We start from the raw sequence: 59,138 nt of genomic DNA, 5'->3' as shown, positions 1-59,138 counted from the left end.
TGCTGTAAACTGCCCCAGTCTGTGCCGGCTGAGCAGTCTAATAGCTGAGACAACCCAAAAACTGGTGTGATAATACCAGCTTGCCTGAAGTAGGCGCTCTAACGCTTTGGAAGGCCTCCGAAGGTTACTACCAAAGTGGGTTGGGATTCCCTCCAATCTGAAAAACTCATCCAGTCCCCCATACGGAGTTCTGTGGATAATGAATCTGAGTTGTGAGCCATTTTAGTTCTTCACCTCAAATATTGAAATTTTGGATGGATCAGGGTTAGAGTGCTGCTACTGGCTGAACGTTTTGCTGAGCAATATAAGTGCATATACAGGAGTAAGCATGTCCCTCTTCCCACTGGCCTCTCCTTGTGCCACTTGGAAATGTCACCAAATAGAAAAATTTGGAACTGTATAAACATTACAGAGCAATGAAGAAACTGTCTAGAAACAAAAACAGCAATGACGCGACATGATCATCTAAACACAGAAAAATATTTGAAGAGATGACTTTGGCATCTAAGCTTTTTAGAGAACATCTAAAGAGAACATTGATTTAAAAAAAAATTAGGAGAGCAAATAGAACGAGAGTAATGGGACACAGGAGCCTGAACGGGAGAGGAAGTATTCCCCTCAAAGTTAAGGTACTCCTAAGTACATTTGTCCATTGCCTTAAAAGTCTAACCCTTAAACGTCGAGAGAGTTCCCCCCTAGTGTTGACTCTAGGAAGCAATAGGAAATTATTTAAAAGATGTAGTTTGCAAGTCGCACTTGCTGAGTGTCAGCCAACTGTTGTTTAAATACCAAATCTCTTAAAATCAGATGTGATAAATGTAAAACAGACAAACAAACAAACAAAAAACACTGAAACGACTTGTGTGGAGAGTAAGTTCTAAACTGTGCTTACGGAACGGTTAAATAAAGGTCACCTTTAAATTACATGCGAAAACATATATAGTGACTTTAGGAATATCAGGACTGTTAGACTAAATCACACACACACAATGTTTTTAAACGGATTTTAGGAACGAAGGAAACGTAAACGCAAACTCCCAAGTCTGGTTGCTCGTCCAGGCTCTAGGGCAATTCCATAAGGGATTTCAAGTACACGTTAATTCCTCAGAAGCTCCGTGGCACACTGCAGTGTATTTACTTTCTGTGCGGCAGCAGCAGCTACAGGCTCCGGGTAAAATTACCTCAAATCCGCAACTTGGGTTAAAAACTGAGGCTAAGCAGTTCCCATGCCCTCAGGTGCACCAAGATGCAGCAGACAAGCCAGGGCTCTGAGGGACCAAAGAGGCATCGGGCCTGGAGCCCCGCCCACTAGCCCCGCCCCACAGGCCCCGCCCTCCGCTCCGCCGCAAGCCCCGCCCCAGTGTCGTCGCCTCCTCGGGGCTGAGGATGACGTGAGGAGTGAGCCGCGAAGCTCTGTCTCCTGCTGGTGCAGCTGGACCAGCGGTTCCCTCAGCCCCGGAGCCAGACGTGCTGCGAAGCGCCCCGCCGAGCTCCTGGGCCGGCAGCCCCGTCACTCCTTCCCAAGCCGGGCCGCCCTTTGAGCGGCCCCTGCGGCTCCTGGCACGGCCCCGCGCTCGGCTGCCGCCCTGGCGCGCTCCACTCTGTCGTCCCCGGACGGGCGCGGACCAGCTCGACCGGGGCGCCGGCGGCTGGGCAGAGGGCGCTGGCCCCGGGGACGCGCGGGCGCGGCCACCAACCTGGGGCTGTCGGTGGAGGGCGAGTGCTGGTTCCGGGGCGAGGCGACGCCCTTCGGGGCCAACGGGCCGCACGCAGATGTGGCCGTGGGAACGACACACCCGTTCTCCGGCTCTGGGGCGGGGCTGGGGTCGGGGTCGGCGCCCATGGGGGCTCCACCTCCGTCTCCTGGCCTGCCCCCGTCGTGGGCCGCGATGATGGCGGCCCTGTACCCGACCACGGACCTCTCGGGCGTCTCCTCCTCCTCCCTGCCTTCCTCCCCATCCTCCTCGTCGCCCAACGAAGTGATGGCGCTGAAGGATGTGCGGGAGGTGAAGGAGGAGAACACCCTGAATGAGAAGCTTTTCTTGCTGGCGTGCGACAAGGGTGAGAGGCCCCCTTTCTCCATCTCCTGACACCCTGGCACCCACGCCGTGGGTCCTGCCCCTGCCTCAACTTACTCCTGGCACTCCTGCTTTTTCTTGCGTGCAGCGACTATTCCCACACTGTGCAGCCCGCAGGACTTCTGCCTAATTGAGCATGAGCAGCTGGCAGGTAGGGCGGGGGCTGGAGGACTCGCGTAGGTGGGATGACTAGGTGGGAGCCCTGATCCCAAAGTTGCTCCACAGTCTGCCATGGATAAACTCCAGTTTGGAGTCCTTCCTTTGGGAGCCAGACCTTTTGGGCCTTCTAATCCGGAAATCCTACGAGTTTCTCTTATGATTTCTCCTATTTGTGGAGTGTCATCTGGTATGTTTGGGCTTTTTGTTTGTTTGTTTCTTTTTAAGTTTTTGCTTCTGTTTAACGTCAGCCGCCAATGCCTTAGCCTGTTACAATTGAGTGGAGTTAGTCATTCCATTTATCCTAAGCAGAAATAACACGAAATAAGAACAAGACAGAAAAATCCTGCCCTAGTTGCGAAAACTTTTCTCAAACTTATTGAACCCCTTTGAGTGTTTTGTTTTGTTTTGTTTTTAATTTGGGAGAAAAGTGTATTGCTTCATAGAGTTTTGGTGAGAGGCAAAGATAGTGAAAAGTAAGTATAGGCAAAATATGTGGATTATACGATTTTTTTTTAAATCTAGAAATTGATCACTTTGTGTCCACATGAAACGATAAGCATTGTTGTAATAAAGGAATGGGAACTTGATTGCTCCTCTATCAAATATAATATTAAAAAATTCTCATTCCTCAGTTAAGCCGTTTGTTATTCAAAGACTGTGTTCATTTGGGAAAACTTTGTTAGAAGCATGCAGACTTCTGAAACCCAGTTCCAGAGGCCAGCTCACACTACGGGAAAACTAAGTTTTTGGTTTTGCTTATATGTATATGCTTATATCAACAACAGACTCCCTAACCTTTTAAAGCCTTCGAAATAGGCTTTCTTTTTTTTTTACACAACTACACTTCATCTTAGCCAGGCCAAAAAGCAATCTCTCCATGACATTTACCATGGAGAAGGGCTGGGGAGGGCCGCATTTCAGCTGTTCCCTGGGTTCATTTGAGTTTGTGTTCTGTCACCTTTGTGGTAGGTTTGCTACATTTATAAGGCAGGATGCTTTAAGCGTCTGTAGCAGCTTTGTGTACCTTAGCGCTCTGGATGCTTTCCAAATGTGCAACATTGCCTGGAGACTGTATGCCACTGTTGTATTAACACCTTACTTAATATATTTAGTGGTACTTTCTGTTTTCGTTACTTTGGAACGATTTGAAGGGCGTGAGGTTAGAGGAGAGTGGCTTGAGTAAAATACGAAGTCCTGAGTATTGCTGATAGGCAGCACCTAATAATTTGCATAAAGGAGTAGTGATGAGAGTATAATTAGTAGGAAGGATACTGGGGTTACTCTAGGCCTCATTCTGCACAGCTCAGGAAGTGTCCTAGTAACAGTGCTTATGCGCTCTGGGGCTGGAGAGATGGCTCAGAGGTTAAGGGTACTGACTGCTCTTCCAAAGGTCACGAGTTCAATTCCCAGCAACCGCATATTGGCTCACAACCATCTATAACGAGATCTGTATACATAATAAATAAATAAATATTTTTTAAAAAAAGAAGGAAACTTTGTAAATCAAAGTTTTAGAGTGTACTAGCTGAGACTTGTAGTCATGGAGGATGACTCAGGCTTGCTTTAATGAAGGATGACTGAGCCGCTAGCTGCCTTCCTGGCATATGTAGTGTTCTCACGGTGTCTTTCTCTTTATTATTTTTAGTTTACCATGCTATCAAAATATACACATGAAGTTCTTGATTGTGTTAAGGCATTCGACCAAAAGCTGTACTAATGAGTCACCGACTACATCCATCTTCTTCAGGAATTTTTCTGTAGTAAAGATGTTTTCTTATGCAGTTGCGAGGGTATAAAAATGTGTAGTTGTGTATATAATAGATCCCTTTGAGCAAATGTTCAATTTAATATAAGTGGCCTATGAGAGATTTGGAAGATAGGATTCCCAATATGGAGTCCTCTTCTCCTGGGCACTTAAAAATGAATTATCCAAGGGAAGCCTCAGGACATTGTGTATTACAAGGCTGAAGGATGTTTAAAGACTATTTCTGAGTGTACAAGCACTGTTGTAGCCTGAGTTTCTCTTGTCCCTAGTGCTGTAAACTTCCAACTGATTCCATCAAATTTAACGATGCTGGGAAACCTAAGACTAGATGTAATAGTTTAATACAGGTAATGAGAAATTAAAATCTTACTTAGAAGCAATAATAGGTGGTAACATTGAAAAGCCAACACAAATGATTAGGACTCGAAGATTCTAGCACTGTATCAATTATTTATGAGTTCTAGTAGGATTTCTTTGGGTTCCAAAACTTTCTTTTCTCTCTCTTAATCTATTTTAATATTAATTGAGAATGTTTTAAGTGAATATTATAATTCCATGTCCAAAGATTTTTGTAGAAAATTTGGCTTGGAAAGATTTGTAATTTTTTTTTTTTTTGACACAGAAGCACCCCACACTTCACCAATAGCTTCAAGTTCAGTTTGGTTAATATACAGTTTGAAAAATTGTCAGGTTTTTTTTGTGGGAGTTGCGGGGTGACTTTTTGAGACAGAATCTTAATCTGTAGTCCATCTTGGCCTGGAATTGACTATGTAAGTAGCCTAGGCTGACCTCAAACTTCCAACAATCCTTCTGCCTCCTGGGTGCTGGCCTTATAGGCATAAACCACCACATTAATGCTCTTGTGTCAGTGATGGTGACATTTATCACCCCACGTTAGAAAGTCAAATGAGAAGCCAGTGCGGAGATAATCATCTTTCCTAATGATGCGGTAACACCTCTCCACTGAGCATCTCTCACGGATTTGCCAGCGTTGGACAGAGGACATTTACTGCTGAGCATCCATGGGTTGTCTTGGTATTTTACTATTACATTTGCTGGCCCAGTTTCCTGTGGACTTTAGACCCCAGTAAAAAGTGGGGATGCTTTGAGTTTTACAGAGTGGATGAAGAAGCAGGGCTAGACCATGAGTGATTAACTGACCCATGAGCCAAATACAACTGCTTTTGCCAAGCCTCTGAGATAAGACTGGCTTTTACATTTTATATTCTAAATACTTAAACATATCTCTAACTGAAAGAATAATATTTTATAACATGAAAATTCTATGAAATTCGAAGTTTTATTGGAACACAGCTTCACTCACTTCCATGTGGTCTGTGTCTGCTTTGATGCAAAAGGGTCTGAGTAATTGTGACTGAGATATCATGTCCCACAAAGCCTGGTATATTTTAGTATCTGGCCCTTTTCAGTATAATTTTGTTAACTCCCTGTATAAAGCATTGTTTGAATAATAACACAGACAAGAGCCCAGTGTGAACTGAATCCGAGTTCATTCTGTACAGAGGCAGCTAGTTGTGTAAAGGGCTGGAGAGGAGTGTAAGTGGGGTCAGGGAAGTGAAAAGTTATAAAACAGCAGGAACATTTTTACAAAAAGTGGGTGGTTGACTTATGAGATAGCAGTGTGGATTTGTTATCTGGCACTAAGGGAGGTTAGGTGGCTGTCCTTTCACAAGGACCAGGAAATGGGCCCCTTCTTCAGTGCTGAAATGAACCAAGAGTGACGCTCTGGTGCCCATGACTTTCCTTGACCACACATTTTGCAGAGGATCATGCTAGTAATGCGACCTAGAGCTGTTAGAAAGTATGTTAATACTTTGTTCAAGTCTTCATGGGCTAAGGTTGAAGGTTCGCGGGAAGTGGGAAAGGAGCACCTGCTTGCTTACGATTTGGTCACAGAGAAAATTTTTTCAGTTGGCATATCAGTTAAGAGGCTGTTTCAGTGTCTGGAAAGATGGTAATTGTTTTGGTGAGGGTTCGCTGTGTGACAGGGGCAGGGAAGTGAGTATGGGAGATACGTTAGAGACTGGACTGAGATGACGTACTCAGTCCAGATGCGCATTGGTGCACCTTGTGAACAAAGACACCCAAGGGCTAGGGAGGTGGCTTGGCAGATGAAGTGCTTGTTGTACAAGCCTGAAGACCTGAGTTCACATCTCCAGCCTTCATGTGAAAAGCAGAGCGTGTTGCTATAAGTCTATAGCCCTCAGCAAGCCATCCCTGGTGCTTGGTAGCAGCCAGTCTAGCCTGTCTGTGAGCTCTGAGTGCAGGGAGAGATCCTGCCTGGCAGAGGCGGTGAGGGGGCCAGTGGGGCAAGTAAAGGAAGGCACCCAACCTGGACCTCTAGCCTCCACATTAGCACACCCACACCGACAGGAACACATACACACACACACACACACACACACACACACACACACACACACACACACTTCTCACAGACACACAAATAAAAATAAATTTTAAAACAACTATAGCATCAAAAAAGCAAGCTAATTATATTGCCTTTCCAAAGACAAGAGATGTGACTTGCAAGCAACTTCACGATGAAAGGCAAACATCATCTGGCACCACAGGCGTTTTGAATTGCAATTGACAGCTGTTCTCATCCTTATGATATGTCACTTTAAATGACTTACAAATATAAACTATAGCAATGAAGCAACATTTAAGAAACGATGAGTGAAAATATTGTAGAAGTAATGAAACTCAATGATCTTTTATCTAGAAAGCCTATTGAGTTCCAAGAAGGTGAATTAAGATGAATAGCCCTCACCTGGATGCCGCAGGACAGCTTTATGGGTGTCATTTGCCTATCCCAGGGCTTGAGTCGTAGTCGTCTGAAATAGTTTTAAATGTTATTACTATTGTTTTTTAGCAATAGTGATGTCATTTTACTGGATTATTTGGCCACTCTTGGTACAGCTCAAGACTAAGATATCACTTCATCAGTGGACTCTAAGTGTTAATTAGTTTTATGGTGAAATTATCTCATGACTATTTTTGTATTCTTGAGAGACCTAAGGAGCTGTGTTGTCAGGAACACTGTAATTCAGCTTCTTTTAAAATGTGCAGGGACTGTAAGCAGACATTAAAAATAATAGCAAATTTGAGATTTTCACAAATAAAATCCATTATCTTATTTGCAAAGTTGTTTTTCTTACTCATTTGTTCTAATTTAATGTTTTCTCTCTCGGTACCATGAAATTATTTCTTTTCTTATTCCAGTTCCCACTCTGATTATCCTTTCTCTGTTTCTTGCTCATAGATATCTAAAGAATAACTATATGTAAAACAGCTTATTCCTTTGTGTTTAAAAAGTGAAATGAAGCAATATCCCTTTCTCTAATGAACATCTCTTTGGATTTTTTTGTTTGTTTGTTTATTTCAAGACAGGGTTTCTCTGTGTACCCTTGGCTGTCCTGGACTCACTTTGTAGACCAGGCTGGCCTCAAATTCACAGCGTTCCACCTGCCTCTGCCTCCCAAGAGCTGGGATTACAGGCGTGCGCCACCACACCCTGTTGCCTCTTTGGATTCTTATTTGTCCATTTCCTGCACAGTCCCATTATCAGGCAAATATAATTGGCCTTTGGTGACAGTAATTCCCATTTTTTCTCACGTAGAATGATAGTTTTGTGGTGGCTTTCAGTTAGACAGAAGACAGCCCGCCTGCTCCTGATAGATCAGTCATTCTAGCCCCAACTTGGCATGTTGGGAGCTGCATGTTCTCTGTTTATTAATACTCTCACCTCATCTTCCTTAACAAGGTGGTGTGTGAATATGTGCATGTGGCAGGGAGAGGGGGCCGGGGGAGGGGGGAGGGGCAGAGACACAGACAGACAGACAGACAGACAGACAGACAGACAGACAGACAGAGGGAAGAGTAAGAACTTGTAGGTACCCTTATACATATTGTTAAGTTCATATTACTTTTTAAATGGACACTTTCCCCGTCTAACGTCCTCTACCCTGATCTCCAGTTTAACCAATATGATGCAGGAGTAAATGTGTGTGTGTCCAGGATCTAAAACTAATTTAAGTTTTGTTTGATTTTTCTATAATAGCTGCTAATCTGTATTTTGGGATATTTCTTAAATAGTTTTGCATATCTTCAATAAGTTTTTCTCCTTGTAACATCATATTAAGAATTTTAAACTAGAAGTTTTTATCACCTGCTACACATTTATCTTTTTCTACTTCTGTTTTATATTTACTGTTTATATGTATATTATTTTATCAAGATAAACTTTTTCCAGGAAATGTTCACATTTTTCTGTGCACATGTCCACATGCAAAGCAAAAATGAGTTTAGGTATTTTTAAATCTTTTAATTTAGCATGATAAAAAAATTTCTTTATAGTCATTCTTGTTTAATGTCCTAAATATTAAATTATGTTTGTATGTTGTTATTTAGGTGACTATTATATGGTTAAAAAGATTTTGGAGGAAAACAGTTCAGGTGACTTGAACATAAATTGCGTAGATGTGCTTGGGAGAAATGCTGTTACCATAACTATTGAAAACGAAAGCTTGGATATACTGCAGCTGCTTTTGGACTACGGTTGTCAGGTACAAGGCTAGATGATTTCATCCAGTCGCTTCTAAGAAATGTTAGCTATGCTGTGCCTTCATCTTTCCTCCTAGGTTACTTTCTTTTTCTTTGCTTTGTTTTCTCTCTCTTCCTTTGTCTTTCACCTTCTATCTGGTTTTAAGCCACTAAAGATTTTTACAAAACAAAGCCAAATAAGCTATTTAAAAATGTAACATTTGAAGTGTATTTGTAATTTTCCTCTTGTTTCCCTTCCCTCTCCTCCATCAGATGGAAGTGAACCATCATGAATTACTAGAGATGACACTATTTTTATCACTGATGGGATTACTATTTGTATTGTATGCCTAAAAATAGTGCAAGTGCTCTAGAAGTGCCAGAGGACAGGTTTTTCTGTGACCTGTAATATTTATAGGCACATGAATAAAATGTTCCTTACAAAACAACTTACAGTTCAATTTGGTTTTCTCCTAAGTTTTATTATGTTTTCCCTTTTGTCTGAAATTTAGTGTTTGCTTTCATCTAAAGAGGAATGATTTGTGTTAAGACTGGAAAGGCTAGAGCTTTCCATTTGTCTTCATATCAGTTAAGGCAGAAAAGCAGGCATGCGCGTACATCCTGAAGGTATAATGCAGTAACAGCGTCATTTCCTTTCCCTTTGTGGTGCACTCATGATAAACATAGCTTAGGAACTCTGGCTCTTCTGATGTACTGCAATGAAGATTAGTTTTTGGAGTTACACCAGAAACTTTACAGCATACTTTTTTGTATGATAGGTGGTTTGAGATACATCCCTATTATCCATACTATACTGTACTGTCATGACTGATATATATGTGTACACACACACACACACACACACACACACACACACACACACACACAGAGAGAGTATAGAAAAGGAGATTGGGTACCAAGACACTTAGCTGTCTAGAATACAACAAGAAACTAAATGTAAGGGCTTCTGCGCTGCCGCAGTAATTTTGATGACATTTCCAGGTTGAATTTAGTTGTAGAGCACTTCTTCTTTAAAGTCTATTTTTTTTTTCATTTTAGATTTTACTTTAACTTATTAGTTTTCTGATCTGAAGAGAATCAAAAAGGACAATGAAAGGGACATTAGAACTGTAGCTGAGCAAAGTGAAGGGTGGGGCCACACACTATTTCATTAGAAGCTGTTACTATTGCATGTCTGCCTGGTGGCTATGCGTTATAACAATGGTTTAGCATTATATTCACTAGATAACACCTTAGATGAAAGCACATATCTATGTGTGTGTGTGTGTGTACATACGTTTGTATGTATGTATATATGCATGTATGTATTTATGTATGTATGCCTTATAAAAGCAGAAAGCTTCCATCAAAATTATTTAAATTTTAAAGTTAAACACTTAAAGGCATAAGCTTCAGTTACCTAGAAAATAAGGTTATAAAGAAATTAAGTCCTTGATGATTTTGGATAAGAAATTCTACAGTATAATACTTGTGTGTTTACATACATGGTGTTGTATACTTAATAATTCTCCAGTGCACCTGGTTCTCTCACATTCTTGATCACACTTGAATATCATAGTCAGACAATCCAGATGCTGTATTTTATAGATTAGAAAACTGAGGCTCACAGACTTTAATGGTTTGCCCAGATATAAAACCAGTAAAGGCAAAGCTAAAGTTTGAATTTAACTTTTTTATTACAAATCCCATCCTCTTTTCAGTTCTCCGTATTCTGTCTAAGTTACCTGTGTCTCCTTCTGTCAGTCAACAAATGTGCAAGACTTTTGGTGGGTGTGATTGTGAAAATAAGTAAGGAAAATGTGGCTTCTTCACCAGTGGATCTTAAAATGAATTAGACAGCTAACGCACATATGGATTACAAAGGAATTTAAACATAAGGCTGTTTTACAAGTGCTGAGTGGTAACAATGCCTGATGCTTGTATATTGTTTGCAGTTACAAAATGGTCCTTTTTAAAAAAAATCTTGGGTTATATCCATGGTTCTCAAACAAATGGCTTTACCTGCACCAGGGGATATTTGGCAGGCAGTATTTTTAGTTTCGCAGTTGTAGGCAGATTATCTAGTGGATAGACACTGTAGATATTACCGTACATTCTATAATACATAGGAAAGAACTACAACACCCAAAGGACACCTAACCCAAAATGTCAATAGAGCTGCTTTTGAGAAGCCCTAATTATACTTAAATGTTTTGTAATTCAACATAAATGTCATATATATGTATATGTGTATATGTATAAATACACATACATGCACGCGTGCTCGCGTGCACACACACACACACACACGACCACTGTGGGTTGGAGCTATCAAGAAAACTAGGTTTTTGCTGCCTAGCATAGGTGAGGCCCTGCATCTCATTCCTAGCACTGAAGGACTTGGAAGAGGCATTGTTTTTAATGTATTGAAGTTGAAGACGTGGTTTGGTGGCTAAAAGCACTTGCTGCGCCTGCAGAAGACCTCTGTTCTGTTCTCGGTCCCTACATCAAGTAGTTCCTAACTGCAGCTCTAGGGGGCTGTGGTGCCTTTGCGCCTGCACAGGCACCTGCATTCACTGCACGTGTTGCTCACTATCCAGGGAATTAAAAACATATTTGTTTTGTGTGATTGGGGGTTTTGTGTTTTTAAGGCAGAGTTTGTAGTTTTGAATTTTTGTTGGTTGGTTTGTTTGTTTTTGAGATAGTGTTTCTCTATGTAGCCCTGGTTGTCCTGGAACTCGCTCTATAGACCAAAGGGGCCTGGAACTCACAGAGATCTGCCTCCTGAGTGCTGGAGGCCTGCACCACCACTACCTGGCCTTAAAAAAAATTTTTTTTTTAAGTTTTAAGAAAGATTTCACTGGAAGATTGTTTGTTGAGCTTGGCCTTGAAATATTAACATGGGTCTGGAGAGATGGTTCAGTGGTAAGGAGCACACAGGACCTTGGCTCAATTCCTCACACCCACATGGTGACTCATTCTAGTTCCAGGAGATCCGACACCCCTTCCTGGCTTTTGAGGGCAAGGCAGACATGTGGTACACAGACATACATGTGGAAAAACATCCACACATGTAAAATAAAATTGAAAAAAATCAAAAGAGAAATATTGACATTGCTAACTTTGTGCTATGTCAGTGGGCTTGCCTTTCTGATCTTCAGAAAGAAAGTAACTTGTCCAGACGTCCTCTATAAATGGTGGACTTGGAGTTTGGGTTCTGGTTCTAGAGCCCACGTTCTGCTGTTCCCCAAGTCTCCTCACGAACTTAGAGGTAGCTAAGGAACAGGGGATTCAGGGAGGGATGTATGCAGACTCGAGACAGGGAAGTTACAGCTTTTAGGATAAAATACTGGGTTTGTAATACAGTGGGAATTCTCAGGAAAAACAACTCAAACAGAACTGGTGGGAAAGGCCTTGAACGGGAGGGCGAGAGTTTGTGTTTCGTTGTGAGGTGTCATTCAGAGCATTTGTGGCGTCCTAGATAGATGAACATGATAGTCAAGGTTAGGGAGACCAGGAAGACGGGAGGAAGCGCTGTTTGGAGTAGTTCTAGTGTGAATACTGAGGTCTAAGCTGGAAGGTTGGCTGTATCGGCTGTAAGAGTGATACAGTCACGAAGGGGAATTGAGGGTCCAAGGGTTTCATCAGTCTTAAATATGGGTATCTCGGGGACAGGAGAGAAAACTAGCAAGCCTAGCACAGAAGCTAGGCTTGGTGTAGAGGAGTCCATGCCAGGCGGTGGCTTTCTTATCTGGGGCTGTCTGATAAGTCCCAGGCTCCCTAGGCACCATAAGCAGGAAGATGGCCCTGCATATCTTGAAAATGACTGGAATCACAGAGCAAAGAGCATCACAGATTCACTCTTAAGGAGCATTTGTTTTTAAAAAAGGGCACTGGGAGGAAAATGTTGCATTTTAAAAAATCAAATCAAGTATTGACAATTTCAGGTCAGTTAGAATGGTGGTGTGAAAGCCAAAAGGGAATTTTTAATTTTTTCTTAGAAATAAAGACACAGTGAGGAGAGAGAAAAAGTCACTGGATTTTCAAAGTACGGTACTGGTAGATTTAGAAACATGGTGTATATTAATTTGAGAATATTAACAGTGAAATAAAGCAGAAAATATTTAGTGACAAAGGAAGGATAAGATCAAGCTAAGTTAACAAAGAGAAAAATTTAAAGTTGTGAGATATGGGACTAATATTCATGTAGATGAAGGACAAAGTTCTTATAGAATATTCCAGAGCATTATTGTATACTGTAAGGGAGAGATTAGAATGGAAATAAGTAGCTTCTCATGCTGAGTGAAGAAGAATGCAGAGGAGTTGCTGGACAAGTTCTGAGGCAAGAAGGAAGGTAGCAGCTTCAAATACATAGTAAGTGTGTGTATTGAATATGTTTTAGTGGAAATGCTTAGATTACTGAGAAATTGGGAAAAATGATATTTTTGTATGTTTTCAAATATTTAAGAATATTTTAAGCTGGGTGTGGTGTCTCACATGTGTAATCTTAACACTTTGGAGGGCAAGGCAAAAGGATTACAAGTTTGAGGCCAGCCTGGTTTTAAGACTTTTTTAAAAATTAAAATATTTTCCTTCAGAACTGCCATCTATTTATTTATTAGTAACATACTCTTTGTATAAAATGAGCCAATGGCCACTCTTTAATTACATGATTTTTAATAGAAATACTTTTTATAGCTGAAGCTTATCCTTTTAAGCATTGAATGTTAGCCTGTATCTTTATCTTTTACTGAGTAGTATGTCTGCATATAATTTAACTTAACCATCATTAATTGGAGTTCTTGAGAATGTCATCATCTTACTTTGCTTCATGAGGTCCAAAATTATTAACAATTTGTCCCGGCATTAAAGTCCACAGGCTGCTGTGTTGCCATAGTGACTTTGCTATGCTGGTATTTTATTCTTTCCATGGTCAACTTTTAGTTTAGTTTTGGTTTTTTCTTTTTCCTGTTTTTGCTGGTTTTATTCTAGCTGTCTTTTATTCAGTAAAGATCTGAGGAATGCTTGGGAAAGCCACTTCACTTAAAGTCTTGCTTAGGCCTGTCTCTTCCGGCAACTAATGCCTGCGTGTTCCTCTGTGACTTGGGTTGTGTTGTTTTGTTTCCTTTTTTTTTTTTTTTTTTTAAGGTGTTGTTGTTGTTGTTTTAAGTTGTAAATAAATCCATGGCCATATTTCTGATTATTAAAGCTGCCTGGTATTTGAGAGCGCTGGCATTACTATATAGTTAGCTTTATCAGTTACAATTAAAACTAAATCAAATATCTAGTAATGGACACTAGGTTCTTGTTTTGAGAAGTTTGTTTGCTTCGACTGAAGAGAAGCATTATGAAGCTGAAAAAACAGAAGTGCTTGTGCTCTTTAGGCCATGTCTAATGAACTCTAAGATTTCCAAGGGATTAAGTTTCCCATCTGGCGAGGAAGCGTTTCCTACAGGAAAACATAGGTGATTCCTCAGAGTTTAATGAGAACGCCAGCCCTGTCTTTAGGTTGTCAAATAATATTTTTTAACATCCCACTAAAGCCTGCTATTTTCAGTCTTATTTTTGGCATTCAAATAAGGAGACTAAAGCTTTATTCTATGGTACTGACCTTCTATAGTTTCATTCCTGGGATGACTGACTTAAAAATGGTAAAGGTCCTATCAGTTAGAAGTGCACGGATTAAAAATAGTCATGGCATTTTCTTATATTAAATCATTATTCATTACTTCATTTTTCTTCTTCTATTATGTTTTTTTTTTTCTTTAAAACAAAACTCAAAGAAACCAAAAGAAACCAAAACTTGGTGCCATGGTCACCAGTAGCATGTGAGGTTCATTACAGAGCAGCACAGGCCACGTCCTGAGTCTGTCTGCGTATGCCTCTGGTGACAAGCACGTCTACACAGCAGGCTGGGAGCCCAGCTGTACACTGCTTCCTGCCTCTGCCAGGCAGGGTATCTGACAAGAGTGCTGGCACCAGCGTCAGGCTGTACCATCCCTATCAGCCAGCCGTGTACAGTTTGAAGATGAAAATAGAGGGTTTCCCTTTTTGTATATTTTCCCATTCTGCCCTCTTCTCAGAATTGCACTGATGACGCTACATCCAACACATTCCTTTAACTTGGTCCTGGTAGCTTCTCTCATAAATTTGAAACCTTAAGCTTTTTCTGGTCCACACGATTCAAGAGAAAATATCTTGAAGGTTTTTTGTTTTTGTTTTTGTTTTCTTTTAGCTTTAAACATTGCATGGATCAGCACTGTTCCATATGGAATCCCTTCTATGAAATAGTCATTATTTTACCAGGTTGTGTATTGAGAGCAGAAGAGACATGCTTATGTTGTGGTACACAGAAGTACTACTGACTTTGGCAAGCAAATGTACTATTTGTACAATATAAATTTTTAAAAATCCATTATTACTGTATATAATACAGTTTGAAGAATTTTAAAATAACCATGAATTAGTAAAAACAGTTTACATTTTTGTCTTCCATTTTCATTTTTAACTTTTATTTTTTTGAAGTCCGCAGATGCACTTTTGGTGGCAATCGACTCTGAAGTAGTGGGAGCTGTTGATATACTTCTTAATCACCGACCAAAACGAGCATCAAGACCAACCATAGTAGTCAGTACTCTTACATATCTACTAATTTGGATTTTTAAGCCAAAGTGGATCTCCTGCCCCATTGCCATCTTTTCCCCCCCTTCCCAGTTTATTTTGTTTTTAAAAATACTGATATTTTCACTTTGTAAAATATTACTTTGAAGTAAATAAAGACAATAATAATTAATCTTTTGTCAGTGTGACCAGTATTTTTAATTTGGGATATTCTTCAGGTGATATTGAAAATATAGATTAGTTTCTAGATAGATTTAAGAAATGCAAGTGATGAAACGATAAAAGTGGAGGAAAATGTGGATATGTATTTAGCTGACTGGTATAAAAGACTTGTTTTAGCTTAAGTGCAGTGGGTATGGATTATAGCGCAGTCTGATTGGTACAGAAGCTCTGTCTCCGTTTCAGATGCTGGACAGATGTAGAAAGCTGTGGATGCCTGAGAAACATGCTTCCACTAAGCATCTTAGATTAAAACAGGAGAGCTGGGGTGGTGGCGCACACCTTCACTGCCAGCAGTTGGGAGGCAGAGGCAGGAGGCTCACTGTGAGAGTTGAGGCCAGCCTGGTCTACACAGCAAGTTTCCAGGCCAGCTAGGCCTACACAGTGAGCCTCTGTCTCATGATGATAATGATGATGATGGAAGAAAAATGGATGGAAAGCTCCAGAATCTATTAGAAAAGAACATTTAGAAATTCTCAGAAAATAAAATAAAATTTGAAACCTTAATTGCTAACTAAGTATAAGACACTGGGCTGGCCATTGGTAGAGCACCCTTTAATCCCAGCACACAGGAAGCAGAGGCAGGTGGAGCTTGTGAGTTCAAGGCCAGCCTGGCCTACAGAGTGAGTTCCAGGGCGACCAGGGCTACACACAGAGAAACCCTTCCTGAAAAGCCACATACATACACACACACACACACACACACACACACACACACACACACACACACACACACCGACCAATCTTTTTTTAGTGTCTAGGGTTGCATACTACTGTAGGACAGGGTATTTTAAAAATTATTTTGGCAAAGTATATCATACACAAGGACATTTGTATTTTTTAATCCAGGGCTTTCTCCTCTAGAAATCTGAGAAGGAAATGGGCGACTCATTGGTTTACATTTTATGAGTAGCAGTGGGAAATACTGACATACCCTAAATGTCCTAAATGTAGCTCAGGTGTAGAGCACTTACTTAGCACGCCCTTGAAAAAGAAACATCTGAAAGACAAAATAGGAACGGTAAGTGAATGTGTTTATAAACTTTGGAATACAAGGCAGTAATTTAAATGACTTAAAATTTTCTGAGGCAAGTTTTAATGTATCCCAGACTTCCTGAACTCCCCATATAACCAAAGATGACCTTGAATTCCTAAGCCTCCTGCCCTACCATTCAAGGGCTGGGGTTTTAGGTGTGATCCACCACACCCAGCTAAAGATAATATTTTAAAATTACATTTTAGGAATGAAAAATATTAAATTAAATAAAATGAGAATAGTGATCCATACATACAATTAACTGGAGGTTGTATACATAAAAAAGAAGCTGGAGAGGTGGCTCAGTGGTTCAGAGACCTTGCTGTTATTGCAGAGGACCTGGGTTCAGTTCCCAGCATCCATATGGTGTCTCACAACCACGTTCAAGTCCAGTTCTAGGGGTCCCTCACCCTCATCTGGCCTCTATGGGTACTGCATGGACATGGTACCCAGACATCCATGCAGGTAAAACACGAATAAAATAAATCCTATCGCTTCTCGGCCTTTTGGCTAAGATCAACTGTCATATCTGTTTTTATCAGTTTAATATCTGATACGTCCTCTATCCAAGGACAATATGTTAAATGGATTTTTGGAAGTAGGAGTTGGAATAGGAGCTTGTTCCGTCCACTCCACGCATCGACCTGGTATTACAGTACCTCCAAGAACAGAGCACCTCCTCGGGGGACTCATAAAATAAATAAATCCTTTATAATTCCTTAAAATACACACAGAAAAGAGATATGGAAATGTAGCCAAATGTTACTTTATAGTAGTCATTTCTTACTGATTGACCTAATTAAGAATTTTTCTTTTATATTTTTGTTTTCTCAGTAGGTAGGCAGTCAATGATAAAAGAGATAATTTTGTACATTGAATTTAAGATTTTAAAAAACATTTATCATTGCCAATTGTATAGTAAAACAATCAGTTTAAATAACTGCTGGATTAGCCAGGTTTGGTGCACACGCCTATAATCCCAGCACTCAGGGAGGCAGAAGCAGAGTTTGAGGCCAGGTCTACAAAAAATGAGTCCAGGACAGCCAAGGCTACACAGAGAAATCCTGTCTTGGAAAAAAAAATCATAAATAAATAACTGCTGGATTACCAGCTGTGACTATATTCAGAATAAAAATATTTTAAAAGAAATAAACACCTTTTTATATTCACCTAGACTACCTAAGAAAAGCCTGTGTTTAGGGGCGGGTGTTGTAAATAGTGTAAAGGGTTTGTCTACCTAGTTCCAGGTTTCAGCCTTTACACACGTGCGTGCACACACGCACACACACACACACACACACACACACTTTAAAAACTAGCAACAACAAAGTATCACTTACCTAGAATACCCTTTAGATGGTGGCGAGAGACCAGTAAGGATGGAATAAAAATGGCTAAGAAGCAATACTTCCATTAAAGGACCAAAGATAATAGAATCCCATTCAATTTCTACCATTTATCCTGCAGTTACTATACTACTCTGTGTTTCTATGCCTGTTCCACCTTCTAGCCTTTGAACACATTTCCTTTCTTTGGACAAGGTGGAGTGCTATGTGCCATTAGAACAGTGCCAAGCGTTATTTCCTCACCATGCCATCAGCAGTTGAAGCCCTTGGCTGTCCCCACTAGTCAGTGAAGAGGACACTTTCTGTTCTGTCTCTGACAAGTAGAGATTGTTTAGTCTTTATTTGAATACTGACAACAGCTGTAAAACCTCCTTTTAACAGCTATATTGCTTCTAGGCAGACACAATAAAATATTTTAATATATTTTTCTTTTACTATTTCAGTGAATTAATTCTGTAGCTTTGGCTTGTCGAAGTGTCTCTTCACTATTAACCTGTAATAAATACAGGTTATTTATTTGAAACTATGTAGGTCACGCTATCTGCAATGAAATTATAAACTTTAATCTTAAACAAGACTAGTAGTGGTTTTCCAGCTGGGAGTGCCTCGTAGGAAATACATGGGTCACTTTAGAACTTTAAGTATGGGAGTAAATAAAATTTTCAACCAATGAGAGAAAAGCACCAATTTTAGGCTTTAATGTAGCTGTTATATAAATTCATGAATATGAAATCTCCAGTAAACAATGAGTGATAAGTACATCAACAAACTTCATAAAAGAATAAAAGCATATGAGAAAATATCAAAACTTACCAGTATTTAAAAGAAAGTAAATTAAAATTTCATTATTTTTCACTCATATTAAGAGTGACCATGCCCTTTACTGTGAGTGAAACTTCAGTATGAAATGGCTACATCTCTATATTATCGAGAATATTAACCATTGAAAAGATTTTGACATTATGTATCAAGAGCTTCACATTTTTTTTTCTGGCTTTTTAACCTACACTTCTACTTCTAGGGGAGGGTCTATGCTAATGAGATGGTCCAATATTTGTAAAAAGCTGTTTTCATAGCGATGTTTGCTGTAATGTTTACATTGCAGAATATCTTGAACACAGGTTCTGTGAGCTTCCTTAAATGGCATGCAAAATGCTGTGCATGGTTTTTGTCCCGTGAAGGTCCTGGGCTCTAGGGCAATGAGAGTATTCTGTTGATCTTTAAGTAATAAGAACTTTTATCAAGAACACTAGGGTTTATGTGAAATGTGACCTTCAAAGGGGGCGAAGTAAAGAAAGAACTAGAGGGAAATGCTGTCCTGTAAAACGTTATTCGAGGAGGAGGAATATGGGTATTTTTATTCTTCTCTCTGCTTTTCTGTATTTTTCACATATTTAAATGAGTGTACACTACTTTTACAGTGTAAATAAAATTACCAAAATGTGAACAGCTCTCAGGGAAACTTCTGCAAAAAAACTGAGGAGCATTGGAAAGAATACGAGTAGCCATAAAATAGCCAACCTTTTTATTTAACCCTGATTCTTACATTGCTAATTTTTTTTTCTCCATTACATGCCATCGTTGGCCTAATGTGTTTGGAGCTCAGGGTCCCGAGTCACCCAGACTGGATGCAGTCAGCTCCCGTGCTGACAGTATTTCAGGCACATTTCCTGCCCAGGGCCTCAGCGCCTCACGATCACTGCACTCAGCTGTGCAGTTCACTGTGGGCTTTACGTGGAGTAGCAGCCGACTGACAGTCCCAGCTCTCCTTAAGTATTAGCTGTGGCTGTGGTGCTCTTGCACGCTTGTGACGGGGTTGCAGGCTAGGCAGGGATGGACTGTAAACAATTAGCTTCTTCACTATCTGTAGGACAAGGCTGGCCACACAGGTGGGAATTTTAGTTTTTCTCAAGCATTTATACTGTGGCTGTTTTTAACATTTCTATTTTTCCATTTTATTCCTTTCCTAAAATTCTTGCTCTTTCTCCTTATCATTCGTGTTTCTATTAATTTTTTTTCTAAAAATTAATAACTTTTCTTAAAGTATTTCTCTAGATATCCTTGCTTCTTTATTAGTAAAATGAAACTGTAGTTTGAGGGATGTTGCCTATTGAAGAGTCTATCCATTATATAGGATTTGTTAATTAGAATTGAAATTTTAAAGCTTCAAAAAAATGAGTCCTAGTAAAATGTATTATTCTTAAAATAATTCTTAAGTTCCTTATATGAAATTATTTTTATCCCGTCCTTTGGATAAGTATGTTTTTGAATTCACAGATAATAACCTTTGGACATTTTCTATGAATATTTTTCAGAAACTTATGGAACGAATTCAGAATCCTGAGTATTCAACCACAATGGACGTGGCACCTGTCATTCTAGCTGCTCATCGGAACAACTATGAGATCCTTACGATGCTTTTAAAGCAGGATGTGTCTTTGCCTAAGCCCCATGCAGTTGGCTGTGAGTGCACGCTGTGTTCTGCAAAAAACAAAAAGGATAGCCTCAGGCATTCCAGGTTAGACAACCAGGGTTGTGATAAAGAAGTGTGGTGTGTACTCGTCAATGGTGCTTAATTTCCCCTCCCTCCCTCCCTCCCCCCTCCCCCTCTACTCCCCCCTCCCTCCCTCCCTCCCCCCTCCCCCTCTACTCCCCCCTCCCTCCTCCCCCTCCCTCCCTCCCCCTCCCTCCCTCCCTCCCCCTCCCTCCCCCCTTCCCTCCCCCCTTCCCTCCCCCTCCCTCCCTCCTTTCTTTCTTTCTTTCGTTCTTTCGTTCTTTTCAAGTCAGGGTTTCTCTGTGTAGCCTTGGCTGTCCTGGACTTACTTTGTAGACCAGGCTGGCCTCGAACCCACAGACATCTGCCTGCCTCTGCCTCCCTGAGTGTTTGGGTTTACAGGGGTGTCTCACCATGCCCAGCTTTTAGTGCAACTGTTAAGAAACGTGCTTGGGTGATTAGGAGAGCCAGACTTCTAGCTCCTTTGCTCATGAGGTGAATTCTGAAGTTTTCAGAAATGTTTATCAGGTGCTAAATCGGAAAACGTTATGAATGACGTCTGTCTCCTACTCCTTCTGGTAAGGCTTTTTAGAGGCCTAGTTTATTAGTCCAAGAGTACAAGAGTGGTTCCAAGTGGTCGCAAGAGTAGCAGGCACCACTTGGCACCTTATAAAGAAAACACAACTGCTACTGTAGCACCACCATCACCACCACCACCACCACCACCACCACCACCACCATCATGCTAAGGGTGACCACTGTTAGCTTTGTGAGGCAGTCTTGCTGTGTGCACACTGCCTAGTCTGGATCTCACCTTGTAGGCTTTAAAGCTGATCTTAAAGTTGTGATCAGTACTTGGACTGTAGTTGATGAGTGTGCAGAGACTATCAACGGCAGCATCCTCCTCCCAGATGTTTGCAGCCTGAGACAGCTGCCTACGGAAGGTTACTGAGAACAGCCGATCCCTGCCCTGTGCTGTACATATTAAATGTGCCGAGAGGCTCCTCAGGTAACAAAGCCCCACCTGATCCCAGCTTCACTGCCTATGCGCCTGTGTGGGTGCAGTTTGTCCTTTCTTCATTCCCTTCCCACACTTAGGGTTCCAGCACCCAAGCTTCACAGGTCATGTTGTACTTGACTGCCACTAAGTGGGTTCTGGGAATGGAACCCAGATCCTCTGCAGAGCAGTGAGTGCTCTTAACTTTGAGCCATCTTTCCAACCCACAAAACTTAATTTTTTACTAAATATTTGAACACTTCTTGCCTCTTATTTTCCTTCCTAGACCATATTTATCTTTATTTCATTACTATTTATCATCTCTTACCATTTCTCCATTGAAATGTTAAGATAAAGAAAGTATGGTGTACACCTTTAATCCCAGCTTTTGGGAGGCAGAGGCAGAGGCAGAGGCAGAGGCAGAGGCAGGTGGATCTCTGTGAGTTCAAGGCCAGCCTGGTCTACAAAGGGAGTCAAGGACAGCCAGGGGCTACACAGAGAAACCCTGTCTCAAAAAACAAAAAACAAAAACAAAAACAAACCAAACAACAACAATGAAAAGTACCTGCCTTCTATAGGTTGAACAAGAGCACCCATGTGTGGTTTCATTCCAAGTGTGGTTGTCAGCTGGTTGAGGAGTCAGCTTTTCAGCATAAGCCTTTTCTGTACTTTATATTTGGTTTTGATTCCTATTGTGGAGTGCTGAGATATGGCCAGTCTTAGACATGGTAGCATACCTCTCCAGCCTAATTTCCTAGAATGTTAAGGCAGGAGAATCATAAATTTGAGGCCAACAGAGGGTATTATGGTATGCCTAATCATATCCAAAGATGTTTTCATTGTAATGAGGCAAGTTTTTCCACAACCTCTTTGGTCATTTATTTCCTTGTCTATAAAATAGAACTGTTAAAAATGCAGTGCTGTTTTAGAAATATTTAGATAATAAATGTTAATTACCAAAAACTGTGATGTGCAGTTTTTATTCAATATATGACACTTTCACACTGTTGTAAAGTAGAAGTGCTTAAAAATAGTTATAAGTCGAACCGTAACACGCTGAGGACCATCAGTTTAGTGTTTGCTGTTCTTGATGGTTTCAGGCGTCAACATGGGTAATGTATTTTAAAGTGGGGCTTGTCTACCCATTCTCTTGACCCATGAGTTATTTTTAAATGTTCTGTGTTTTATATACATTTAAACAAAAGAATTCCCAGTTGTTTTTTTTTTCCTACTAGTAACTGCTACCTTAATTCTGAGGGATTGGGAAGCATAATTCATTCCTAGTAAAATATAAAGTAACAAAACAAGTTTTACCCTTTTAAAATGTAACACTCTGATCTTAGGATACTTATAAAGGTGTCATTGATCACTTTACCTTCAGAGAATTTAACCATTTCAAACTAAAACATCATGCTATTAGGAAACTCTCCCAGTCCACAGAAACAACAGAGACAATTTCTGTATCCTCCTCAGGACTGTTTTGCCAATTTTGTCTCAGTGGCATTGTTTAGCTGCTTGTGGGCTTAGTGCTTCCTTAGGTCTTTTCTTTTTTTAAGCTTACATGTTACCTACATGTGTGTAATTGTCTAGTCAGCTGGGAATTTATGGAAATGTTATTAATCCACTTGTGGTTTTCTCATTTCTAGAGCCTCTCTTGACATTTCTGCTTGGTCCTCTGCTGTCTCAGTCTTGAGATACTGGTTTTCCTTTGGTCATTTTGCCCAATCCACTGTTTGGTTCTTCTGGCCCAAAGTTACAGGTTTACTGGCTTGAACCTGATAAAATTACAGCTCTTTATTGAACAGGGAAGAGGAGGAGTTGAGGCAGATCGCAGCCATAGCCTCTTAAACTCACTGGGAGGGCCATAAAACTTGTCAGCAGGAAAAGGTTTGTGAATGTACAACAATTAATTCAAAATCAAACTGACTGGAGTGTTTCTGGCATCACTCCATTGTGCTGTGCAGCTATGTGCAGTCTAGCCTGTGCCATCTACCATGAGAGGTAGCTACACTGATGAAAGCACCAAGGCAAGCTGTCTGCACATATTTGGATGGTCACAGTGCAGGCAATTGCCTCTACAGGAACACTTAACACAGAGATAAAGCAGATATGGCTGTGTCTGCCCATTATCTGAGCTACTTGAAAGGTTGAGGCAGAAGGATTGTAAGCTGACCGCCAGTCTGGATAATGAAAAGTAAAAGACACAGACAATTATATTTGAATCACTTTTGACTAGAGAGTAATCAACGGGAAATGGGCTACAGAATATGAGCAGGCAGTTTACAGAAGCATAATTGTAAAGCATGAAGGGACAGCCGAGCTTCTGAAGCAGCAGAGTTTAGAACGGTCTGAAGCTCCGTTTTCTATGGATTTTTAAGACGACAGTACCAAATCCAGTGAATGTAATGGAGGGTGTGGAGAAATTCACTTTCCTTATTTTATTGTTTTCTATAATATCTGTTGTGGTTAATTTATCAGTATGGCCTAGTAATGTTTATTATCAGGCCTATAATTATTATTACAGCGATTTTTTCTTTTTGGTTTTTTGAGGCAGGGTTTCTCTGTGTAGCCTTGCCTGTCATGGACTCACTTTGTAGACCAGGCTGGCCTCGAATTCACAGAGATCCACCTGCCTCTGCCTCGCGAGTGCTGGGATTAAAGGTGAGTGCCACCATGGTATTTTCTAACTGCTAGCAATAAATAAAGACACAAGCACTTGTTATATTTTAAGATAGCCTTAGTTAACCTGGGACAGGGCAGATATTAATCCCCTAAACTACTTCCCATAATGGCAGATGTGGGGTCCCTGCCCCAATCCCATGCCATCTGCTTCTAATAATTTCTATCAAGTTACCTCCCCATCCATAATCCCAAATATTTGTTAATACTGTTGATCTGGGCCAAACCTCCCACCCATCCCGGCCATGTGCTTCTTCCTCCTTTAACCCGTGGCACTACCTCCTTCTTCCTCTCCTCTCCTCCGGTTTCTCTTCTTTTCCAAGATTCTCTGTGTCCCAAAGTCTGGTAACCTTAGCCACGCCTATCCCATTTGCCCGCCCAGGTGTGATGGTTTTTTATTGGTCAAACGGGAATAAGCTTAGCCAAGGTACAATCAATTTGGGGTGAGTCTGCTCATTTGGGGAGCAGCCAGACCAACCTCCAACAAATATCAGAGTACATGACATGCTTGCTATTTTTGCCCAGTAATTTGAACTGTGTGTGTATAGGATGTAGGAAGTAAAGAATATTTGCTATTTCATTTTTATAGTAGAGACGAGTTAGGAACAACTTAAGTGTCCGATAATGGAGATCCAATGGACAGCCATCAAAAGGAAAACCGTTTGCAGGAAAGAATGACCTACATTGAAATACGGTGATGATAGAGAAGGATTGTGGGCTTCAGGTTCCTGGACTGTCTACTCTTGTTTTTTGTTTTTGTTTGTTTGTTTGTTTTGAGACAGGGTTTCTCTGTGTAGCCTTGACTATCCTGGACTCGCTTTGTAGACCAGGCTGGCCTCGAACTCACAGCGATCTGCCTGCCTCTGCCTCCTAAGTGCTGGGATTAAAGGCGTGCACCACCACCGCCCAGCCTGGACTGTCTACTCTTAAAAATGACAAGTCTGCATTAAGTTTACATGTAAAGGAAATGTAAATTTACATGTATTAAATCTCCCAAACTTATGAACTAGAAATTATATTTAAATGTTTATAAATAAAGAATTTTGAATTTTTGTTTACTACTGTGTTATTGAAATAGGAATATTTATTAAATTACAGAACGTAAAAGGATTATCTCAGTTAGTTAGAGACTATACATAACCAAATGATTTCAGTCATAACTAATTGAAAAATCCTTCAAAATTGTAACCTGGTAAAGAGGCATATATTAAATATATCTAAGATGCTGAAGAAGTTTAATCTCTGGGAGAGGAAAACTATTCAGTCCATATTATATTAATTATTTGTTAGCACATTTCCTTTACAATGTAGGTTCAAGAATAGAAGTTTACTTTAAATGTATATTACAAATGATATTTTGGTATCATTTCTTTTTTCTTTTAAAGAAAGATCACAAGGTAGCTATCATTTCAGTCAACTTAATCTGATAATATAAACTATAAACAAAAATCGAATTAAGAAAGGGCAAGTGTAGGTTTTAAATTAGACCATTAAAGTATGTGTGTTCACATTTTCCAGACTAGCTGAAATGTTAAGTGACAGGGATTGTAGAGAAAATATTTCTCCTACAATTAAGATGTTCAGAAGTAAAAGAAAATTCAGTTTGACCATCGTGAATGTTTGTTTCCTCGAGGCATGGTGCTCTACAGTCTTAATATAATTATGCCGCTGATAAAGAGATTTAACAGGAAACATTTATCTGAAGAGAAACAGAAATAGTGTCTTTCTCTGTAGTCATAAATACAACTAAATTATGGGTCCTTTGTTGTTCTTTTTATTTTTCTTTTGAGAGCTTCTTGCATGAGCACAGTGTCTACATCATCACCACCTTTCCTTCTCTCTCAAGCTCTCTCTCTGTGTTCTGCCTCCTAAATCCATGGTCTCTTAGTCATTATTGTTACATGTACACATACATAATCTACTGAGTCCATGTAATGTCGTGTATATACCTGCTGGCCATTTGGGATTGGACTTCTTATGCAGGAGCTACCCCTGGAAGAGGCTAATTCTTCTCGCAGCAGCCATTCACTACCTGGGTTCATGTGGACTTTCCAACACGAATCCTATGTCAGCTGCCTGGGAGAAGAAACTACAGGCGTGTCTACAAGGCAGCCAACATCTCGAATGTTCCTCAAAATATTTAAGTTTTAAGTGTCTCTTCTTATGGAACTTATCTTGAAATAAGCATGTGTATAGTTATATTGAACTGTTTTACACTTTATACATTTATAACAATTGTAGATTGAAACAAACAAGGATTTGTTTTTTACATTGTGTAATCAAATTTTATCACAGGTTTCGTCTTGATATCTATAGATGTCTGGCCAGTCCAGCGCTGATCATGTTAACCGAGGAGGATCCAATCCTGAGAGCATTTGAGCTCAGTGCCGACTTAAAGGAGCTCAGCCTCGTGGAGGTGGAATTCAGGTGGGCAAGAAGGGATGTCGCACGTTGTGCCTTTGGCCGTAGATTCTTCTGCCTCAGTCTGTCCATAGGCAGAATTATAATTTGCACTTATTTACAATGTAAATATTTAATCTAAGATGGCTGGTGTTGTTGCCACTTGGAATGGTCTTTCCCTGTCAAAGGAACATATCTTGATGTAGTTTGGTCCACTTCTGTCCTCTGTTCTTCAGCCCCTTCATCCCTCAGGCAAACCTTGGGGTTGTCCCTATGGCAGGGTATCTGTAGGCCTCTCACCGGCTCCCATTTGCAAAGTGCTGACAGGGACTGTACATGAACCCACTTTCCTTTCACGCTTGTTTGTGTGGCTCTGCTCCATCTGGAGAGGTCAGCAGTGTACCTTCACACTTAGTGGACTAGGATCAGAAACTCACAGTTTTCTTTAGCCTTAATACAAGCAAACACAGTGTGATCTTGAAAGTTCTAAGTCCAGAGGTTAGGGATGGTGTCACCTGCCTGCAGTCACACCACTTGTGAGGTGGAGGCAAGAGGATTGCTGTGAGTTTGAAGCCAGCCCCGTGTCTTAAAGAGAGAGAGGGAAAAGGAGACAGAGACAGAGAGAGAAAAGCGGAGAGAAGGGCGGGGCATGGTGGCATGCACCTTTAATTCCAGCGCTGGGGAGACAGAGGAATTGTGAGTTCTGAGCCCAGCCTGGCCTACCTAGTGATTCTAAGACAGCCAGGGCTACACAGCGAGAGGCTCTGACTTAAAAAAGAAAGGAAGAAAGGAAGGAAGGAAGGAAGGAAGGGAAGAAGCCATAAAGTTATAATTAAGGTGCAAGATCCTCACTCATCACTAACTGTATCACTGTCTACTCAACAACTTAATTATCTTCTCAGAGTCTATTAAAGAATAGACAGATTAGATTTATAAATTATATGTTTTGCTCTAGAACTCTTAAATGCTTATTTAAAGATGTCTTTGTTATAACACTTTGATGTATATTCCTATTTGGAGTTATATTCCTATGCCAAAAGGCATATAATAAATGCTTCATTTGTTAAAGAAATCTAGCTAATTGTTCTCAGATTATATAGTAATGCAGAGAATGAGGAAAATGTTTGCCTCTAAGGGAAAGTGTTGGGTTTTGAGTTGCAGCTTCACACAGCCACATTTACCGTGTGGAGAGAGTAAGCAGTGGAGCCTCCTGGTCTTTGCTGAGGGGGGCTAGGTCGGGAGAAGCTGAATAAAACTGATTTCTAAAGTCCAGCCTCTCATGCATGACTCATAGCTATTCACAACATATCTATTTTTGGTTAACTGGGCTATAAATTTAACTTATGTTTAATAAAGAATTATGTGGTAAAACTTCATTTTTCACAAGTTATGCCAAGTACATATTTTATAAGTAATTCAAAAACAGCAGTATGGTCTAGAAAATAGAACCGCTGAAGAGATTCCTTAGGAGGTGCAGTTAGTGTTTTTTCTAACTTGAATTTCACTCAAGTGAACCTATTAAACATGTCAGAATAATTTTTCAGTATTACAAGCAGCATAATATATTACAGATTATTGAAAATTGCTGTAGTCTTAAGTTACCTAATAAGATCAAAAGTATTTTTTCTAGTGTTTACATGAGTAATATCAAGGGAAATTTTAGCCATTTACAGAGAATGAGAGAAGTGAATTAAGTGGAAAACTGACCAAGTTTTATAAGCGTTTCTCAGAGTGTTACTATATAAGGTATACAGTGCTCGCCTAGAATCATCAATATGGCCCAAGAAGCATATGTCTCCAAAGCTGTGGAGAATTCCTGCACCAGTAAGCTTCTAGGATTGTCAACAAGAAAAGAGCAGATCTTCTGTAGCCTGTCAGGATTTAAATACTGCCGAGTGAGGTAGCATTGGACAGTGGGAATGACATTCCTAACAGCAGACTATGCATTTTATAGGAATGATTATGAAGAGCTAGCCCGTCAGTGCAAAATGTTTGCTAAAGATTTGCTCGCCCAAGCCCGGAATTCTCGTGAACTGGAAGTTATCCTAAACCATACATCTAGTGATGAGCCTCTTGACAAGCGGGGACTACTAGAAGAAAGAATGAATTTAAGTCGTCTAAAACTTGCTATCAAATATAACCAAAAGGAGGTATGAAGCTTTCTGTGATATATTTAAATTATTTTCTTTGCTTTGATTCTCAAATAAAATAAAAGTTGTGACAATATAAACGGTATAGTGTTTATAATTCAACAGTGTCTATACGGCTTAAAGGAAAGGCTAGTGTCTGAAAGCAGGAAGTCTGTTTGTAGGGTTGTCACTCAGATGTCTGGTTTCTCAACATCAGCCAGGACCATGAATAGTGTGGTCTTAGTGGGCTGGGTCATCTGACGGGCGAGTCCACAACAGGGGAGCTCCCGAGAACTCAGATCTGGGACCCAAGAGGCGCATGGGCAGTGAGGTGATCGACCGGAAGCAGCAAAGGGCTGACAGGAGTGCCTTCGTGTGTCTGTTTCTTGGGCTTTTCGCAGATTGGTGGCTCTCAGGTAGTGGACCCTTTTACAGGGCAATTCTTAGGATTTTAGAATTAGTTCTAAAAGTCAGTGTTTGTGTGAAGAAGATGAAAGAAGCTTGACGCCGAAGGAGACCTTTCAGAGGTCACATGCACCATTTCTACGAGAATCTGCTGGCTATAGTAACCAGAGAGTACTGAGCTGAAGGGCGGATGTGAGCCGTGATCTCTTCCTCTGCCCATCACTTCTTGATGACAGGAATATCAGAGAATCTAGGTTCATGATTCAAACCTCTGTAGACTTAGAACATTTGAAGTTGAAATCTTATTCTTCTAAATAATATTATAATTTCCTTTTAAACTATCATATATTAGAGGATGTCAAGTGCAGTAAAAGAGCTGAGGTTTCTTTGATACTTGGGGAAAGGCGACATCCCTGAGTTTTTCTGGCTGCTGCAAGAAAGACTGTTCCAGTCCCACCTGTCTCACCTTCTGGGACAAATTAAAATTCCGCAGAGCACTGGAACCCAAGCAGAGAAAGAAGGAATGCAGCTAAGCAGCTGGAGAGATGGCGCTGTGGCTGAGAGCACAGGCTGCTTTTCTAGAGGACCGAGGCTCATTTCCCAGCTCCCACATGGTGCTCACAGCTGTCTGTAACTCCAGTTTCAGGGAATCCTCTGGTCTCTGTGGGCACCAAGCAACTGGTACGCAGATATACATACAAGCAAAGTGTTCATACACATAAAATAAAATTTTTAAAAAATTAAAGAATGGCAAAACCTAATAAGCATGATGAAATACTTAGTTTTTTTTATTATAGAATGAAACTCTGTGAATTAAATTCTAACTCAGAACAAATTCTTTCTTTCTTTTCTTTCTTTCTTTTATTCTTCCTTCTTCTTTGTTTGTTTTCTTTTTCCATGACAGGGTTTCTCTGTGTAGCCCTGACTATCCTAGAACTCAACCTATAGACCAGGCTGGCCTTCAACTCACAGAGATCTGCCTGCCTCTGCCTCCTAAGTGCTGGGATTAAAGGCATGTGCTACCAAAATCTTTTTAAAATGTTGTATTAACAAAATCCTATTTTAGGTTACTTGAATAATATGACTATCTGTAATTGGTAATATGAAATCTGATTACATTATTTTAGAGAAATAGTGCCATTTACTTAAATTTGTATGCTAAGATAATTTGTAAACTTGCACAAATTAACTTCTGTACTTGGATGCGACTTTTGTTTTTCTTTGAGATTTTTCTCTGTACATGAAATGGACTATTAGACAAGTTTCAGAGCACTTTTAGGGGGCTGGAGTGGCGGCGCAGTGGTGTGGAGCACTTGTTCTTGCTCAGGATGCTGGTTTGATTCCTAGAACCCACGTGGTGGCTTATGAACATCTGTGATTCATTTACCAGGGGCCCGATTCATTTACCTCTGTGGATACCATGCACATGCATGGTGTACATACATACATGTAGGCAAAACACACACACACACACACACACACACACACACACACACAAGATCTTAAAAGTAATTTTTAAAAGAATATTTTCAGGGCCTGTAATCCCAGCTACTGAGGCAGGAAGGTCTCTAGTCCAGCATCAGCCTGGTCAGTTTAGTAAGACGCCTGGAGGGGATGGTAGAAAGAGGGCAGGAGAGCAGCTGAGTGGGAGAGCACTTGCCGACAATGCGCAAGGCCCCACTTCAATCCTCAGCACTGCAGGGGAAAACCAGTATCTCTGCTCTATTTCAAGTCTCTCTCTCTCTCTCTTGGTGTTTCCATGAAGCGTGTCTAGGACTAATACATGGACCATTTTTATCATGCCGTCTCTCTTCCTCACAACTTGCTAATTAAAGCCAGCACTTTTTCAGAAGGCAGAAGCAGGTGGGTCTCTGTCCAAAACAGCCACGGCTGTTACAAGAGAGAAACCCTTATCTCAAAAAACAAACAAACAAACAAATAAACAAAACAAAAGGTTAGTTAGTGCTGTCTCTATGGAATGCGCATTAACTTTCAACTTTTATACACACTGGATGTCTTTGTGCTGGTTTACACAGGCTCAATGGTCTTTAAATATACTAAGACTGTAAATACTTAGTCTGGCAAGTGCTGTGAAAAGGCAGTATCCTAAGGGCTTGACGCTGAATCTTCACAAACTTGTGAGGAGCCACTGTTGCTATCACCATGTTAGAGACGAGGACTGGGAAGCTTAGAGAGGTTGAAAACAGATTCCTGGTCATTTCGTCTGTGTCGGGGCCTTTAGTTGACTCTGTGTAGTCTATGCTCTGAACCTCTGCACTCCTAGTTGTAAGAGAGAGAGAGAGAGAGAAACAAAAAACAAAAAGCAAAACAAAAACCTGTGAACTTTATAGGCTCTGTAACCTAGGGTTAAGTCTTTGAATAGCAGTCAGTTACTGTTTAAAGTTTCTATTTCCCTTTTTTGTTTTTTATGTTTCTGTCCTTTTCAGTTCGTCTCCCAGTCAAATTGCCAGCAGTTCCTGAACACCGTTTGGTTTGGACAGATGTCAGGTTACCGCCGTAAGCCCACCTGTAAGAAGATAATGACTGTTTTGACAGTAGGCATCTTCTGGCCGGTTTTGTCCCTGTGTTATTTGATAGCTCCCAAATCTCAGTTTGGCAGAATCATTCACACACCTTTCATGAAATTTATTATCCATGGAGCGTCATATTTCACATTCTTGCTGTTATTAAATCTCTACTCACTTGTCCACAATGAGGACAAGAAAAATACAATGGGGCCAGCCCTCGAGAGAATAGACTACCTCCTCATACTGTGGATTATTGGTAAGTGTCAAGTGAGTTCAAACATTTTTCCTTCTTATTTAATATCCCCTGCTTAACGGCATTATGAGCATGGAGTTCAGTGTATGACTTTGTCCTTTGGCACAGCTAAGACATGAACATTTCCATGATCATTTATCTAATATTTTTACAAAGGTTAATGTTCCTGATTTTATAACTTTATATTACTAAAATACATGAAAGTCAAAAATTCCTCCCCTGTGTGTGAGTGTGTGTGTGCGCGCGCGCGTGCACGTGCGTGTGCGAGGAATATCTAACTCAAATCATCATGCTTGCACAGGAAACACAGACTGTCTTCCCAGCTAATAAGTTAAAAGTTTTTTGTTTGTTTGTTTTTTTTAATTGCATGTGATCTCACTCATATAGACAGGCTGGCCGGCCCCAGGCATCTGCCTGTCTTGGCCTCCCTAGCACCTCACCAGTGTGCACTGATGCACTTGGTGAGGGCACTCCGGTCACCGCTCTTATCAGTGTGGTGAGCATAGCTCTGGCAGGCCTTGCCCTTCTCCCACTCCCTCTGCCTTGCTAGAAAGCATTAGCTTACATTCCTAAAGCTAGCCATCAAGGTCTATTCCTTTATTTGACCACTTCCTCCTCCTGAGGCTGACCACCAAAGGTTCAGCTATCAAAGTATTGGAGTCCAGCAATCAAAAGCCCCCTTTAACTCACCTAATTAACATGCTCAATTAAAATTAAACACCTCATCCTAACACTGGTTTCCCCTTGTACCTTTATAAACTGCCATTTTTCTATAGCCAATCTGTCTCCTCTCTATCCAGAGGCAGTCCTTTGTTGTCCCCCACCCACCCACTGGGTACAAATACCCCTCCCCCTTTCCTCTCCCCCCTCCCCCACATCCTCTATCCCGTGTCTTAGTCTCTTATTCCCTGCCCTCTGGGCATGGGTGAGACACTTAAGGAGAAAGTATAAAATGGGAGAGAGGTTCAAGCTTTTAAGAATCTCAGAATAGCTCAGCCTAATATTTACTAAATATTCCTAATTCTAAGCAGCAAAGTAGACCCAAAACAAATGGAATGGTGATTATGTAGTGATGGCATTGCTTGTAATAGTTTTTAGCTATTTTTCCCATTGCTACTTCAGCTCTGTTTTATACAGTGTACCCTAGAAATTTGAAATTCATTAAGTGTATTGTGGCGATTCCCCTGCAGGCTATACAGCTGGCAGGGGAAAAAATCAGGATGAGGTAAGAAAGAAACTTGGCTCAGCCCAATTCTGTTGTAGCCAGTGCTAGACCAGGACTTCTAGAGTCTAGCCCAGATTATTTTACTTTAGCTATATTTAGCACAGCACTATTTTGGAAAAACCATTCAGATAACAATGAACTCAGCCCCATGAATACAGCAAAGCTTAAGACACGTTTATATTGAAGTTCTTAGCAGAATACGTATGGCTTCACCTGAAAGATGGTTTCCTGTTGACTTAGAAACAATGCTCAAGATGAGGAAAGGTCTAGGGAGAAGACTAGGATAAGCATAATGCCTGTGGGAGTCAGGATTGGCCTGGCCCTAAGATAGCGTAGACCATCACTTAGGTTATAAAGCTCAAGTGACATCAGTCATAAGAATGGGTTTTATAGTGTCTGGAGTTAGGGGTTCTTGGTATGGAAATCCTGCCTTCCATCTTGAGTGGGTGTCTGGATCTGCTTCCTGCCCTCTGCACTCATCAGGTTGCGTCCCAGCTGAAGGGAGCTTGGGCCTCAGCTGTGGGGCGGGTCATTGTGATGATAGAATGTGGTGTTAGAAGTAGTCCTGGCTCAGTGTAGGCTAAGTGAAGTTTCTAAGCCCAGGAGCAGACCGGCTGCAGAGTTACAATCTCAGGGCCAATCTTTGGGACTCGAGGGGAAGTGCTCAGGAATTGTCCTCAGGCAGCGGGAGCCTGGAGAGTTGGTGGTGTGAGTCTAGCACCCTCAGCTGGAGATAGGCAGCCTTAGCTACAGGAATGGGTGGGGCTGGTGTCACAAGTCTGGGCTCCTTTCCTGAAGAGGAGGAGCCAGGTGTGGGACACAGGGACTTCAGGCAGGTCTTATGGGTGGGTAGAGTCTAGGGTTGCTGCTTAGAGACGGGCCAGGGGGTTCAGAGTGGCTGTGAGTGGAGCTGGTGGCTGAACCTGGGTTCCCTCCCTGAGGAGGCGTGGAAGGGCAAGACTTTTGTAATGAACGTGAAGTTTAAAAGAAACAGGAGTTGGGGTTAATTCAAGGATCGAATTGGTTCACATTAAACAACTAGAAGGATGGAGTGCTAATAACTGAAATGAGAAGAAAATCTGCAAGTATGGTGAATTTGAGGCAGAGATAAGCTCAACTGGACACATCTCCAACAAGAGAGGCAGAGCAGAAAAGTGCCTAAGTAAGTTGAGGTCTGGAGATAGAAATGGTTATATAACTATTAATTGAGTTTAAATATATGTGTTTAAGGAGTTGGGAAGGGGCCTCAGTCAATAGAATGCCTACGGTGCAAGCTTGAGGGCCCGAGTTCAGGTCCACAGCACCACATAAGAGCCATGCGCCACAGTATGCGTCTGTAACCTCAGCACTATGATGACAGAGACAGGCGCATCCCTGGAGCTTGTTGGACGGCCAACAGTGGGTTCCAGCTTCACTGAGACGCCTCTCAAAAGGTACGGTGTAGAGAGATTGAGGAAGTCAACTGATATTGACCTCTGGCTTCTGGATGTATGTTCATACATGGATATACATGATCACATAAAAATTACAGAAACTTGAGACTTTTTGTTATGTAGATGCTGTGTTAAAGCTACTAGACTGGCTAAGGTCATTAAAGCACTACACTTAATAGTGGAAAGAGTCAAGAACAAAACCTTGTGTGGGGGTGTGCAGGGTGCACACATTTGTGCATTTATCTCCTTAGACTGTTTCACATCACTTGGCATTCCTTTCTGGCAAATATGAAATTTAAGGGTTTTGTGTGTGTGTGTGTGTGTGTGTTTTTCAGGTCACAGGAAACATAAGATTTTTTTCTTTCAAAATGTAAAAGCTTTTCACTAACAGTCTGTTGTTCCCCTCCATTAACCCCCTACTGCCTCTGGAATTCAGTTTTATTGGAATATAGTTAACCCAAAAGCTATAAACACTTGTCTCTTAACGCATTATTTAGCTTGTTCTTGTATTAATAAACCTGGTTTTTTTTTTTTTTTTTCCTATTGCTTTAGGGATGATTTGGTCAGACATTAAGAGACTCTGGTATGAAGGGTTGGAAGACTTTTTAGAAGAATCTCGTAACCAGCTCAGCTTTGTCATGAATTCCCTTTACTTGGCAACCTTTGCCCTCAAAGTGGTGGCTCACAACAAGGTGACTGTTTACTGTCAATCAAAGACATTTACTTAAAAAAAAACTAAGGTGATTATGTATGTAATGTCGAGTTAATATAGACCCAAATCTATGTCTGGTATATTTTCATTTTAAAATAATCTGCGTGAGTCTGGTTGCTTACTCTTTCAGTAGTGTGAATGGTTTACCTTTTCACTGGTGGTTTCCTGCCATGTGGTGGGTACCATGGCTGGTGTTTCATATGCTGCGTCTTGTTTTATCCTCACAATTGATGGTTGTCTACACCATAGCTAGGTTCCATGGTTGATGGTAGGTATTCTGTATCTAACTTCATTGTCACAGGAATTCTTTAAAACAGAACAAAAAGCCTTACCCTCACTTTGCAACTAATAAAATGTCTTAGAGATATTAATAACATATATGGCTATATAGTTTTTAAAACTATGATTTAAATCCAGGTCCCAGTTATTTAAATTTTATCAAATGTCTTATTTCTTCATTTAGTTCATTTATCATATATACTTAAGACCTCTTATAATTTTACTTTCATCGCTATTTATGCTTTCTCAAAGCCAGAAAATATGTTATGTTAACTATGAGGTGTCACATTTAAGGAACTAAGATTATATAAGATTTCCTGATTTTCTTTTTTGCTATTTATAGATTATAGAAAGAGCAAAGTGATTCTGTCAGTTTACTTTATGTGACATCTGTTTCCTTAATTGATCAAGAGTGTACAGTGTGTTGGTGAGGGATTCAGTGACTGATGTGAGAAGTTACTAAAAAGTCAAAATTGGTCATATATAAATGAAAGTTGTTGTATATAAATACCTGATAGATTCTGTAGCTGTTAATTTTTATAAAATTGTGTTTGTTTATCAGTTCCTCTCTTAACCTGGCTGTCGCCCAAATAATTGAGACTCTATTATATTATTTCTTTAACAAGCTTCATAGCGCAATCCTGAGCCGTTTTAACTCTATTCTTAACCCTATAAGCTAGTCTGGCTTCCTTCCAGAGTAAATCTCCAAGACCTTTGCACCTTACACCTCTCCTTTCTCCAGCTGAATCCTCCTCCTTTCTCCTGGACCTCTGCCTGTGGCTCAGTCCTCTACTTCCTCCTCTAACTCCTCCTCCTCTGGCTGGCAGGAAGTCCAGTCCTGTTTTCTCCCCTGCTCAGTGATTAGCTGTAAGCTGCTTTATTAGTATATCAGGGCACAGTTGGGGAGCAGACTGTATACAACATTGAGACAGAAGATTCTCAGAGCAAGGACTACAACCAGATATGAGGGATACAGAAATCAGCATTTGAATTACATAATAACCTTATGCCTACAGGTGGCATTGATTTTTCCGATTAATTTCTTTAGTTCTAGAAGTAGTTTTCTAATCCAAACAAGACATTTTGGGAGCGGAAGGATGTGGCTAACAGTCACACAGAACATCTAGTATGTGGTCTCAGTCAGCAGGACAGACAGACAGTCTTTGTTGTATAAGGACAATCACTTATATTTTTTTTTTCTTTTCTTTGTAACTTGAAAGAGGAGTGACTTTTATAGTTCACTCTAAATTCCTAAATCAAAGGCCTTGGTTTAGTAGGTATTTAATTAACTGGCAGCATACATTCTCACAATTTATATAATAGAATTTAAAGAATACTCAGAAAATGTTTAATGATAAAGTTTTAATAACCAAAGAATTTCTGGTAAATCTTGGCATATAAAGTGGTATTTCCTAACACACATGGACATCTTTTGCTTGGCTAAGACATTATTTAGGTCTTCTATCAGAACATAATTAAAATAGTTTTCTTTCAGACATTTCAGAGTATTTCTCTTCATTTTCCTGACTGACCTTTGGCTTCTCTTCCTGCCTCCAGTTTCATGACTTTGCTGACCGGAAGGACTGGGATGCATTCCACCCCACACTTGTAGCAGAAGGGCTTTTTGCTTTTGCAAATGTTCTGAGTTACCTCCGGCTCTTTTTTATGTATACAACCAGCTCTATTTTGGGTCCATTGCAGGTAAATAAAAGTCTTTTTCGTTTTGTTTTTGTTTTTTTCAAGACAGAAGGTTTCTCTGTGTAGCCTTGGCTGTCCTGGACTCGCTTTGTAGACCAGGCTGGCCTCGAACTCACAGTGATCCGCCTGCCTCTGCCTCCCGAGTGCTGGGATTAAAGGCATGCGTAAAGATCTTAAGGAATGTCTGTTCCATGCCACTACTCTTGTGTCTGCTACCCACTCCAACACTGTTCTCATGATGTTAAAACTGCACTGGGCTCTGAAATGATTGCTAGACTTTGTTTCTGACTCATTGATAATTTTATTTTAAGAATTGAAACTTAATTAAACTATGGTCCATTGGCTTCCTCCCTTTATTCTTTGACAATAGATAACCTTAAAATATTATGCTTCATGGAAAGAAGTAGCAGAAAAGTCTGGTTTTTACAAAAATAAATTTAATATTTAAGCATTGAAAGATAGTGGCTTTTAATAAAAACTCTGTCTATAATATTTTAACATATAGATATGTACATGTGAAATGAATAACAGTAATAGCATAAAGACTGGCTGGGAGAAATGGGAATACACTAGGAAGGCTGTCTACTGTATACAAAGTAGCGTGATACCACTTAAAAATAGGCTATGCTAAGGTAAAGATAGCTACCATGAGCCCTATCTATAAAATAAAGCAGTTATAGTTAATAAACCAACAGAAGGCAGACATTGGCATTTAAAGTTACCAAAATAAGACAGAAAAAGAAAAAAAGCCCAAGTGGACTAAAGAGGAAGAAATGGCGTGATAGATACAAACAGTTCAGATGCTGCCACAGCCTTTGCCAAACACTGTCAGGTGTGTCACAGCTCTACCCCATGACCTGGTCCCAGTTTCTGCCTTACTGCCCTGCTAAAACACCACGACCAGGAAGCACTTGGGCAGGAAAGGGCTTATGGAAGCTTACAGCTCTACTCACAGTCCATCATTAGAGGAAGTCAAGGCAGGAAGTCAAGGCAGGACCTGAAACGGAGGTATTGGTGTGTGCTGTTTCTTGGCTTGCTCAGCCTACTTCTGTATACACCCAGGCCCGCCAGTCCATGGGTGCCACCACCCACAGTGAGCTGGACCCTTCTGCATCCATCATGAGTTAAGAAAATGCCTCGCAGGCCTATTTGGTGGGGGCATTTCCTCAACTGAGGTTCTGTCTTCCTACATGACTAACTTGTGACATCTTGACATAAAACTAGTCAGTACAACCATGAACATGTAATTTTTGTTCTAAAACTTTAGAGTTTCAGGTCTTATATTTAATTATCTTTTTCACTTTGAGGAATGTGTGTGTGTGAGAGAGAGGTGGGTAAGATTTGTATGATGTAAAATAAAGGTTAAATTTTACTGTTGTCCATGTGGATAATATAGTCATTTTTTCCAAGTATCATTTGTTGAAGAGACTACCATTTCCTCAGTGTGTTTTCCTGGCACCTCTGTTGAGAAGAAGTTAGAGTTTACATATTTTTACTTTTATTTTTAACCTTTTAATTTTGTCTCATCAGTCTACACATCAATCTTAACTATAGCCACATACTGCTTTAGTTACTGTGGCTTTAAAATATATGTTGAAATTAGGAAGTGTGTTATCTATAGCTTAATTTCTATATGTATATAAATATAAACATATTATTGGGATTTTGACAAATTTTACCCCAAATCTGTAAATGTTTTGGTAACATGAGGATCTTAACAAAATTAACCACCCAGTTCATAAACATCTATCTCTCTGTGTCTTCTTCCATCTCTTTGTCAGAGTTCTAGAGTTTTCAGTGTGCAGGTCTCTTACTTCCTGGCTCATTCTTTTTCATGCTGTAATAAGAAGGATTACTATCATAACATTAAGTTGTTGCCTGTTTGTCTTGCACGCTGAAACATTTACAGATTAATTTCTGGTTGTTAGATCTCAAACTTGTGGGATGTTTTTTACTTTCTCTCCACGTAAAATCGTATCATATTCAAAAGGGGATAGTTTCCCTGTTTCCAATGGATACTTCTCACTTATTTAGTTGTTTTGAGTGGCACTATGTAGACAGAAATGCAAAGGGAAGTCCTTGTCTGATCCTGATGTTCATAAAAGAAAGTGTGTTTTTTCAATACTGAGTATATTAGCTGTGAGCTTTCATTTATGGCCATTATTACGGTCAGGTAATTTCCTTCTGTTTTGTTGAGAATGAACTTTTTTTGGTCATTCAAAGGGGGCATTAAGATTCATCACATGCTTTTTCTGTGTTTATTGAGCTAACTGTATAACTTTTGTCTTCATTAATTTGATAAATGTAGCCACTAAATTATTTTGTTCTATATCCCAAAGATAACACCTTATTGGGCGGTGTGTGTCCTTTCCATGTGCTATTGAGCTTGGTATGATAGTATCTGGATAAAGAGGGTTTGCTTTCTTTTTTATATTTTTTTATTAAATGTGTTTATTTTATATAATATTTTGGTGTATGTGTACTACCTTAGTGTTCTATTGTTGTGAAGAGTCACCATGACCAAGGCAGCACTTATAAAAGAAAACATTTAATTATGGGCTGGCTTACAGTTTCACGGGGTTAGTCCATTATAATCATAGTGGGGGCCACGGCAGCACGGCAGCACGCAGGCAGACATGGCCTTGGAACTGAGAGCTTTACATCTTAATCCTCAGGCAGCAGGGGCCTGTGAGAGAGAAAGAGGGAGGAAGAGGGAGACGGAAACTGAGTGAGACAGAGACAGTTTAGCATCGGCTTTTGAAACCTCAAAGCCCACTCCCAGTGATAGACTTCCTCCAATAAGGCCTTACCTTTTAGTCCTTCTAATCCTTTCAAAGAGTTCCACTCCAAGGTGGCTAAGTACTCAAATATATGTGCCTTTGGGGGCTATTTTTATTCAAATCACCACATCTGTGCATGTGCCATGGGCCCAGGAATCCTGCAGATTGAACTCAAGTTGTCAGATCTGGTGGCATTTGCCTTTACCTGCTGAGTCATCGCGCTGGTTGTTTTTTTGCTCAAGATCTTTGTAGGTATATTACAGAGATATTTAAGCCTATAGTGTTCTTTTCTTATAGTCTTCGTTTGCTGTTGGCATCAGGGTGATTTTTTTTTTTTTTTTTTTTTTTTTGTCTTTTGAAACAGGGTTTCTCTGTGTAGCCTTGGCTATCCTGGACTAACTTTGTAGACCAGGCTGGGCTCGAACTCAAAACAATTCACCTGCCTCTGCCTCCCGAGTGCTGGAATTAAAGCTGTGGACCACCACCGCCTGGCATAAATATTTTTATTAATGGCCTCATAGAATGAGCTAGAAGTGCTTTCCAAATACTTTTAAAAGGATTTGTATTAATTTTTACTGAAGTCATTTGATCCTTGGCTTTTCTTAGTTGAGGGGCTTTTATTATTGGCTTAATTTTAATAATATTTATATGTCTGTTCCGGCTTTCTATATCTTCATGACTTATTCTTGGTAGCTTGTATATTTCTAGGAATTTGCTCATCTATTTGATCTATTTGGATTACCCAATTTGTTATTTGTGGCAGTATACTATGATTCTCTGTCTCTGTCTCTGTCTCTCTCTCTTTCTCTTTCTCTGTCTCTCTGTCTCTCTCTCCTCTCTCTGTCTCTCTGTCTGTCTGTCTGTGTCTCTGTCTCTGTCTCTCTCTCTCTCTCTGTCTCTGTGTGTGTCTGTGTGTGCATGCCTCTCATCTCTCATCTCTGTCTCTTTCTTGCTCTCTTCTTCCTTTTTCAGTTAAAAAGTGTGTGTGGTGTGTGTGTGTGTGTGTGTGTGTGTGTGTGTGTGTGTGTGTGTGTGTGTGTGTGTGTGTTTTCATTTGCATGTGCACATATGTATAGAAGCCTGAGTTTGGTTTCAGGTGTCTTCCCTGACTGCTCCCCACCTTATCTTTTGAAACTGGGTTCCTCACTGAAGTTCCTCATTGGTTGTCTGGGTTCTCTGGCGAGCGAGCTCTGGAGAGCTGCTGGCTTCCTTTTTCTCCCCACCCTTGCAAGTGGCTTCCCCTGGCATTTTTATGTGGGTATTGGGGATCCCAGCTCGGGTCCTCAAGCCTGTGTAGCTGCATTTTACTGATGATCCACCTCCCCTGCCCTCTTTTCTCCGTCCTGAGGTCCCTGGGCTCTTGTGATCCTGCCGCCTCCACCTCTAGTGCTGGGCAGCAGGTGTGCTCTGCTGCACTCAGCTTGGTTTCCATCTTTTTGACAATCAAAAATGTTTTTCTCAGTCTGTACTAGTATTAAGTCCTTTATAAACTTTCAGTAACGAAAGCTTAATTCTCTTTCTTTCTCATTTCTTTACACTTTCATACAAGTTATAATATTGTCCTCACAAATGCATGACCTTGTTGTTCTTGCTGCCCATCACATGCAAGGTTAGTATTCAAGCCAGTGCCCGTTACTGTGATGTCTACTGCACTATATTTAGTTCTGTATTATGCAAGAACTGATGCCAGTTTCTGGTGTTCTCCTTCAATATTACCTTGAAATTCAAATTGCTTACACTTATTTTTTGAAGCTTATTTGTGTTAAATTAAAATTTTTATTTTAAAAATCATTTTTGAAAATTAAAATTGTATCATTATAAGCGACCACTTATATGACCACTGATTGGACTTAGTTATATGATTTATTGATCGCTTATCTAACTCTATTTATAGATAAGTGAATGGTGCCAGAACTCTCATCAAATGTCATCTTTCCTGAAGTTGTCAAAAGCAATTGATTTATTACTGCCTTAGCACATTTTTGCTGACTTGGGTGTCATTATATTCTGAATATTCAGTCTGAATGAATGATATTTTTTTTCCCTAAGTGACCCACTAAAGTTACTGCCTGTGCACTAAAAAGGAAAATGTCTTATGATTCTAAACTCACCTTGTTTCTTCTATCAGAATTTTTTGTGAGAGGGCCAGGAGGGTGAGGTACCGGCTTTGAAAAGTACGACATGACTTAGTCACTGCTGCAGAGTCTGGATTCCCTAAAATTGTTAGCACATCTCATACTTCTTCTGCTTAAGTAGCCAACACACTTTAGTTGGATAAGGGAGCTTTGTCACCTCCCTGTAAATAACACACAAACACACACACACACACACACACACACACACACGCACACACACACGAACTGACTTTGAACTCAGAATTCTTCTGCCTCCTCTTTCCTAGTGCCATGATTTACAGGCATGCACCACCACACTGAACCTGTACTGTTTTCACTGTGTGGTGCTCTGTAAGTGTTCTATGCAAGCACAGAACATATACATATGTAATATATACAATATACTTCACTTTAAACAGTATTTAGAATGTTCTACATTTTTTTGTTGTTGCTTCTGTCAATGACGTGTTACTTTTTATAGATGGATCCTTTTGTGCTTTCTACCCATTGGCTGACTTTCTAAGGCTAACTTGCATCAAAAAGTGCTGTCAGGAGCTAGAGAGATAGCTCAGGAGTTAAGAGCACTTTGTGTTTTCACAAAGGACCTGTGTTTGTTTCTCAGCACCTTAAATAGTAGCTCACAACCTCCCATAACTCCAGTTCCAAGAGATCCAATGCCCTTTCCTGGCCTCTGTGGACATCAGGCATGACTGTGATGCCTGCACATACACACAGGCAATACTCATACACATAAAATAAAAATAAAAAATTTAAAAAATGCACAGTAAATGTTAAGAAATGCTATCAGAAAGTATTCCTTATTTTTAAAAATACCAAGATGTATTAAAAGTACCTAATTTTCAGACACTGAAGGAGTATAGAAAAAAATGAAATAGACTTGAATAAAGCCTCTCAGTGCTCCATGCTAGTGTACAAAGATAGTCATTACTAGCTGTAGTGCTGGAGTGGCTTCACATAGAATACCGTCTTGTAGCAGGGAAGTGAGAGAAAGGTCACTCCTGGAAAGAATTTGGGACAGTCCCGGATGATGGTGTTGTCCTTTAGGAGTCAGTTGAGAATTAGTTACAAAATCAGATGAAATGCTTCACTGTGAAATGATTTAATATTTGTAAACCTTAAGAAGCCACATATAAGCATTTGTTTTCCTCTACATTTTTCAGAGAGTCATTTCCTTTTGTCTCTGCCAACTGGCCTTTAAACAGTCTCCATGTTACCAGCAGTGGTGATGTTTGCCTCTAATCCTAGCAGGTGGGAAGCTGAGGCAGGAGGACTGTGAGTCTGATAGCAGGACTGACCGTTGTCTGTGTCTCAACAACCAAAATAATAGTAACAATAAATGATAAAAGTACGTGAAAATCTTGGGGTCTTTATTCTCCCTCCACAGCAATGATACCCTTTGAAGACCTTGTCTGGCAAAGGCTGGGCATTTTGTACTCATGGCACTAGTTTGACCAGAATGGCTTTTTGTTAAATAGCTGAGTTTGTTTTGTTTTTTGTATTCCCACAGCTGGAGTCTTGATGCTCTTAACATATTTAATATTTCAGCCAGGTGAAATAAAGGGTATGCCTTATGGACTGTGTGTTTGTTTTCCTTTTATTACTGGGTAATTTCATATTTAATACATAGTTTTCCCAGCAGTTTTAATGTACACCCGTGTGATACGTCCACAGATTTCGATGGGACAGATGTTACAAGATTTTGGGAAATTTCTGGGAATGTTCCTTCTTGTTCTGTTTTCCTTCACAATTGGACTGACACAACTCTATGACAAAGGGTACACTCCCAAAGAGCCGAAGGACTGTGTTGGCATCTTCTGTGAGCAGCAGAGCAACGACACCTTCCACTCGTGAGTGTCTTCATAGTTTACCAGATGGCTTTCCCTCTGCTGAGTTCTGTGTGGGTCATTCATTACACAAGTGGAACTTAAACTGTCCTTTAAAAATTTCATTTTAAATGTCTGCAAGCTTTAACAAATGCTGTTTTTCCTTGTCATTTTTCATTATCTTTACTCACAGGATCCTCTATAGTAGATCCAAACCATTCCCTGTGTTTTCTCTACTGAACTCTCTCTGAACTAAAGAAAATTTGACATCTTTACACCTTTGGAACCTTGGGAGATGTCTTTCATTCATCTCATATAATAGAATGTTCAGCATCTCTGCCCCTAAACTAGTGATACATGTCGCAACTCTTGGCTACTGATGCAACCCAGCACATTCATGTTTTCAGTACGTCTTGAGAGGTCATTAGAACTGAGAAGCATTAGAACGTAAGGACCAGTCCCCTGGTGTGTTAGAAAGATGGTACAGCCACCATAAAGCAGATAGAATACTTCCCTCTGTTTCCTTTTCAGTGCTGGGGATCCAAGCCAAGGCTCTGTGTGCACTAGTCAAATGCTATAAACACCAAAGCTGCGTCTCCAGTCTTACTCTCCTCACCCTTGAATAAAATACAGAGTATGGACTTGCACATTTGTGTGTTCTTATTATGCACCAACAATTCTTTAGGCAGCTTGTTTGTCCAGGATAGATGGGTAGTGTGGTGATCATGTAGGCCCGTGCTGTCCTTGTAATGACTTGGGGCTATTGCAGTTTAGAGCCATCTGAAGGTTGAAGTAGAGGACTGGCAGAATCTAACTAGATACCTGTGGAACTGCTGTGTTGAGACTAGAAAGGCAGCAAAAATTAAACAGGAATAATATCTTTGAGCATGTTTCCTCATTTAAAAATAAGACCTTTGGGGCCTAGAAAGATGGCTGAGTGGTTAAGAGCACTTGCTGCTCTTTGCAGAGGACATGGGTTTGGTTTCCAACACCCACCTGGTGGCTCACTACTGTTACGCCAGTTCCAGGGGATCTGGTGCCCTCTTCTAGCCTCTGCAGGGTCCTGCATGCATGTGCTGCATACACTCCACATACACTCAGGCGCACACACATAAAATAAAACTAATATTTAAAATAAGACTATATGTACTGCGAGAATATAAAATAAAACAATAACATTATTTTTATAGTGTATGACACAAGAATTAGTAATGGTTCATCTGTATAATTTTGATATAAGTGCATTATCTGTTCCTGCTAATTAGCTCCTTTCTAACAGAATGTACCTGCCCTTACAGGTTCATTGGCACCTGCTTTGCTCTGTTCTGGTACATCTTCTCCTTGGCACATGTGGCCATCTTTGTCACGAGGTTTAGCTACGGAGAAGAGCTGCAGTCTTTCGTGGGAGCTGTGATCGTGGGGACGTACAACGTTGTGGTTGTGATTGTGCTTACGAAGCTGCTGGTAGCGATGCTCCACAAAAGCTTCCAGTTGATAGCGGTGAGCGCTCTTCCGGGGCTGGGTTCGCCTCAGATCCCAGGCAGTGCCCGGAAACAAATAGCTAAGAGTACAGAATTAGTGGATACTAGTTTCAGAACACAATGTCTAATACTTGCATATCCTTGGCCATTTTTTAACTCTACACGGTGTGACAACAGTTACACAGCCGTAACCCGTATCTCCCCCAACCTTCCCCCACCAGCCCATGTTCGTTTTCTTAGTCTATCCTCCTTCCTCCTTGCCTCACAGAACCACGAGGATAAAGAATGGAAGTTTGCTCGAGCCAAGCTGTGGCTTAGCTACTTCGATGACAAGTGTACGCTGCCCCCGCCGTTCAATATCATTCCGTCACCAAAGACTATCTGCTATATGGTCAGCAGCCTCAGTAAGTGGCTCTGCTCGCACACCTCGAAAGGCAAGGTCAAACGGCAAAACAGTTTAAAGGTGAGAAGTCAGAGGTTTGAATTGCACCGCAGTTTTACAGTTGCTAATTTCAATTTTTTTGTTCTTTGTTTTACTTACTGAGGCAGAGTCTAACTATGTAGCTGGCATGGAACTTGCTCTGTAGAGCAGGCTGGCTTCACATGTGCAGCCATCCTCCTATGTTCGCCTGCCATGGGCTGGGACGATGGGTGTGTGCCACTGTACCCCGCTGCCTGCTGCCGTGCCCAGCTCAGATGTTTCAAAGCACAAATATGCAAGTCTGATAAGGCCTATGCTGACATGTTTTAAACTGGTGTATCCCTAATGCATGCTTAGTATATAAAGATTCAATAAATAATTGGGAATAAAAAATAGAACTAAGGATTTGGGGGTTTGTTTTTTAGTTTTCAGGGTTCCCTAACACATGAACTCTTATTCCACAGGCTTTCAGTATAGATTTAAAGAACAACTATTAGTTCATACCATTTTTAGATCTTACAAGATGGTATGCTGGCAGACATTTGCCTAGCAGACATGTGGCCCTGAGCTCGCTCCTCAGAGCTGCCAACATCTATGTATGTGAGTGTGCATACGTGTTTTCTTGCATCTCTATGACTGTGCTCACACACACTGCCGCCGTGTGACTCTTGCTTTTGAAGGAGTGGAGAAACCTGAAACAAAAGAGAGATGAGAATTACCAGAAGGTGATGTGCTGCCTCGTGCATCGCTACCTGACGTCCATGCGACAGAGGATGCAGAGCACGGACCAGGCCACCGTGGAGAGTCTCAACGAGCTGCGCCAGGATCTGTCAAAGTTCCGAAATGAAATAAGGGATTTGCTTGGCTTTCGGACTTCTAAATACGCTATGTTTTATCCAAGAAACTAATAATCTTCTACATCTCATAGAAACCATTTTCCATAACAAATATGAAAGACTGTATTGCATATGTTGCAATTAAATCATTAAGATATATATGGACATAAACAGTTACACAAAAGCCATTCTTTAAATATTTATAGCATAAATATATGTCATGTAAAATATGTATACAGAGTTAGTTTTTTTAAAACCTGTCTGTGGCTTTTTGTAGAAGCAAAACATGAAGTAAGCCGTTTGGTTAGCATGCTGTCCGGTTTTCTTAGTTGGTCAGTGCTTCAAACTCCTAATGTTTAAGGCGGGCAGCTATCAGTACACACATTGCCCACTCCACTTTATAAAATGCGGATCAGCAGATGCAGCCATCGTAAGAGACCCTTGAGACATAGAGCTCGTGGTGTTTACATCTCTTGTTTTAGGAGTTCACACAGAGTTCAGTATTTATTGTTTAGAAATGTAGTTTCATCTAAAATACCCTATTTTTCTTTTGTTATAGCCTTAGAAAACAAAGAAAAATTTCTAATGACTATTTGAATTTAAGCTGGGCATAGTGGCGCACGCCTTTAATCCCAGCACTCAGGTGGCAGGCGCAGGTGGATCTCTGAGTTCACAGTCAGCCTGGTCCACAGTGTGAGTTCCAGGACAGTCAGGGTTACACAGAGAAACCTTGTCTTGGGAAAAAAAATTAATTTATTTAGATCTATCAATCTAAATTCACCTTGGTATTTGTTGTGTAATATATTTACTTTTACATGGTTATAATTATTTTATATTTTTAATTTTGTCTTTTGTCTTAATTTATTTTATATATAGTTCTCTGTATTGAGGTAGTTCATATGTTTAAATATCTATAGTATTCTGTGATTTTTGAAAAACAGTAGCGATCTTTTAGCCATAGAATATTTATTCATATTTATACATTTGCCAAGTTAATTCTCTAAGCATTTGGTTAGTTTAGCTTTTTCTTCCAATTTTTGAAGTTGAGTGAAACTCCTCGTTACAAAGTAGAAGCTACTTGTCTTCATGTGTGGTCACAGTGGGCTTGGCCGGAGGGCACTGGGGCCTGGAAGAAAGCTGCTTCCCGTTCAGTGGAAGGCTCCTGAGCTCCTCTTCCCAAGTGTTCTCACAGTCCAACGTAGCTTCTAGAAGAGTGACCTTACTCGCTGCCTGAGACGTAAAGCATTGTTTTCACAATTTGAAGATAAAAAGACTGTTTGATCTCTTTTCAGTGTTCATGTAAGGGTGCAGCTGAGGGTTTCCCCAGCTATTGCACAGACATTCTTGCAGCATGCTTGGTGAGGAATTCTGGTGTTGAGGCCACCGACTGCAGGCAGTCCTGGGTCTGTGAGCACCACCTGCCCCGGGTCGTCTGAGGGTTAGGATTAGGTTTCATTCTTGCTTTTTACATTTGTTTTTAATGTTCAGGTTTAAGAGTTCCCTCTTTGGGGCAAATTCTTATAAAAATGTTTATTGTAAAGTTATATATTTTGTCTACAATGGGATTATGCACTTCCCTGTTGGGATTTTACATCAAGATTTTTAGTCATTCTAAAAAAAAAAAAAAACCTAATTATTTAAAAAATTTATAGAGTGCCTACTGTGTGCATGAATTACCGATGAGGTATATTTTGAATGACAGCATATTGTAAGAAAAAGGTGAATAAAATTTGATATTAGATTATAAATTGGTAGAGCTTGAGCATTTTGTAATTACTTGCTTTTATTTGTTTAATATTTTATGTGTGTGAGTGTTTTGTCTACATATATATCTGTGTACTGTGTGTGTGCTTGGTACTCAGAGAAGACGGAAGAAGGCGTCAGACGCCCTGGAACTGAAATAACAGACAGTTGTGAGCCGCCATGTAGTGGGGAGGAATTGACGCTCTTAATGGAGCAGCCACCTCTCCCGCCTCTCATCTGCTTTTTAAGCTTGAGATACAGGGATGGCAAGATGGCTCCGTGGGGAAATGAGCTTATACCACGCCTGCAAGCCTGAGGTCTGCCTGAGAGCAGGAGAAGACCTGCTCAGAAGACCTGCGCCCACAAGTTGTCCTCTGTCAGCTGCATGCATGCTGTGTCACACAGCATCTACACACACACACACACACACACACACACACACACGTAATAAAAATTTTAGGGCAAATAGAAGGACCCAGAGGGACAGGAGCTCCACAGGAAAACCAACAGAGCCAACAAATCTGAGCCCAGGGGGCCCTATGAAGACAGATGCACCAACCAACATTGGGGGATGGTCTGATGTGTTTTGATGCTAATTACTGCTTGGTGTCTGTGTGACCCACCTTTTGCTTAATAAAAAGCCATCCCATCTGGGCAGGGCAAAGGAGATAGGTGGGGCTAGGAGAGAGAGGAATTCTGGGAAGAAGAAAGACCACCACGAGGAGGAAGAAGAGAAACCCAAGGAGAAGGCCACCATGGCTTAGATGGAGGAGAAGCACGTGGCTGGTGTGGATGGGGACTTGGCCCAGATGAAGAACATTAGCAAGTATTTGGGATTATGGACGGGAGGTAGCTTGATAGAAGTTATTGGAAACAGATGGCATGGGATTGAGACAGGGATCCCACGCCTGCCCCACTATGGGAGGCAGTTTAGAGGATTGATATCTGCCCTGCCCTAGGTTAACTAAGGCTATTTTAAAATATAACAAGTGTCTGTGTCTTAATTGATTGCTAGCCAGGCCTACTGATCATACAGATAATTTAAAAACAATAAACCAAGAATCATTCATGGAGAGGACCTAGGCCTATACGCTCCAACTTTTCCAACCTACTTTATTTGGGATTCTTTAAGTGCTTATACCTCCCTTCCAACCCACCTACCCTAGATAGGAGCGAGAGGAGGTTTGTGGGAACAGGAGACGTAGACCTTGTTGAATTCAGTTCCTGGGAGTGATTCCCCTGGAGTAGTCATATCTCCTCTCAGAGTCTGTACTAGGATGGTTTTCAGCTGGCAAAAACCAAGCCCCCACCTGAGGTGGTTTGACCTCCAAGTAAATAAACATCACCTGCTCTCTCACAAGTCTGTTCCCCATCCCACACTTGGGATCAAAACAAAAACATATTTACGTCCACTACATAGGCCCCTTGCTCATAGGTAGCCGATAGGCAGCTCAGTCTCCTTGTGGGTCCCCTCGTAATGGGAGCAGGGGCTACTTCCAACATGGACTCTGTGGCCTGGTCTTCGATCGCTTCCCTCAGGTGGGGTGCCTTACCAAGCCATAGAGGAAGAGAGTGCAGGCAGTCTTGATGTGACTTGACGGGCTGGGGTTGGTAGGAGAGGAGGGGTTCCCCTCTCTGGGGACTAGGGGATGGGCATGGGGGGGGCGGAGAGGGAGAAAGGGTGAAACTGGGAAGACATGAGGGAGCGGAGCGGGCTTTTATTGGAATGTAAAGTAAGTTTTAATTTGTCTTTTGACTTAATTTATTTTATATATAGTTCCCTGTATTGAGGTAGTTCACATGTTTAAATATCTATAATATTATGTGATTTTTGAAAAATAGATGACATCTTTTAGCCATAGGGTATTTATTCATATTTATACATTTGCCAAATTACTTCTCTAGGCATTTGGTTAGTTTAACTTTTCTTTCTAATTTTTCAAGTTGAGTAAAACGCTTTATTACAAAGTAGAAGTTACTTATCTTCATGTGTGGCCATAGTAGGCTTGGCTGGAGGGCACTGGGGCCTGGAAGAAAGCTGCTTCCCGTTCAATGGAAGGCTCCTGAGCTCCTCTTCCCAAGTCTTCAGTCCTCAACACCCCCGGTCTCACTGATGGAGAGGCAAAAGACAGAATCCTAAGGCTAGCTGGCCAGCTAGTGTTGTTGAATGGGTGAGGGTCAGGTTCAGCTCTCTCAAGTCAAGGACTTGGAAGATGGATCAGTGGAGACAGTGCTGTGTAAGCAGGAAGACATGATTTCAGAGCCCCAGCACCCATATAAAAGCCAGACATGGTAGTGCAACACTAACCCCAACATTGGGATATTGAAAAAATGTGGACCCCAGAGGGTCACTGGCCAGCCAGTTCAGCTAAAGTAGCAGTCCAGGCTCGGTAAGAAAGCCTGTCTCAGAGAATGATTGAGAAAGACATTGTCTGTTGACCTCTGTCTGCATGATCTGGAAATACACACCACACACACACGCACATGCACATGCATACACAAGCAATTGAAGAGGACACTTAATGTCAACCTCTGGCGTCCACATACAAAGGCAAACATGAACACACATACAAAGAAAACTTAACACTAAGAAAATATAGGGATGGTGGCTATCTAAATTTCTCACTGGCAAGTCAGTGTTCGCTTTCTGACATCACACTCACCCTCCATATGTAGAGGGCATTCTTAGAAAGCTTTCTTTTTCATTTGATAATTTCACAGTTTCCTTTATTCTGTTTTTATCTGCATTTGAGGATGAGCACTAGCTACACCACACAAAAATTGGGAAGCATTTTGCGTTCTATTTGAAGGCTTTAAAATAACCATTTTCAGGAGACATGGTTTCTGATGCATATTACAGGAACACAAAAAAATGAAACAGCAGGCTTATTTTTATATATGTGGTGAACACGTTTTTTTAAAAAAAGCAACTATGGGCAAGCTCCACTCTCCTCATCCTGCAATTGGCAGCCAGTTCATTCTCTGCTCTCCCCCACTGGGAATGCTATTTAAGGGGCTCAGCAGGCAAAAGCACTTGCTGGTTTGATGATTTGAATTCAAATACCCAGAATCTGACACATAAGAACCTGGACCAGGGCAGTGGTATGTGTCTGTAATCCCAGCGTTCTTATGATAAGATTGGAGAGGAGAGGACAGGGGACTGCCCCTGGAAGCTTGCTCGGCTTGGCTAGCTGCCATGACAGAGAACAGAGACCCTGCTTCATCTGGTTTTATCCAGTGCTGCACCCTGCATGCTACAATAATGATCAGTCAGGCAAGTTCTAGCAACGGGGAGGCTATTTATGGGAGTTAACTTGGTCACTTACTACAGTGGGTAGTGATTAATACAGGGACGCGTTACTGTTTAAGGTGAGCAACTGCGCATGCTCAGCTATAAATGGGCCCTCTAAACCTCAACAGATGGAGAACATTGTGGAAAGGGGGCGGAAAGGATGCAAGAGCCTAAGCATGGCGAAGGGTGCTGGAAATGCTGTCCCCTGGACATAACGTGCTGTTCACACACGAACTCAAAGCAACTGTGAGTACCTACATGAGACCTGTAGCTAAAAACCCAGCATGGAGTGGAGGGGCCCCTGAGGCCCCACACTACCCGAGGAACTATTAGAAACTGATGGCTACTAAGAGGAAAGAGGGCTGGTCACTTTTTGTTAGGAGTATACCCACCGGTACATATACCCCCACGCCAGCGGAGTGCCCCATGACCATGTGCATACAGGCAACACTAGCTGGACTCAGTATAAGAGCCTTTACGGTCTTGAAGTGTGTCCACATTATTTATATCCACACCAGCCAGGTGAAAAGTGGCACAGAAGGAAGAGGAACCAGTGTGGTGGTTTGAATGAGAGAAGCCCCCACAGCTCATCTATTTTGAATGCTTGGTTCCCATTTTTAAGTGTTTAGGAAGGACAAGGACCATTAAGGATCTCAGGGTTCTACTTGTCTTTCTCATTATTATTATTAATTATTATTATTTCCGAGACAGGGTCTCTCTGTGTAGCCTTGGCTATTCTGGACTCGCTTTGTAGACCAGGCTGGCCTCGAACTCACAGTGATCCTCCCGCCTCTGCCTCCCAAGTGCGGGGATTAAAGGCGTGCGCCACCACGCCCAGCTTGTCTTTCTCATTCTACAGACACACTACAGTTGTTCTAGTGCGACGCTGTGCATGAGAATCCAAGTATTTTCCTTCTTCATCCAGGAGGCTCCCTCTTGCATTGTGTAACCACTAACATCTTAGCCTGTAAATTTTCCTAATAGGTTCCTATTTATTTTTTTAAGATTTATTTATTATGTATACAGTATGCATCAGATCACATTATAGATGGTTGTGAGCCACCATGTGGTTGCTGGGAGTTGAACTCAGGACCTCTGGAAGAGCAGTCCGTGTTCTTAACCACTGAGCCATCCCTGCAGCCCCTAGGCTCCTATTCTTAAAAGCTCTGTGTCCAAAATCTAATTGAGTCTCACTATCAGTAGACCGCAGACATCCTTCAAGTAGAAGACAATATTTCTAGTTTTTATTTGATCAAATGTTAGCCTTTTGAGGCTACTTTGCTTTTTAAGAGGAAAAACAAATGACAAAGAAAAATAGCAAGAATTTTTAATTATAGCATTAAAATGCCTCTGTTAAAAATTTTTCCACACTTGAGTTCAGCCGAAAGACAAAGAAGTTTCTCTGTGTGTTGCAAGCTCCTCTAATACAATTCACCTGACTACCTATGAATATTTCCGTACTTACACAGCCGGGCGCTCTACCAGCTGGTCACGCTGTCACGCTGAAGCGTGCTGCGTGCCACCTCTGCATTTGGGAGGCACCATGCCCACCAGAGCATATTTTGATATCTAAGTCAAACACGTGAAAACTCTTGTTTTTAATTACATCTTATTTATTATTTAACCTAGACACCAGTGCACATGTGTGTTAGTGTGATGAGCGTACATGCTACAGGGTGCATGCGTAGGGCAGAGGCCAATTTGTGGGAGTCACTTCTCTCTTCCCATTATGTAAGTTTTAGGGATCAAACTCATGTGGTTCATTTGGTCGTAAGTGTCTTTACCTGCTGGGCCATATTGCCAACTCTCTCTTCTTTTAATGATCAAATAACTCTTTTGTTGTTCATAATGGTCATATTACTTTATTGTATATTTCATTAAAGTATTTTGTAATTTGCATTTTATGTCAGAAAACCTTAATGCAACATATTTTGATTATTTATTTTTCCTCTACCCCAACTCCTCCCAGATTCACCTCTTTATGCTACCCTCCAGACTTTTCTTGACTTCTTCCCTCTCAATCTCTCTTGGTCCCTCTGTCTTTGTTTCTCTCTGAAGTTTTGAACTATAAGATGACATGACCAAAAAAAAAAAAAAAAAAAAAAAAGTATTCTGGATGAGTCATGGAGAACTGCACTGATCATCTCTAACCTCTTTAATAAGTCTGTCTCTGCGAAGCTCCATTTCCAAGGTGCCGTCAGGTTAGAGATCAAATCGCTATCACTGCTTATCATTTACCTGCAAGTTTCTTCAGCTGAGCTTTTTATTGGGATAGCCTATCACCTTTGTATTAATCTTTTTCCTTTCCAATTTTTACATCATACATTCTATTTCTTGCCTCACTACACTGTCTAGATCCTCCAGTATAACATTTTTAACAAAAATGGCTATCTCATACATTTTTGATCATTAATCTTAAATGCTTTTCGTAGCTCACCATGAGGTTTGCCCGAGAGCTCCGTGCCTGTGGTGATGTTCTGTTCTATCCATAGATTGCTTTAAAAGGTTTATTTTTGTCATGAAAAAAAGAAAAGTCCTGGAATCAGATTGATCAATGCATTATTGAGAGCAGGAGCTGGGACTGCAGGTGTGTGCCACCATGCCTGGTTTGCGCAGCGCTGGGGATCAATTGCAAAGCTCCGTGCTAGGCAACCTCTCAACCAGTGGAAGTATATCCCCACTTTATCTAATTGGTTGCCTAGCAATTTGGTAATATGGTATGTCAACTCTGTTGCTAGGCAGACTTGCTTATGGTTAAAACCATGAGCTGACTGGGAAACTACATCTGGACTAGGAGGAACCATAAACAAGCTGGGAGCGTCAGGAGGGGACCAGAGGTTTGGGCTTTCCTAAGCCTAAGGCCCAGGCACCTGTGAGAAGTCTCGGAGCTGTGCCTCTTGCATTGCGGGATGGAGCTTTTCTGAAGATAAAGCTTTTGGCTGACATGTCTACACCCCCTGATGTGACTGTTTTCTCGTGCACGTGACACATCATCTAGGAAGGCCAAAGGAAAAATAGCAAAGGGTAGCTATGGATACTTGCATTGAATATCATATTGTGTAGGATCGTATTATGTCTATATGTATGCACATACATATGTGTGTGTGTGTGTGTACATATATTTCATGCATGCATCTCATCTGAGAAGAATGATACCAAAAACGACCTGTAGAGTTCTTCGGAGTCTGTCCAGCTGCACCAAAGCTCTTAGTGCGGTGGAGTATACCCACTGACATTTTACACGTTGAAAGCATTCCTGGGATAAGCCCTGCTTGATCGCCATCTTTTCGTGTGATGGGTTTTATTTGGTAATATTTCGTCTAGAGCATTTGCACCTATGATCCTAAATGAAATCAGACTGATGGCTTCCCCGGCACCTACTGTCTGCTAAGCCTTTAGAGTTATGGTTAGCAACCTCAGTGAAAGGGCCTGTGTTCCTTCCTTGTGCACACTCTGGGAGCCTGTGTTAGGTGGACAGGCCTTCCTCTCACGTGCCTGCTAAACTTTCCAAATAAAACTAATTGAGTTTGGAGTTTCTTTGAAGGAAGGTTTCAAAGTAGTTACTGGATGCCTTCGATGTGTATGGGACTGTAAGGTTTCTTTTTCTGCTTAAGTCTGTTGCGAGGCACCCTTACCCCCAACCCAGGGATGTCATTTTCTCCCTCATTTCATATACATTTTCCAACCTGTGAGCATAAACAGTTCATAATGTATTATTATTATTGTTGTTGTTGTTGTTATATTGGTGAAGGGAGAAAGAGAGGCACACACACACACACACACACACACAGAGAGAGAGAGAGAGAGAGAGAGAGAGAGAGAGAGAGAGAGAGAGAGAGAGAGAGGTGAGAGGTGTCTTTCTATGTGTACCCGTTCCTTGCCTCAGCCGTCACAGCAGCTGATATTACAGGTAAGCGCCATTGTGCCCGGGACTTGTATTACTACTTAATCATCTATAATACCTGAGAAAAGTTTCTCTTTTATTTATAAAATTGGTTTTATCTGGTTCTCTCTCTCTCTTTTTTTTTTTTTTTTTTTTGAGAAAAGTGTTGTGTCAGAAGTGGGATTTGAACCCATGTCTCCATACAGAGACCAGAATCCCCAACCAGGAAAGCTGCGCTTGAGTCTGGCACCTTAGACCACTCAGCCATCCTGACACACCTTTTTGTTTTGTTTTAATTTGTTTATCTTTATTTTACATGTCTGGGTGTTTTAACTGCATGCATATCTATGTACCATAGACATGCAGTGCCCAAAGAGACCAGAAGGGGGTGTCAGATCCCCTAGAACTGGAGTTACAGATGTTGCGAGCCACCACGATGGGAATTGAACCAGGGTTCTCTAGAAGAGCAGTCGGTGCTCTTAACCTCTGAGCCATCTCTCCATCTCTCCAGCCCCTACTTTTTTTTTTTTTTTTTTTTTTTTACTATTTTTTTTTTTAGATTTTTTTATTAATTTATTCATATTACATCTCGATTGTTAGCCCTTCCCCTGTTTCCTCCCATTCTTCCCTCCCTCCCATTTCTCCCCTTCTCCCCTCCCCTATGTCCGTGACCTAGGGAGACCTCCTCCCCCTATACATGCTCTCAGAATATCAAGTCTCTTCTTGGTAACTAGCTATCCTTCCTCTGAGTGCCACCAGGTCTCCCCATCTGGGGGACATGGTCAGAAAAGGGGCACCAGAGTTCCTGTGAGAGTCAGATCTCACTCTCCACTCAACGGAGGAGAGTATCATGTTCGTCGGGTAGGTCTTGGTAGGGGTTCGAAGCTTACTGCCTATATTCTCCTTGGCTGGTGCCTTAGTTTGAGGAGGACCCCAGGATCCAGATCTGCCTGTCATAAAGTTCTTCTTGTAGGTTTCCAGGACCCTGTGGGTCCTACTATTTCCTCTTTCTTCCATGCTACTCTTGCCTAAAGTCTCAATAGGATGTCCTCTCCTCTGACCCACTTTCTTGGTAAGTAAAGATTTTCATGGTACGTATCCCTTGGACTAGTGTTTTGATATAAGTGAGTATATACCGTTTGTCTCTTTTTGCTTCTGGGGGTACTATTTTTTTTAAATGTTTAATCTTGGCAGTTTTTTGAGTGATATTAGCCATTTCAAAGAAGCAACTTTTAGCTTTGTTAGCTTCGCCTGTTAGTTATAACTACTTTTTGACTCAATGTCTGTTCTAAGCGTATTTTCCCTTGTGTGGTGTGTGTGTGTGCATACCTGTGTGCACGTGTGTGTAGAGGCCAGAGACCAATGAGTGTCCTCATTTACCATCCACCTTATATGAGAGTCTCTCACTGAATCTGGAGCGCACGGATGCAGCTACGCTGGCTTCTAGCATGCTCTGTGATCCTGCCTGACTCAGTTTCCCCAGTCTCCCTATGCACAGTATTGCATTGCCAGTACTGGAATTACTGCTGCTGCATGTGGCTTTCTTGTGGGTACTAGGGATCTGAACTCAGGTCCTAAAGCTTGAGTGGCAGCCCTCCCCACAGGCCTCTTCTCCCTATCTTTTATAGTTTTTTCATATGCTTGTTTGTTTGCTTTTTGAGGCAGACCCTCACTATGTAGTCCTAGCTGGCCTGGAACTCACTATGTAGACTAGGCTGACCTCAAACTCATAGAGATCTGCCCACCTCTGGCACTTGCATGCTGGGATCAAAAGCAAGCACCACCATGCCTGTCTCTCTCTCCTTTTAAAAATTTATTGTCGCTGGGCGTGGTGGCGCACACCTTTAATCCCAGCACTCTGGAGGCAGAGTCAGGGGGATCGCTGTGAGTTTGAGGCCAGCCTGGTCTAGAAAGCGAGTCCAGGACTGCCAAGACTACACAGAGAAACCCTGTCTTGAAAAACCAAAAAAAAAAAAAAAAAAATTTTTTTTTAAATTGTCTTTCTTTTACTAATTTCTTAGTTTGTGTCATTTATGAAATTATAAAATTGAAAATGTTTAGTTTTAAAAATATTTTTGTTATGATTTTAAAGTTAATTATTTAACATATTTCCAGCAATAGATTTTATTAATGTTTTTGTTATTTTTGTTCTGGTTTTTTTTTTTTTTTTTTTTTTTTTTTTTTTGGCACTGATCTCTAGTTGCTCACAATTGCTGGAGAAAGGTATGCATATGACACAGTTCTTTAAAAATTGTTTCGTGATACATTAAGTGGGAAAGTTAAAAAATCATTTTATATATATATATATATACACACACACATACATACTGCTGAGATGGGTCAGTGGACACAGGTACCTACTGCAACTCCCTCTGTTTATAACTGAGGAAACTGAAATTCTGTCTAAATAAAATGGTTTTACAACTGAAGTTGGAACATTTGTTGGACCAGGAAGAATAGCCTTACTACTTGGCCTGATTATCTCTTTTAAACAACCGAGTTGAAAGACAAGCCAGTGTGGTGAATTATTAACCACGGACCCCTTGGCGGTTGTCTTGTGTCAGCGCTGTCAGGCTTGGATTACTGTCCTTGGTTTTTCCTACAGTGTGGCTTCAGACCCCACTCGGAGTCTTTGCCCTGGTAACACAGGAGATGCTGTGATAATGAGGCTAGTGCCACACTCACAAGCTACCCTTAAAGCACACCAGCAAGCCGTTTCCTATGACAGAAGCCAGTGGCCATCCCCACGTGCATTCCTGACAGAACTCTGTTAGCAGGCCTGCCTACCAGGTGTCACTATCCAGAGAAGCCGCCCCCCCAGCTGTTGCAGGGTCTTCTAATTCATCCTTGCCTTCAGCTGGCCCGGTCCCAGTGCTGATGGGCATCTCGTTGGGAGAGTTTAGAATAATTGCGGACCCTTCCAGCTGACTCCTGTTAACTGCTCTTACACGTGATCGGCTCCCAAAACAGCTCTTCAACGTAACCTTAATATTTTGCTGCTATTTTTTAAAATAAATATTTTATTTAATTTTAATGTGCCTTAGTATGAGAGTGTCAGATCTTGGAGTTACAGACAGTTGTGAGCTGCCATGTGGGTGCTGGGAATTGAGCCCGGGTCCTTTGGAAGAGCAGGCAGTGCTCTTAACCACTGAGCCATCTCTCCAGCCCTTTGCTGCTATTTTGTTCAAGAACCGGGAATTGCCGTTTTTCAACCAAGAGTTCCCCTTAGTTCTAAAACTTTATTCCTCCCATGGAAGACATTGTGACTCATGCCTTTGTCCATCCAGTGTTCCCTCTGCCATCTTTAGATGGAGATGATGAACCCCCTTCCACAGCCGCTGGCTAGCAATCTCCTAGAAGGCCGACTGTCATGCACACTGTGGGTATTGCTGTCTCTTGAGCAGTTCATCTCAGCTGATAAAGCCTGATTCTGTGAAATGGATACAGGCAGGGAAGGGGCCTGGAGCTCACGGCTGAATGTTTGGATTATCTTATTGCTCAGTCTAGCAAATGCAAGCCTACATACTAGTCCTTAGTACTAAAATGCTGTGGCTTCAGGTGGAAAGGCGGCTTCCTTCCTAAGGGCTGGGGGTGGGGTGGGGTGGGGACTTCTAGTGACATTGTGAACACTGGGTTTGAAATTAGGACTCTTAGATGATTGTACCGTCTCTGATGAGAAGTGTACTCTGGGGAAGTCCCTATATATACCCGAGCTTGCATTT

General features: G+C 41.1%; 1 protein-coding gene and 2 non-coding genes across 6 annotated transcripts; 2 read left to right on the top strand and 1 right to left on the bottom strand.

Moving 5' to 3' along the window:
- Positions 1-1,639: 1,639 nt before the first annotated feature.
- Positions 1,640-47,595, top strand: Trpc1 (transient receptor potential cation channel subfamily C member 1). 4 transcript variants are annotated; one of them, XM_051140170.1, is made up of 13 exons: positions 1,640-2,061; positions 8,437-8,591; positions 15,094-15,195; positions 20,106-20,308; positions 26,256-26,387; positions 28,315-28,510; positions 31,342-31,678; positions 34,886-35,025; positions 36,882-37,025; positions 43,609-43,784; positions 45,059-45,260; positions 45,510-45,704; positions 46,343-47,595. In XM_051140170.1, the coding sequence occupies exons 1-13, from the start codon at positions 1,842-1,844 to the stop codon at positions 46,568-46,570; spliced, it is 2,430 nt and encodes an 809-aa protein (XP_050996127.1). In that variant the 5' UTR covers positions 1,640-1,841; the 3' UTR covers positions 46,571-47,595. The 4 variants fall into 4 exon arrangements, with proteins under 4 accessions (XP_050996127.1, XP_050996128.1, XP_050996129.1 ...); XM_051140171.1 differs by lacking the exon at positions 15,094-15,195; XM_051140172.1 differs by lacking the exon at positions 8,437-8,591 and having other exon boundaries at positions 1,885-2,061.
- Positions 16,935-17,125, top strand: LOC127184518 (U2 spliceosomal RNA). The gene has a single exon (XR_007830156.1). It is a non-coding gene; the product is annotated as a U2 spliceosomal RNA (small nuclear RNA).
- A 7,990-nt stretch (positions 47,596-55,585) lies between the features above and the next one.
- Trnal-caa (transfer RNA leucine (anticodon CAA)) lies at positions 55,586-55,690 on the bottom strand. Its single transcript has 2 exons — positions 55,653-55,690; positions 55,586-55,631 (listed from the first exon to the last, which is right to left on the bottom strand). It is a non-coding gene; the product is annotated as a tRNA-Leu (tRNA).
- Positions 55,691-59,138: the final 3,448 nt, after the last annotated feature.

Source organism: Acomys russatus, chromosome 32 (assembly GCF_903995435.1).
Source record: "Acomys russatus chromosome 32, mAcoRus1.1, whole genome shotgun sequence".
Classification (NCBI taxonomy): Eukaryota; Metazoa; Chordata; class Mammalia; order Rodentia; family Muridae; genus Acomys; species Acomys russatus.
Note: the sequence above shows the minus strand (reverse complement) of the source record. Positions and strands in the feature narration are given on the sequence as shown.

Excerpts from the sequence above, each read along its gene's own strand:
- Trpc1 (XM_051140170.1), top strand. The coding sequence starts at position 1,842 with ATGGGGGCTCCACCTCCGTCTCCTGGCCTGCCCCCGTCGTGGGCCGCG. Across the intron at positions 8,592-15,093 it reads TTTTGGACTACGGTTGTCAG|TCCGCAGATGCACTTTTGGT; the intron begins GTACAAGGCTAG and ends ATTTTTTTGAAG. Across the intron at positions 45,261-45,509 it reads AAAGCTTCCAGTTGATAGCG|AACCACGAGGATAAAGAATG; the intron begins GTGAGCGCTCTT and ends CTTGCCTCACAG.